Raw genomic sequence first — 60,948 nt, forward strand, 5'->3', positions numbered from 1 at the left:
TGTTTGTTACAAGAAGAAACATAGGTACAGAGTTTACATTTGTTGTATTGCTTACACAGGCCCTGGATTAATATAAAAACAAGCAAGAATTAAGCTCTTGCTTCTCAACCTCCACCAACGAACAATTTTCATGTTGATCAAGCTAGCTTCATTTAAATGAACCTTGACAAGAATTATCTTTAGATATTATTAACAGCTTTGGAACTACAAACGGAGTCAGGCTAGTATTTCCTTTTACCTGTTGCAGTTATTGCAATGTGGCTCGCTGTACATAGGCATACAATTCACACAAACTTAACCAATTTGACATTTGCATGGTGTTATAAAGAGCACAATTAATGCAAGCAGCCTACCCTTGAGAACCAACAGCCATCACCAGAATTATCCACAGATAAGTGTAAAAGCAGCCACTAATCATGGACAAAGATGGACAAGATCATTTGAAGTCAATTTTAAATGTATATATGTTTTGCTGTGAATTAACAAAAGTCTTTATATCCAGGCACTCTTAGTTTCATAGTTTCTAGGGTCGGAAGGGACCTGAGCAGATCATCTAGTCTGATCCCCTGCCATGGCAGGAAAGAGTACTGGGGTCAAACGACCCCAGGAAGATGTTCATCTAACCTCCTCTTAAAAACCCCCAAGGTAGGAGCCTGCACCACTTCTCTTGGAAGCTGGTTCCAGACTCTACCCGCCCTGACTGTGAAGTAGTGCCTCCTGATATCTAACCTAAACCTACCCTCTGCCAGCTTGTGACCGTTATTCCTGGTCACTCCTGGCGGTGCTCGGGGGAACAGGGACTTCCCCGGTGCCTGCTGATCCCCCCTGACTAGTTTATAACAGGCCACAAGATCCCCCCTCAGCCTTCTCTTTTGGAGGCTGAACAGGTTCAGGTCCCGTAGCCTGTCCTCATAGGGCCTGCCCTGTTGTCCCCTGATCATACGAGTGGCCCTCCTCTGGACCCTCTCCATGCTGTCGACATCCCTATTGAAGTGTGGCACCCAGAACTGGACGCAATACTCCAGCTGCGGCCTGACTAGTGCCGCATAGAGGGGGAGGATCACCTCTTTGGACCTGCTCGAGATGCATCTGTGGATGCATGCCAAGGTGTGGTTGGCCTTCCTGACTGCATCCCCACACTGCCGGCCCATGTTCATCTTGGAGTCAGTGTGACCCCAAGATCCTTTTCCGCCTCCATGCTGACAAGAGGGGAGTTCCCTAACCTGTAGGTATGGTGCCGGTTGTTCCTCCTCAGGTGCATCACCTTGCACTTGTCTGTGTTGAATCCCATCCTGTTCTTATCCGCCCACCCTTGTAACCTGTCTAGGTCTGATTGTATCCTGTTGCTTCCTTCCAGTGTGCCCACGTCCCCCCACATCTTAGTGTCATCAGCAAATTTGAACAGGGTGCTTTTTACCCCCTCGTCCAAATCGCTGATGAAGATGTTGAACAGTGCGGGCCCGAGGACCGAGCCCTGCGGAACCCCACTGCCCACGTCCTTCCAGGTTGAGAAGGACCCATCCACTACCACCCTCTGGGTGCGGCCCTCCAGCCAGTTGGCGACCCATTTGACTGTGTGGGTGTCTACACCACAGCCCCCCAGTTTCTTAATGAGAACGGGGTGAGAGACAGTGTCAAAAGCCTTCCGGAAGTCCAGGAAGACTATGTCCACTGCTACCCCTGCATCTAATGATCTGGTGATCTGATCGTAAAAGGCCACCAGGTTGGTCTGACAGGACCTGCCACTGATGAACCCATGTTGGTTGCCCCTAAGCATGCAGTCCCCTGCTGGCCCCTCCTGGATGTGTGCCAGCATAATTTTCTCAAACAGCTTGCCTAGGATCGAGGTAAGACTAACCGGCCTATAGTCTCCCGGGTCCTCCTTCCTGCCTTTTTTGAAGATGGGAACCACGTTGGCCCTCTTCCAGTCCTCCGGTACCTCACCAGAGCACCACGAGTGCTCGTAAAGCCGTGCCAGGGGACTTGCAATGACCTCGGCCAGTTCCTTTAGAACTCTAGGGTGGAGATCGTCCGGACCGACTGACTTGAATACGTCCAACCCCTCCAGAAGCTCCCTAACTAAATCCTCGCTAACCCGTGGCCCAGGTGTGCCTCCCCCAGGGCCCGAGGGGGGCCCAGCAGGGAGGTGGCTGTTCTGGTCCCTACTTAGGAAGACGGAGGCAAAGAAATCGTTGAACATGTTAGCTTTGCCGTCTGGTGTGACGACCAAGTTTCCCATCGTGTCCTGCAAGGGCCCCACATTAGCCAGGACCTTCTTTTTACCTGCTATGTATTTAAAAAGGGACTTCTTATTGTCCTTAATCTGGGAAGCTAGTCCCAGTTCCATCTCTGCCTTCGCCTTCCTAACTACCCCCCTACATCCCCGAGCAACTACAGAATAGTCTTCCCTGGTGATGACCCCTTCTTTCCATTGGGTGTAAGCCTCCTTTTTAGCAAGGAGACATTCCCGGATGCTTTTGGTGAGCCATGGAGGCTTGTGTGCTCTTCTGTTCCCTTTGGTCCTCGTTGGGATTACCTTCCTTTGGGCTTGGAGGATCATCTCCTTAAGGAGCGACCACTCTCCTTGGACACCTGGCTCCCCTCCCCTCCAGGACCTCAGCGCTTCTCCAACTATCCTCCTTAGCTCGTTGAAGTTTGCCCTCCTAAAGTCTAGGGCTGCTGCCTTACTGCATGCCTTTGCCACCTTCCACTGGATGGTGAATTCCAGCGGGCGATGATCGCTGTCGCCCAGGTGGTCGAGCACCCACAGCCCCCTCACCAGGTCATCACCCGTGGCCAGCACTAGGTCCAACAAGGCGTCTCCCCTGGTGGGGCTGTGCACCTCCTGGGTTAGATGGAGGTCCTGCACTCTGTCTAAGAACCTACGTGAGTGGTCAGACCTGGCTGACTGTTCTTCCCAGCAGATGTCTGGGAAGTTCAGGTCCCCCATGACTACCACATCCTTAGCCTTCACTACCTCTGTGAGCTGACCCAAGAATTCCTGGTCAAGCTCTTCTCCCTGGTTGGGAGGTCTGTAGTAGACTCCCACTGTTAAGTCTCTTTCCCCTTGACTGCCTTGTACTCTAACCCAAAGCACTTCAGAGTGCCCCTCCCCATACTCCTTGCTAATTAACGAGGATGTGCATTCCTCCTTAATATAGAGTGCCACGCCCCCACCTCTCTTTCCTATCCTGTCCCTCCTGTACAGCCTATAGCCCTTGACATTCACCGCCCAATCATGCATTGAGTCCCACCACGTTTCCGTAATCCCCACTATGTCCGGGCAGGTGTCAGCCAGCAGGAGGGTGAGTTCCTCCTGCTTGTTACCCATACTACAAGCGTTTGTGTAGAGGCATTTGCGGCCTCCTGTGGATGTGTGCACTGACCCCCTAGTCCCAGCATTACCCTGGACCCTATCTCTTACCTGTTTATTCGCTTCGTTCGTTGGGCTGGGCTGTAGTTGTGGGTGCTGTTTGGTCTGGCAGTCTGATGTTTCTTCCGCCCTCATCTTCCCCTTCTCCCGATGAGCCTAGTTTAACGCCCGCCGGAGGAGGTCCACCAACCTAGAAGAGAACACACGCTTACCTTTAGGGGAAAGGTGGAGCCCATCCCATCCCAGCATGTCTCTCGTCGTGATGTGCCGGTCATGGCTGAGGAAACCAAAGCCCTCCTCGAAGCACCATTCCTGTAGCCGCCAGTTGGTCTCCGCGATGCATGTTTCATGCCGTCTGCCTCGTCCACTCACTGGCAGGAGAACTCTGGCAATCATACCTCTGCTAATACAGGTCATGAACCAGTCATGCCACTGACCGGCTTTTTTTTTTTTTTGTAGGGTAATAGCTGACCTTTTTCATAGGCAAAAAAACCCCTGTGTCAAGAGTCTTTCCAGAATCCAATCTATTACTGACACACACCTCTCTCCAAAATCTACATATCATGTATGGATGTGAACATGTCCCTGGTGTAGTAGCCTGTCAAAGTCCTCATAATAGAAAGTAGATCTGTATTTGTTTAAAATCCAATATCAGATGTTCTCAAAGAAATGTTTATATGGAGCCCCTAATCTCACATGCATATTGAACTCTGTTAACTATGAGCGAGTCCATTAAAGCAGTTGAAAGACTGAGTATGTAGTTGCTCTTTAAGGTTAGAATAAGGGTTTATAAAGTTAGATTTTTTTTTTACTGCAACATCACATGCCTGCGGTAAAAGTTACAAAATAAGGACCTGCTCAGGATAGAGAGCCTTTCATGTTTAGGTTTCAAGTGATATTATCCCATGGTTAAAACCTTCAGAAGGAGAGAAAAGGCAGATTTTTTTTTCACAGAAAAGCAAGGAGATAGAGTTAATTAACTCTAAGAGCCCTTGGGTTCAGTAATTCAAGTTTTGTTCCATGGAGAACAGCAGGAAGCTGTGAAGTGAGATACAGAAAAATGACCCAAATAATAATTTTTGCCTTTTAAAAGAAAACTACAAACTCCACCTCCCTCAAAATGTTCAGAGAGCAACTATGGCCACTTAGATGGAGACTACTGCAGAGACTGAGGGGGTTTGTACACAACACAGGGGTTTAATTCTCCCTAAATTGAAGCCATTGGCAATGCACAGGGGGTGCATGTGCATACCCCAAGATTGGCAGTGTACCCTCTAAAAGAAGCACTGCTGACACTGCCAGTGGCACCTGCAGGCAGTCACTGCTCACTATACCCCCGCCTTGCTGCTGACACTGCCTGTGGCGTTTGCAGGCGGTCGCTGATTGCCAATGGCTGCTGCTGCCAGTTTGGTTGGCACTTGCCACCCCCCACCCCTCCCAACACTGCCAGGGCTGTCTGTGGGAGTTCCCTGCCTACCACCACCACAACCCTGCTGCTGCCACCACCTGTGGACAATTGCTATGCTCCGCTAGCCTCCGGGGGCAAGCATCATTCATGACTGAAGCAGTGTTTTTTAAAAAACACCTTTTCAGTTTAGGGCAAAGTAAACCCCAGTGTCATGTACGCCCATGTCAGAGCCTGATCCTTACCTGCCACCCCAATGGCAGGGAGGGAAAGAGTGAGCTGCTGGTAGGCAGAGTGGTCCTTGAACTGTGGGGAGGGTTGGTGCTTCCCTCTGCAGCAGAGGTCCCCTGCCAGGTGACACCCAGCTTGGGCAGTCCCAGGGGGACACTGCAGCCACGGAAGGAAGCACCAGGCCTCCCACGCAGCTCAGGCAGGCAGGCTCTGGGGCGGAAAAAAAAAAGATCTGGCTTGCCACTTTTTTTTTTCCCCCCCTTCTGTGGAGCTTGTCTATCTGGGCTGCTGCCGGGCTGCCTGCACGGGGCTGCCTACATAGCCTCTGAGCTGCACAGGGCCCGGTGCTTCCCTCCACGGCTGTAGGGCTCAGAAACGAAAAGTCCTTAGAGGTTTTTTTTTTTTACTTTGCAGTGCCCCAAAGACATTTGCTGTGTCCCAAAGTCATTTAAGGTGCATAATGCTGCTGCATGTGCTACAGTGGCTGGAATTAATGTGCAATACACCACCGAATATGGATACAGCAGTGTCATTAAAGCGGTGCAAAAGGCATTTAAACCACTTTAAACCTGCTTTATAGTGTCATCTACAAATGCCCTGAGTCAGTAGTTTGTGTTACTAACCCCTGATGACCAATATTTTTCCTGCTCCGATACTCTGGCAATACTGCGTTTCCCACAGTTATTTGCATAAATCAAAAACCTATTTTTTGATTCTTCCCTTGGAAATAAAATAAAATGGTTGTATATAAATCTTTCCAGGTCAAGGCATCTTATGTTAGCAAACGGGTTGTGCAAGATATGGTTTTATACATATTTTAGGACACCCAACACATCCACTTCCCAACAGCAAATTAGTTGGTGTTTTCTGAGTAACAAGATGCAAGTTTTGGAAAACCACCACCAGATGGTGCGATCACACCAGTGCAATGGGTCACATTTGCTTGCTCAAGTGTGCAGCCCCTGGGAGAGACAAGCACCTGCCAGAACATGAGCATTTGGTACACTGAGAAGAAACAGTTCATTTTCAAATAAGTTACTGGACAGGTAGGACAGAGAAGCTACTGGTTAACATCTTGTTCAATCTGAATGGTGTGAAGTTTACAAAGTACAAAATACAACATTTTTGAAATACAGACTTGCCCACTATGCATGTTCAGTACCTAGGATGTCAAGTACAGAATGCTTTCAACAGTGAATTATTGATCAGTTATTTAATATTTCAGGCTTGGCCTGTTTTATGAATGCATTAATCTTTATAATAACTTTATACCTGACAAGGAAGAATATGGTGTTGGAGGTCTGTTAAGTCTTGAAACAGAGTTATAAGCAAAGACTTCATTTAAAACACTTCTCAAACTAAATCACAATTTACTAAATGTAATTGAGCATAAGGAAACACACTGCTCTGAAAAGAAAATGTGAAGTGGATATAATCCAAATATCTACCAATACTTTTTTTTTTTTAAAGAAACATCATTCACAACACTTATGTGGTCCAGAAGACAGAATAAACTTTAGGATGCTGTAAAAAAAGGAAGAGTCGATTCTTTTCCTTAGAACATTAAACAGTTCCATATTTTGTGTCAGAGATATAAGTAGAGCAACTAAGATCTATTTCAGGGTTGGTGAACAGTTTGAAATGTTCTGATAATTATTGAATTGTTATGGACTAGGTGTTCTTAAAACTATTACAGTGCAATAAAGCAAACTTTAAATGTTTTCAATACAATACAATTAGTGCACTCACTCTTGGTATTTAGAGATTATTCAAAATTAATTTCTGCTTAATAATTTACATTAGTAGGCTTCCAGGTAGGAATTTGTACCTTTTGACAACAAATGTTCTTTAATGAAAACAAGAACAGCTATTACTCTATTGCCTTAAAGATCCATTCTCACACCCTGGCTCCCATGGTAAATAGAATCATAGAAGCAGGGCCGGAAGGGGCCTTGTAGATCTTCAAGTCCGACCCCCTGTCAGGGCAGGAGAAAAACTGGGCTCAGATGACTCCCGCCAGGTAGGCATGAAGCCTTTTCTTAAAGACCCCCAGGGTAGAAGCCAGCACCACTTCCCTAGGAATTTGGTTCCAGATCCTAGCCGCCCTAACCGTGAAGTAGTTCTTACGGATGTCTAATCTAAACCTACTCTCCAACAACTTGTGGCCATTATTCCTCATTATGCCAGGGGGCGCTAGGGGAAACAAGGTGTCTCCCAAACCCTTCTGGTTCCCCCTAGTGAGTTTATAGACAGTCACCAGGTCCCCCCTCAGCCTTCTCTTGTGAAGGCTGAACAGGTTCAGGTCCCATAGCCTCTCCTCGTAGGGTCTGCCCTGTAGTCCCCGGATCATGCAGGGGCCCTCCTCTGGACCCTCTCAATGTTGTCCACATCCCTCCTGAAGTGGGGCGCACAGAACTGGACACAGTACTCCAGCTGTGGCCTGACCAGTGTCGCACAGAGGGGGAGGATCACCTCCTTGGATCTGCTTGAGATGTGCCTGTGGATGCATGACAAAGTTAGCCCTGCCAATTGTGACCTCGCATTGTCAGCTCATGTTCATCTTGGAGTTAATGATGACTCCAAGATCTCTTTCTGCCTCCGTGCTCTCAAGAAGGGAGTTTCCCATTCTATAAGTGTGCTGCTGGTTACTACTGCCCAAGTGCAGCACCCTGCACTTGTCAGTATTGAAACGCATCCTGTTTTTGTTAGCCCACCCCTGTAACCTACCCAGGTCTTGCTGCAGTCTTTCCCTCCCTACTAGCGTGCTCACCTCACCCCAAAATTTGGTATCATCAGCAAATTTAAACAGGTTGCTTTTCACCCTGTCATCCAAATCACTGATAAAAAAAATTGAACAGCACGGGCCCAAGGACCGAGCCCTGGGGGACTCCACTGCCCACCTCTCCCCAAGTCGAATATGACCCATCCACCACCACCCTCTCAGTGGGACCCTTCAGCCAATCTGCAATCCATCTGACTGTGTAGGCATCAATGCCATAGTCACCTAGTTTTTTAATGAGGATGGGGTGGGAGATGGTGTCAAAGGCCTTGCTGAAGTCCAGAAAGACTACATCCACAGTAACACCTGCATCCAAGGCTTTTGTGACCTGATCATAAAAGGCAATCAGGTTGGTCTGACATGACCTGCCCCTAACGAAACCATGCTGGTTGCCCTTGAGCATCATCTCTGAAGCTGGCCCATCGCAGATGTGCTCCATGATGATCTTCTCAAAGAGTTTCCCTAGGATTGAGGTAAGACTGACGGGTCTATAGTTGCCCAGGTCCTCCCTTTTTTTTAAAGATGGTGGGGACCATGTTGGCTATCTTCCAGTCATCTGGCACCTGTCCCGAGCACCACGAGCACTCATGAAGTCATGCCAAGGGTCCTGCAGTAACTCCTGCTAGCTCCCTCAACACCCTGGGGTGGAGAGCATCTGGACCCGCTGATATGAACACATCCAGCCCCTCCAGAAGCTCTCTGACCCGGTCCTCCCCAACCTGAGGTCTGGAGGCATTCCCCTCAAGTCCATCTTGCATCACAGCGGGGAAGTCCTGGTCCCTGCCCAAGAAAACGGAGGTGAAGAATTGGTTAAAGAGGTCTGCTTTCTCCTCTGGCGCAACCACCGCATTGCCCAGTGTATCTTGCAGGGGCCCCACATTTCCCGGTGCTTTCTTCATCCTCCCTATATATTTGAAAAAGAACTTTTTATTATCTTTGATTTTGGACACTAGACTTAGCTCTATGTCCGCCTTAGCTTTCCTGACAGCCCCCCTACAGGCCCGTGCAGAGGAGGTATACTCCTCTTTGGTGATAGCACCCACCTTTCACTGGGTGTACGCCACCTTTTTGGCAATCGGGCATTCCCGTACACCCTTGGTGAGCCAGGGGGGCTTACGGGCACTCTTGCCCCCCTTGCTTCTCGTTGGGATGGACTCCCCTTGGGCCCTGAGTATCGTCTCCGTAAGGAATGACCACTCATCTTGGGCACTGAGCTCCCCTGCTCTCAAGAACCCCAGCGCCTCTCCCACTAATCTCCTCAACTCATTGAAGTTGGCCCTCTTAAAGTCTAGGGCTACCGCCTTGCTGCAGGCCCCTGACACCCTGCGCTGGATGGTGAATTCCAGCAAGCGATGACCGCTATCACCCAGGTGGTCAAGGACCTGGCGGCCCCTTACCAGGTTGCCACCTGTGGCCAGGACCAGGTGCATCTCCTATTCCTTGCTCCTATTCCTTCCTCCCACCCCTGCTGAATTTATAGGCAGCCACAAGATCACCTGTCAGCCTTCTCTTCAAGAGGCTGAAGAGATCCAGGGCCCTCAATCTCTCCTCGTAGGGCTTTGCCTGCAGGCCCCTAACTATATGTGTGGCCTTCCTCTGCACCTTCTCGAGGTTGTCCACATCCCTCTTGAAGTGCGGTGCCCAGAACTGGACATAGTACTCCAACTGTGGCCTGACCAATGCCGCATAGAGGGGAAGTATCTCCTCCCTGGACCTGTTTGTCATGCACCTGCTAATGCATGATAAAGTATGGTTAGCTTTACTGATCATTTCATCGCATTGATGACTTATGTTTATCTTGGTGTCAACAATGACTCAGAGACCTCTTTCCACCACTGTGCTGCTGAGATGCTCTTCCCCCAGCCTCTAGGTGTAGTGGTGATTCCTTCTCCCTAGGTGCAGCACTTTCCACTTATCCTTGTTGAACTGCACCCTATTCTGTTCTGCCCACTTTTCCTTCCTGTCCAGATCTGCTTGGATTCATTCCCTACCCTGTAGTGTGTTAACCTTTGCCTTTCTATCATCGCATACCTTTTTTCATGAAGGTTTAATTTTCAGCTAGTGTAGGCTATTGGCCTGTCTATTCTGTAAGTCTGGTGTGACAGCACAGCTCCCACTGTGTTATGGGAGGTGTCAGTCTAGAGAATGAAAGGATGTGTGAAGTGAGGGGGTTACAGGACCACATCATGGCACAGGGCCCTTTTGGTTTTCTGAAAGGCCTCCAAGCATGACTCATCCCATTTCACTGGGCCGTTACCTTTTCCTTTCAAAATGCCTGTCAAAAGGTGCTCTTACCTCTGCAAAATGAGGAATGAAGTGTCGATAATAACTAGCTAGTCCTAGGAAGGCCCTCATTTGTTTTCTGGTTTGGGGTGGTAGGTAATCTTTTATGACCTCTATCTTGTCAGCTAGAGGGCTGTTACAACCTTGTCCCACTGAGAACCGCAAGTACTTGGTTTGGGCTTTCCCTAATACAGGCAGTCCTCCACTTACAATGTTTCAAGTTACAACATTTTGCACTTGCAACATTTATAAATTAACACCCTGTTTCAACTTTACAATACCAGTTACAGTTTACAATGCTTGATCCGATGCAATGCTGTGCTAGCGAACAAGTTTTCTGCATTGTGCATCTCCCGGGAGAACATCTGTCTGAACTTTCTTGGACACTTTCTTTAAGAAATCAGACAAGGCTCCAGAAAAACCTGCAGCCAAGACTCCTGGGAAGACTCTAGCCAAGATCCCTTCAGAAAGTCCAAACAAGAAGTCCAGCAAACTCACCTCAAAGAAATCCTTCCAAATCAATGATTGCTATTTACAATATAAATATATTAAATGTAGCTATATTACTCATCTATAATTGATCAAGTACAAAATTCTGAGATATTTTTGGTGAAAATAGGGTATTGGGCCTTGGTTCAGGAACCAATCCCCCATTTATAACATTTTTCTTATGAGAAAATTGGTTCCAAGTTGCAATGTTTTGACTCAAGATTTGGTTTTCAGGAACCAATTGTGTCGTAAGTCTGAGGGCTGCCTGTAAACATTTCCCTGGGTTAACTGTCAAACCGGTTAGCTGCAGTTCTCAGAGGACCACACAGAGAGCTTTTAGATGCTGATCCCACTCATTTGTATAAATAATAATTTCATCCAGGTAGGCCACAGCATACCATCGACCTTGGGGCTAGGATCCAATCAATGAGTTTCTGAAATGTTGCCACAGCACCACGTAAGCCAAACGGCATGAACTTAAACTCATATAGGCCCCATGAAGTGCTGATAATATCTTCTTTTCTGACTGGCACCTGCCAATAGCTCTTGGTTAAGTCCAGGGTGGATATAAATTTAGCCTATCCAACCCTCTGTAGTAGCTCACTAATTTGTGGCATCAGAAAAGCATCAAACGGGGAGATGGCATTTAATTTTCAGAAGCCCACACACAGGTGTAGCAACCCATCCTGCTTGGGTACGGCTACTAGGGGGCTCCACCAGGGACTCCCAAGATTCTGTGAACACTCCCTGGGCCAGCATTGTATGTAGTCATGTCCAAATCAGGTAGTAACGATGATAGGGGATCCTCCTCCATTTCTCCCTCACTATTTTTTACTTCGCAGTAATGATGCTGTGACTTATACCTTTGGCACAGCCACAGTTGTCAATGAACACATCTTGGAAATCTTTCACCAGTTGCCCCAATTGTTCTTTTTCTCCCTCCATCAACTGAGTCCCTAAGAGGACCTCTTCAGTGCCCTCACATTCTTCCCCCGTCTTATTTAGCCCACAGTTTTAACTCCTCTTCCTCCAGTGCACGAGTCAACAATAAGCCCCTGATTCCTGCCGTAGCTTTATCAAATTGATATGATAAGTTTGCTTTTCCTTTTTGTGCCCCGAGCAGAGCACTTCATAATCAACTGGCCCAACTCTAATTACCTAGTGGGCCTTGCCAGAAGGTCAGGAATTTGCTTGTAGCACTGGGTAGAAGCACTAATACTTTCTGCCCCACTCACAACTCCCACACCTGCACCCCTTTGTTGTAAGGAGACTTTTGTTTCTCTTGGGCCTGTCAGAGATGGTTTCTAGCCACTTCAGCTATCTGTAGCCTGTTTCTTAGTTCACACACTTAATCTGGAAGCTGAGGCCGTGTAGGCTCATCTCTTTCTGATACTTCTCATACCATGTCTAATAAACTTCAGGGGTGGTGTCAATATACTAGTTCAAGTGGGGCAAATTCTAGAGAGGACTGAGAAGCTTCCCTCATGGCAAATGACAGCAGGGGTAGAAGAAGGTCCCACTTATGGGTTTCCTCTTGGGCATACCAGAGTAACATGTTTTTAAGAGTGCTGTTGAACTGTTCTACTAGCCCACTCGTTTGGGGGTAGTACATGGTTGTGCGCAGGTTCTGGATTTTAAGCACCCTGCAAAGACTATGCATGACGTGAGACACAAAGCTCAATTCCTAGTCAGCAATTATCTCTTTAGGGATATCAACTCTCAATACTCACTTAAGGAGTTCTTCTGCAATGCAATGCCCCGTAACAGTGTGTAATGGGATAGCGTGGAGGAACTGTGTGGCATAGTCTATTAGGACCAGTATGAGTTGATGGCCCTCCAAACTTTTAGGTAGCTGTCCGACTACACCAAATGCAATCCGCAAAAAGGAATCCAACACCACCAGCATAGATTGTAGCAGGGCTCATGGGGGTTTCCCCGAGACTGACCCAACAGAAGTTCTCTACCTTCTCATATAAATGGGGCCACAGACACCACCAGGCCACCCTGACGTCTGTTTTCACTCACCCCAAGTGTCCCCCTGAACAGGTTCTTATGCACAAATTTCAGTAGGGGAGCTCAGTAGGGATGGGGAAATCAAGAGCTACGGTATCTCTTGTCCTTTGTGCTTGGCTGTCTTAATCCTATAAAAGCAGGACCTTTCTAAGTTTGTACTGGGGCAGTGTCATACACTGTTTGGGAAAGATTACCTGTTCATCTTGCTTGGCCTGCTCTGTCTGGATAATGGCTTGGAATGTTGGTCATGCTTTCACTTGCCTTAAGCTCGCTGTGGGAATACCCATTCCTCTAGCTACTCTCAGAGCAGATTGGATAACATGGCAGGAGTATGCACATTGTAAAGAAGGTGTGTTCTTTTACTTGATTAGATAACCTCAAAAGTTAAGATACCAGTAAAGGCAAGATAGCAGAGGTTTAACTCAAGTTAGAAGCTTAGCATTGAAATTGAGCTGCTTCAATAGTTTTTGAATGCAACTACTACTAAACCAAGGTAAAACTCAGGTGAATTGCTATTTAAAAATATGGATTAACCAGCCAGAATTAGGAACACTCTCCCTGTCTCCTCATCCACTCTTGTCTAGACATATCCTAAGGGAACAAAAATCCTATGTTAATTCAATAGCTCCTTGTTCTTGCTACATGTCTAGGGTACTTAACTTTGCAACCATAAGCAGCCTTCTTCAGCCACTGGGCTGTACCATGCTCTGCCTGCCCCCCACCCCAGGGTCACCCCAGCTCCTGGGTTGCACTGTATTGTGGTGCAGGAAGCTGGTGTCAGCTGCTCCCAGGGCCACTCCAGCATGGGCTGAGTTGAGTGTGGACAAGTGGAGCCCCAGGTGGCATGGGGCACAGCACTCACTCTAACCCCAGCTGCAGCAGCCCCAGGAGCAGCCAACACCAGCTGCCTGCACCAGAGCACGGCACAGCCCAGGAGCAGAGTTGAGTGGGGACAGGCGGAGAATGGTGCAGCCCAGTTGCTGTAGGCAACTGGTATCAGCTGCTCCTTGGGCTACTGCAGGCAGGGCTGGGGTGAGTGCTGCTCTGTTCCCTCTGCTTTGTGCAGCCCTGGGAGTGGCACTCCTTCCCTAGTCCCAGCCTCACTCCCTCATCACCATGGGAACCTATCCCTATTTGTTACAATGTAAAGTAGGTTCGCTTTGTACGCTGTTCTCTAGGAACACATCTACAGCATAAAAAAATATATATATCAAGGAAAACCTGTATTCTCTTATCTTTGAATCAGATAATGTGGCCTTAATAAAGGATTCTTCCAGAAATCTTAAATTTCTCATAACTCTAAGAATAGCCAACATAAATCTATTTGTATTCTGTTTAACCTCCCCTGCTCGAGTTCTTTGCATATATCAACAGTTTTATAAGCTTACACTGCAAAAAATCCAACATTATCAACAAAATTGTATAGAAATTTTACAACCAATAGTAAAGAGAAACAAAGATACAACTAAATTGGATGTATAAGAAAAGGTTGTGTTGCTTTGTAAACACACTATTGTCCAACGTCCACCAGAATGGATTACTAAAGTGACTGGGATAAAGGGAGTTTGAAGTTCCTAGAGTGTTACGGTAACTTGTTTTAGGCCCAGTGAAAATATTCCTACATATTTCATATCACCAAGATTTGCCAAGGTTATTGGATTAAATTTTAAACAAAACCAACATTTTCATATACATTCTCTCCTTAGTACATAAGCCATCATAAAAACAAACAAACAACCCCCCCCCCCCAAAAAACAAACCAAACTGATCAAACAGCAAGAGATTGATACAAAACTGGATTTGGTAAACCCTCCTTATGTTACACTGATTTATTTAATAGGATTCCTAATAACCAGAGATAATCATATTGTTTTTACTTCCTTGCTATTTATAAAACAGTTTAGGCTAAAGAAGCAGTTTGCTTGGTTGATAAAAGGTCCTAAAACATGTAATTATCTCCTAGCCAATGCATATCTAGAGTATCCAGCTCCCATTCATCAAGTTACTATGCTATATTCAGATTTGTCTTGTGCTGTTTAATTAACCACTTTTAGAACAATGAGTAATTTGAAATGGTCACGTCTACTGTTAAATTTTATAGTTATGTCAAATTATTACTACAATGAGTGTAAGTTGAAAAAAAATTAAATTCCTTTATTCCTCTTGCTTCCATGAATAACTAAATTACTGTAATGCACTCTGCCAGAGGCTACATTTGAAGACTATTGGGCTAGGGACAGCAGTTACACAAACTGCTGTAAGTGATTGGAAACTGGTTAAAATCTGTAACAGAATACAAGTTCAGTGCACATAAACCACTTTCAAAATGGCCAATCCCGGTTTAAGATAAACCTGGATGGACTTAATGGATTTAGGCAAAACCAGTCCATGGAACTTCTGTCCCAGATCCCCTTGTGATTCAAGTTAATTCACAGTCCCCCAGCATCCCAGGATTCTTTGCAGCATTGGGCTGTGCTGTCTACTCCAGCAAAGCAGGGCTGGTCCCACCCCCAGCTATCACAGAACTGAAGCAGTAAAGCCTCTACTTCCTACCTGTGCATGTCAGCCCTGTAGGATGTGGGGAATGGGGAAAGAGATTCCAAGGCCCCACTAGTCCAAGTATACATGCGAGGTGGGGGGGAAGCTTATTACCCCCCCTCCACACATGGAAGGTTTTTACCCCCCTCCACATACCCATGAGCAGAGCTGAGATTGTCTCAGCCCAGCTCCCTCCCCAGCCCCAGCCTGTAGGAGGCGTGTGTGGGTGGGGATATACTCCCCCAGCCAGGGTATGTGTGGCACAGGGGAGAAAGCCCCTCCTGAGTGGCTTTTCACACCCCTGCAGCCCAGCAAGCCAGGCTGAGATCCCCTCAGTCCCACCCCCTTACTAGCTGCCCACTCACTGGTCTGTTGGGGGGGGGTACAAAAAGCCCCCCAGCAGGGGCTTCCTCTCTCTCCCCCCACCCCACTCAGATCCTAGTTGGGAAGGGCTGCTGCTTGGCGGGGGGGGGGAGTACATCCTTTCACACACCTCTCAGTCAGGCCTGGCCTGCTGCTGTGCTAGGCTCAGCAGCCTTAGGCAGTGTCACCATTATGGGTAATGTGTATAAGTGCCCCCAGGCTCCTGGCCTAAGTCACTATGGGCTACTACCTTGTACCCAGTTATGCCAAACAGGAGGTGCCTTGTTATTTGGGATTGTACTGGCCTGGCTTGGTGGCCTCCTTGCTCAAGCATCAAAGTATGTCAAGCAACCCATCCACAGGCAGTCTCCCTCAGCTCGCCTGCCACTCTTGATCTTTAGTAAAAGAGAGGTTCCTAGTATGGTACAGACAGCCCATAAGCATGCTTCTGTTGCTGGTGCTTTTGGAGCTCCTTCTCTACACCATGTCCTGAGGCCTGATGGTTGTTGATGTTCTGACTGTATCCACCTAGAGGCAAGATTTCCCTGGCCACCTTAGATTAGTGGGGTGTCAGACCTAGCAGCAACTCTGAAATTTTGGTAACTGCTTTTGAGAGTGTGTCTAAATACAGTTAGCTTTGCCTAGGCATTATACAGGCTTTTATAAAATTAACACAGTCCATCAGTAATCCACAGGAGTTCTCAAATTCATGGAGCTCTAGTTTAATTCCTAGGCTCATGTGAATATATAAATAAAAAATAAATAAAAGTACACAATTCATCAATCTTCTTAAACAAATCAAATTCAGTGTCAATTCATTGTGAATGCCCATCCAGCACCATTCCCCAATCAACTCTGGGATGTTCAGCCTTCCTGGCTTCAATTAATTTTCCCACTTGTGTCCAGTATTTGGGGCCCTGCTCTTCCCTGGATCAGGTACTCCCTATCCATATGGCCATGTGCTATGTATTTCAAATGAACCCTGATGGGCCTGTCCAGAAATAAACAACTTAAGAAAGGGCCTGCAACCTTGCAGTGCCCTGGTGTGGAGCTTGAACTGGTGCTGCTCTCATGTGCTTTCAATTTTGGCATCAGGGTGTTGGGGTCCAAGGAGAGTCCTTTTCTGTGTAGCCCTGGATCACTTGGTGGCTGGAGATCTCTCTGGGTCTCCAGACTGAGGAACTGGCACAGCTTCTTCCTGCTATCCTAGTTGAAGCATGTGATGCAGGTGTGCTCCTCTGCTTGCCCTCACTGGTTGGCTCCACCTGCCTTTTTCTAACTGGTGATGGGCGCGGACCTGTGACTCACTTTCTATGCACTTGTGACAGGGGGCAAGCTTGGGGCCAGATCTCATGCTGGCCTGCCCACCTGTCTCTCTGGGGCAATCCACCCAGTCTCTCCTGCCACGACTTTGCTGTCCTCAAACTGGTCGTAAATGCAGGAGACTGCCCATTATTGCCCTGATGCTAGGGGGCGCTAGCTGCAGCTCTGACCTCTCCTACACCACAGCGCATGCCTCGCAGATGGCATCCATGTGATGTTCTTAACCCACAACATGACTGGTGCTCCAGGATCTTACAGGCATTCTCCCCCTCCTTCCCCACCCCCAGAGCAGCAGGTCATTGTGCTCAACTACAGGTCCTACCTCAGAGACACACTCAGCCTCCCAGCAGTGGAGGATTTACCAAGGTCAGCACTCGTTCCTCATGCTCTGGCTGAGCCCTCTACATGGCCTCTAGCCCAACTACGCCCTCAGGCATCTATGCCCATGCTTTGGCCTCTTCCCCATACACGGGGTTCTTACCACACTATCTCTAGGCCCTCTGCACCTTGCACTGCCCTGGGGTCTTCTTGTCTTCATGATCAACTTACTCATGGGGCTGGCCCTTGCGTTGCCCTTCAGGTTTACTCCTTGTTCAGCCCGACTCAATGCACCCCTGGGACTGCCCTTCAGACCTACTCCTTATTCAGCCCTACTCAGCCCCCGTCATGCACAGCCCTTCAGGCCTACTCCTGTTCAGCTCTACTCTGTGTGGGGTTGCGCTACTACTCTCCCCACACTACCCACTCTGGGGTTTCCAGGATCTCACATCCCTGCTGGGCTCAGGTGGCACTCTGCTTGCTGTGCCTGGCCCCACTACTCCCACTCCCTGGGGTCTTACACCCCCTTCATGGGCTCAGGTGGCTGCAGCCATGCCTGGCCCCACTACTGCCTCCAAAGCCCACCCAAAGAAGGGGACTGGGTTTAAGGCACCCCTCCTCACCTTTCACCAGGGAGGTAACTGGCCTGGCATTTCCTGGGAGCTCCCATACCACTAGGAGCCCCACCAGGCCACCCTTCCTCAGCAAGGTGCAGTTTTAGGTCATGCTCAGGACCAAGAGTCTCTAGCTCCTACCTGCTAGATGCTCCATGCAGCTTAACTAGACAATGTTTCTGCCTGGCTGCCAACAGCAAACTGCTGTGTTTATATAGGCAGCCAGTGTTCTAAAATGGTTGCCACAGTCAAACACCTGCTGGCTGCCTGATTCAGCCCTTAAAGCGGCAGGCACTGCAAGTGCACTGCCACAGAACTCCCAAAGCCTCAATAAGCAGGTGCTTATAAATTGTGGCAATGGTGCCACTCGTTGCTCTGTCTCCACTGACTACACACCTGCAGGTTAGTACTGGCCATTTCCCACCCTTGCAGGGCATTCTATTATGTCACTCTGGGATCCTGCTATGCTTCTCAGGGCCCTCCCGTGGTAGAGCCAGCATGTGCAACATTTGACTCTGTGACATGCCTGTTTTGGCCACCCAAACACTGAACATCAGCTCAGTTTGTTACTGGTTCAATCTACGCAGCTCAGAAAAGCTGTTGAAGATTGAATCAATTCTGCCTTGGGCTTTTTGAACCTCTGTACTTAGCCCTGGTGAAAAACAACATAGTCCGCTTTCTTAATGGCCATATGGTGCTCATTATTTAAGTACTCCAGCAAAAACTGCTTTGGCATTTGTCACAGGGCACGGCCTAGGGGTGCCGTGAACTCCCCTAGCGCCCCCTACCATGTCAAATTGGTGTCAATGCACCCTCACCATCTCACCCGCCATGTCTTTGATGTTATTAGTGTTTAAGGGAGGCTGCCTTTTTGTCTTCTTTGACACGGTGCCCTGATGTATCCCAGTCTGTGCCCTGTCTTAGGAAACTCAGTGCACTAAAGCCTTAGGGCTACGCGTGGCTACAACCACCCCTGTACTACGCCCCAAGCCTCGCAGATGTACCAGACATTGTCTGGTCAATTCTCCCCTCGGCACCCTCGTAAGCGTCCTCACTGGGGCCCATGACCGTGCCCATGTCCACACTGGCCTCTCACATTTGGGGCTCAGGTGGCCGTAGCCGTGCCTGGCCCTGAATCCCCTCCTTGAGTCTTAAAGTGAGTATCCTCTGGGGCTTCTTGCCTGTACCCACTCTGGGGCTTTCCTCCAACTGCGCCTGCTTTGGGGCCTTTCACAATTGAGGTTCAGGTGGCCGTAGCCATGCCTAGCCTCCAAATCCCCTCCTCGGGTCTAAGAAGTTCCTGTGGGGCTCAGGCAGTCTCAGCCTTACCTGGCCCCCAATCCTCTGCGCTCCTTCTCAGGGCTGGGGTCAGTGCCCCTTGAATGTTCTGCCCTCTCTGGCACCAGGGTCCCCACACTACCGTGGAGCCCCTATGAGGCCTCCTCCAACCCCTAATAGCCTCACCCAGTCCTCCGGTCTTACAAAACTACAAACAGAAAACTCAAGCCCCTGGGCAACAATGTAAACTCCAAGCCATCTGGCTAACCATCATTCAAATCCCTACCAGGGATCCACCTGGTATCCTCAAACAGAAGCTGCTCAGGCCATCAAGCTTCTCTATTCCACTTACTCCCACAGAGTTCCATCTTCCTTGGTTGCTAGCAGAGAACTGCTTCCCTGCCCTCAGCCTGGATTACATTTATATAGGTCAGGCCCTGTCCCCTTCTGGTCAGCTGACCAACTGCAGTTGCCCTGGCAACCAGCACCTGTACCTCTTTATAGGAGCAGAGCACTGAAGAGGCCTGCGACACACCTGCCCCCTTAAGTTCAAGACTCACTAGGAGCAGGGTACTGAAGTGCCCTGCAACAGCATTCAAATCACTTCCTGATGCAATTTAAGGTGTCAAAAGCTTTGCATTGTTAGTGTCACAGGGCAGGGACCCAGGAGCGGCCGTGATCTCTCCTGGCGCCCCCTACCGTGCCAAGTGGGTGTCCATGCACCCTCGTTATCTTGCCCGCCACGACTTTGATAGTGAAAGTATTGTAAGGGAGGCTGCCTTTTACCCCCTTGAGCACGGTATCCCTTGGTGTACTCCTGCCGTGGCCCCGGGCCCACTCCCTGTCCCCCCCCCACATTACCTGCAGGGAGGGGGGGAGGCCATCTGTGCTCGCCTTGTCCTCTCTTGTGTCCCCACCATCATGGCGGCAGGCTGTCTTCCGTCAGAACACTTCCTTGCACTCTGATTGGCTGTTTGTCAACCAGTCAGAATGCAAATGAAGCATTATGGACAGACAGACAGACAGGAAGATTTAGGCTTTTATAATAGAATTTTGGTTGTGTTTCAGGTAAGCTGGGTTCTTGGCTTCAACAAGTGGTAGCATCTCTTCCAAGTGTGCCTCTTTGAAGAATAAAGGTTGACATTATTTATTTATCCTATCTATTGCTTATTCCAAAAAACATTTTAGAACACTATTAGTACACATGAAAAATGCCATAATATTTTTTTTTTGATGTCTGTAAAAAAAAAAATCTGACAGAAAAAAAGTGTTAAATCTGCTAGGAGTTTTCATACTCTCTGTAAAAAGTTATGGGTCTATCATTTTAATTTTTATTTAATTGGGTGTTCTTTGAGAATAACTTTAATTCCAAATCTGCTTGGTATTAGACAGAGTCTGCCACAGTGTGACTACTTGTCAGACTGTAAAACTAGCGTGAATCAGCCTTGTAAAAATTCAAAGATTGAAAGTTAGCTAATTTATCAGGTATTTATTTGTTCTTGTCTAGACATCTACACCTCAAGACCAAGCAAATGCCCAAATTGCTCCCACTATGCCAAGATCCACATGTGGAATCTCATCCCTTTCACATAGGTAGGGATTGGAGTGCCAGTGCAGCACAGCCCACATCCTCCTCCTTTCAAGTCCTACAGAAGGCTTCCTGAGGTCCAGTATAAATGCAGGAGGGAAATGGGTATTCTGGGCAGTTCCATCCAAGAGTGGAGAGGTACAAAAAGATTACTTTCTTTTCTGGTCTGATAGAAGTACAAAAAATAATTAATCCAACCCTTGAACATCTTTATTCTGAGGATTGCCACAGAAACCCAGGGACCCTCCCGAGGAAGAGTGAGCATAGTTGGTGCAGAGGCTCAGATTTTCCATGTAACACTGACCTCCTGTTTATCACACAGGATTAGTGAAGTTTGGGGAAAGCTTTCCTAGGGTGATGGTGCAGAGTCAGGAATTCTCCTTAATAGGACATTGTTGAGAAATTAATTTCCTTTGGGTTTTAATTACTGTAAGGGTATATTCTGTTGTACTCGAGTTCTCCAACACAGCATTTAATTGCAACATGGTTGAGACCTTAAATTACAGGACTTTCTATTGGTATAATATTCTTGTGAGGTTTTGGAACCTTACACACCAAATTTCTCCCAGCTGTGTTTCTTGTTCGTATGTTTGCTTTGAGACTTTTTATGGGCCATCTATGGCTTTTAGAAGAACAATTGGTTTTTTAGGAGAGAAGACAAATTCAGTTATCTGATACCTTCCTAGATAAGGAATAGGCAGACAAGGTTTTCTTGGGGTAAATCTGATCATTTTTATTAGACCAACTCAAAAAGTTGGAAAAATTCTTCTTTACAAGCTTTCCGGTATAAATATCCTTTGTCAGGCTGAGGAAGCTTCCTTGCTTAAGGCAGGGGCCTCAACCCAATGAACGGTATTTATACCAGAAAGCTTGCAAAGAAGAATTTTTCTAACTATTTGAGTTGGTCTAATAAGAGATATCAGATTTACCCAAAAAACCTTGTCTGCCTACGTCCTTAGACCAACATGGCTACAACCTACGTACCCTAGATAAGGAATAGCGTTTCATGAAAGAGCAAAGGTAACCTACCAATTGTAGGATTTGGGCTGCACGAGGACCAGTGAGTGTGAATGCAGTTTTCTAATTTTCTGGTTGGCAGATTTTATTGGTTCATGTTGTGTCCTTGACTTTAGAGTGACTGAAGCTTGTACTAGCAGTCGCAGAATTTCAAATACTCAAGCCTGCGTGTAACGTATGTGGTTTGAACACTCAAACAGATTAGAATTTTGTGCTGTTGAAAGAAGGTACTTTTGTTTTCTGCTTTTTTTCTTTTGTGTGTGTGTGTATGTAACAATATGGGCAACTAATGCTCAGAAGCTTACTGGGGGTTTCATTTGCATTTGGAAATTTTCATAAGGGAAGATGCAACAGGATCCTGTTACTATATTCTGTGAACTTTGACCATAGCTTAGCACTTGCTAGGAAATGTAGTCCCTTGAACATCTTTGTTATATGCTACATAGGAACACAAGAATTGCCATACTGGATCAGACCAAAGATCCATTTAGCCTAGTATCCTGTCCCTGATGGTGCAAATAGTGGCTGCTTTAGAGCAGTGGTCAGCAAGACAATCCATTGGGGTGTGTGAAGAAAATATTAGAACTTGTATTTTTATTTTTTTTATCTAAAAAAATAAGAAAGAAATTAAGCTTTACTAATATTTAATATACAGATTGACACTGGTGCCCTCACTCAGTCCGTATATCGGATGGTCACGTGTAACGTGTCACGTGCGGTACGTGAGGTAGCCTGAGGGAAGAAGCGCTCGTTCGCTTTCAGCATATTGCAACATATTGCAGTTTACGTGTGCCCAGCTAAGTGGACTCTCACAAAATGGACAAGTGGCTTAAAAAGATTCCTGCAAAGAAACCGTGGATTGAAGTTAATACTAATAATGCGAGCACAAGTGAACAGCAAGAAAATGGCAGAGCTGACACTTCTCCTACTCCTAGTTCGAGCTCTTTGTCAGCCACATTACAAGGTAAAACCTAAATAATATTTTTTTAGTGAGAGCAAAAAGGTTTTTTGTACCATTAATAAATAAAATAAAAAAATAAAAAATATTATTTCATCTTTATCTCATCCTTTTTTAATTTCTATTTTTGTCTGTTTTATAATGTACATAATATATTAGTACAGTAGTACATGTATATAATTTATAAATAAATAAATATACATATATTGTGGGTGTGTGCTCAAAAATTTTTTACTGATAGGGGTGTGCGATCAAACAAGTTTGGAGACCACTGCTTTAGAGGGGAGTATAAGGAACAGTACGGAGTGATCAATTCCTTGTTTTACCCATCTAGTCACCATGAGTATGTTACATTCCACTCCGCTGTGCTGAGTAGCCCGTGGCAGACCTATCCTCCATATATTTGTCTAATCCCTTGTTGACCCTAGTTACACTTTTGTCCTCCACAACATTGTGTGGCAGTGAGTTTCATTGGGTAGCTCCAGACTATTTTTATTCATTCTGCTTATTGCTATTGGACATTATTTCTGTAATGCTGAACATTGCATTAATGGGATAATATTGCATTACCTTATTTGTCGCCACAGTTATGACACATATGAAATGTAGCTTCATTTGATTTGGTACAAAACAATAAGCGCTTATCCTTTAGTATTGCCCAGCCTACATAAAGAATCATGAGTCAGGCTCAAAAAATCATGGGTTTAAAATCATAACATTTTAAAAAATATTAAGTTTAGGTTTAAAATCCTTTAGGACTCGTACTTTCAATCTATTCTCTCTAATGTTGGGGGTGGATTTTTTTTTAAATTAAATGAAGCTTGAAATTCTCACATTTTGACATGATTCTAAGAGACAAGGATTTAGAAAGATGAAAGAGACAGTGAAAACTAGCAGCACTGGAAAACTAGGGGACACTGGGAAATCTACTAAAGATGAGAAAAGATGGACTGTGTTGCTGTGTATCAGATACAGCCACTGCATCTCATAAAAAATCACAGAGCATCTCTTACAAAAATTATGGCTCCTTTTTATGGCATCTAGCAAAGGGACAAAAATGTACACTAAACCTCCAGCAATACTATTGTATGTGTTATGTAAGGCCATTCATCACTGCCCAAAGATGCCAATAATCATTTCCATTTGGCTTGTCAGTCTTAGGCATGCTCCCCCTAGAGGTGGTACATTCATCCACCCTGACAATCTTCAAAATGTGTCTTGATGCCCTCCTAGCTGGTGTCATCTGATCCCAGCAGTTTTTCTTGCCCAAGTGCAGGGGGGCTGGACCAGATAATCTTGTAAGGTCTCTTCCAGCTCCTAACATCTATGAAACTATGATAAAATAGTCAAATACTGCCTGTACTTAGTTCATGCATACAAAGCCTTGCCTTCAGCCAGAGGTTTCCCAATTTTTGTTATTGTGTACCCCCTTCCACATTTACCAGTTGCCTGTGTTCCTGTACCAGTACATATTATATTTTAACCCCTTAAATGCCAATTATTATAATGACAATTAAATCTGCCATTACACAATTTCTCCCCCATACACCCCACAGAGTAACCCTAGGGGTATGAATACCAGTTTGGGAACCCTTGCCTTAAGCAAAGAGATATATGGTGATAAAACCTGGAAAAAATGTAATTTTGGTGAGCATTTAATGAACCAGTCATTCGGTGTTCCTTTTATGTCTGACTGAAAAGTTATTTTAAAGCCAAGGATATATTTTAGGGGTAAAATATCATCATCCTAGTAATCGTTGTCTCTTCTCACCATGCACATTTGTTATATATGTCATATCTATCTAGAGATAGATATAGATTGTATCTCTCTCTCTCTCTCTAGTGCATTACACAGTTTGTGCTATATATTATATATAATAATATATAGCACAATCTCTATATATGTACTATAAACTATATATATATATGCAGACAAGGTTCTTTGGGTGAATCTGATATCTTTTATTAGATTAATTTAAATAGTTGGAAATTTTTTTAGCACACTTTTGAGTTTAAAAACCCTTTGCAAGGGTGAGAAAGCATCTGCAGTTGGTGTGTGCACTGTTCCTGAATGGAAGGAATAGTAAAGAAGCCAGAGTCTGGTCTGCAGGTCAGAGATCCACTCAGTGAAGATGTAAATTGAGGAGTCAATGCGTGAGACACAGGCTGGGCAGGGAGAGAGAAGGGGGATGAATGTAGCAGTTGAATAGTGGCGAGGTACACATATACACTAACAAAAGCGTGTACACACACACACACACTTTGTTTAGTTTATAGGTACAAGTCTATCCTGTCTTCTCATCACACCAGCCTGGAAAACGGAACTGGGATGGCACCAGAACGCCTCTAACTTTAAACCTGGATGAAGGAGTCTTAAAATGAGAGACTTTTCCCCTTCATGGGAATTGTTCTCAGCTCCTCCCCACACAGCTGAAGTGTGAACATAGCTGAAGCGTTCCTTTTGAAAGGGCTCTGAACGGCTTGTGTGTCCACAACCTGAGATCCGACAAGGAGCCCAGAGAAGAAAGCAGGCCGGTCAGCTAGCGGAGATGAGGAATGGGGTGGAGTATCACTATCCGTGTGTGGAGGTGATGAAGGACAGAGGCTTGTGTGGGTAGATTTGAGGGGGACAGAGGTGTGTGTGTGTAGTGACGGGAACAGAGTGAGTGTGTGTGGAGTTGAGGGGGATGGAGGCATGTGTGTGCAGTTATTGCGGGGGGCAGACACGCGTGTGGCGTTGAGGGGACAGAACGCGACCGCGTACGGACGCGCGGGGGGGGGGTGGGGGGTGTCTCCCCTCCCCCTCAGGCCTTGGCTCGGGCGGGGCGGGACCGGGACTCCGGGGCCGTATGAGCCGCAGCTCCGCCTCCTCCCGCCCCGCCCTGTTCCCGCCGCCGGCTGGCCATGGCGGGCCCCGCTGCTCGCCTGTTGCGGCTGGGGCTGCGGCTGCCTCTGGCGTCGGCCTGGGTTCGCGGCCCGCCCCGCATGCTGCTGCTGCTGCCGGCCGGCTCCCCGCGCGCGGCCTCCGCCGCGGCCTCGGCGGAGCGTGGTGGCCCGGCGGGGGTTGAGCCGCCCCCCGGCGCGCGCCGCCACCTGCGCCTGCAGGAGCTGCTGGTGCTGGCGCGGCCCGAGCGCGGGCGGCTCGCAGGTACCGCGGGGCGGGTGGAGCGGGGCGCGCCCGGAGGGGCACGAGGGTGGCAGAGCCCTCGCCCGCTCCCCAGGCTTTGGCTGGAGGGATGAAGGCTGCCCAGCCAGGCCTCTGTTGCCGGCCTTGGCTGGTTGCCCTCCCCCTGCTTTTTCTGCTGCATCTGTCAGGGGCGTTTTAAGCTCCCCCTCGGAGGCTTCGACTGGGGGTGCCGCTGCTCCTGGTGGGCCCAAAGTGGGGTTCCTGGATAGAGGGTCTTGCCCTGCTGCTGTGGGTCAGGCCCATTGCTGCCTGTGAGGTCGGGAAGGCACTTGAGGCTGTGGTCTGAGGGGATGCCTAGATGATACACAGCTGTAATTGCAGCCCCTCGGAGCTGCCTTGAGTTAGCTGGAGCGTGGCGATTACTGCGCTCCCATGTCTTCTGTATCCGCAACCCAGCTGGGAGAAGCGGTGGTGGAGGCCCTTAACCGAAGCTTGTTTCAGCTTGAGTTAAAGCATCTCCACTGCTGTTTTTTTGCCACAGGGGTGCTGACGCACAAGATGCTGCCTGGGCGCTTTAATTAGAGAGGCTGTCAGGGCACAGACAGAAGTGACAATTTTTGCTGGATCTGGCAGCAGAAATCAGTCTGTACCTGTGACCCAATGCATGCACCCAGCTATAGACTGCTTCAGAAATTTCCAAGTGAAAATTTGTTGCAGGAGGGTTCAGAAGAAGGCGTTTCAAAAGATAATTTCTGTAACTTGTGTCTGCACTACCTGAGTTGCTCTAATTAAAGCACCCCCCCCCCACACACGCACTCATGGAGCATGTTGTTGCCCTGGGAGTTTTGCCTTTGTTAGTGGGGCCCCATGCCCTCTGCCTGGGATCTCCTGAGTCAGGGGTCAGCATCGTTTCTGGGCAGGGTGCCAAAAACACCCACAACCTTGATTTGTAAGATATTGGCATGCCAGCGGTGGATGGCAGAGGAGCTGCAAAGGGCTCGACCCTTGTTGTGGCAGTGCAGCCTTGGCCCCATCCCTGCCGTCCACCCTGAGGCACGTGTGCCAAGCAAAATGCCTTTATGCACCACATTCTGGCACCTGTGCCAGGGGTTACCTACCCCTGAGTGTATATTGACAAACAACCTTTCTCAGAAGCAGGATGTTGGCTGCTGTGGTTTCCCTGCTTTACCTGTAGCAGGTGATGGTGTTCAGTCTGTGTTGTGTCAGGGTTGACAGCTGACTTATGTAGAGTTTAGATGATGGTTTGGATAGGGATGGTCCTGCCTCAGGCAGGGGGCTGGACTAGATCAGCGTTTCTTAACCCATGGATCAGAAGAATATATGAAAGGGTTGCAAACAAATTTAAAAAATGGATTTTCCTTTAAAGGAGAAAAACGTAGGAAACCATGGGCAGAGCTCCAGCCTGCAGGGCGCTGCTTGGGGCCCACCATACCCCATACATATCTCCCCCAGTGTGTGGGGCAGGGGGGCTGGGGCCTGGGGATGGGGGGCAGTGGGTCAGGAGTGAGGGGTACCAGTAGGGCCAGGGGGCTGTTTTCTACTTAAATTATTTACTAGGTCGGGATTGGCTGTCGATGTTTACAAATGGGTCCTGGTACAAAAAAGGTTGACAACCCCTGGATTAGATGCCCTCTGAAGGCCCGGCCAGCCTGACTTTTTTATGATTTTATTATTTTCTGTCATTTCGGTGACTTCCAGCCACAGCTCACAGCACCCTGAGGTCTTTGGGTGCCCTGAAGTCCTTTTCAGGGGTGCTGCAGGATGCCCTGAGGTCCTTTTGAGTGTGCTGTGGGGTGCTACAAAATGTTAATGCTGGTAGCAAATGTAGCTCATGAGATTAAACCCAGAGATTTCAAAGAGGGAATCTGTCGTGTTAAATCTGTTCTGCCATTCTGTGGGCTTCCTGAGTTCTTTGCATTAGAAGAATTGATCTATTACTACCTTTCTGTAGCCAAAAAATAAGTGAAAACAGTTTTCTAGGGGCATCCTGATTTTATCAAGGTGTGCCTTAAGTCTGAACAATGTTGAGAACCACTGCTCTGAGGTGCAGCCCTGCCCTGCCTTCTGCCTGACCTCACAAAGAAAGCAGGGCAGGGTGACCTCTTTGGCCACATCCAGAAAACTATGGACATGCAGTATGTGGCACCGCATACCCATCTGTGGTGCCACACACTGCATATCCAGTCACTCCCTGCACTGCTACCTTGCTGAGTAGGGATTTTTTTTTTTTTTTTACCCCGGGGCAGCAGCACACACCACCCATAACCAGAGCCTGGCTGGCCATAGCCACATTCCAGCTATCAGCCAGGCTCTCAACTGCAGGAATGCTGCAGCTGCAGCACTCCCAGGACTCCAGGTGAGGCTGCTGGGACCAGCACAGTTGCTGGCCTCAGCCTCCCCTACCCCACGCAGAGTAACCTGCCATGCACCAGAGCACCTGTGGCTCAGGAATTCTCGGGGACAAGTAGCAACATCACCAGCTGTTGGAGAACTGAGCTGTAGACAACATGAAGTACAAGAAAGACGGCTGCTTGTCCCCAAGGAAAGAAATGCCCATGTTTGTCCAGATGCAGCCTTTGAGAGCAACTCCAGTGTTTGAGCCTCTCCAGTAATGGGGATGTTAGAAATAGAAAGTGTCCTAGTTAGCATCACATCCTTCTAGGAAGTGTTGGAGTAGAGTCAGATTTTAGATACTTTGTGCAGAAAAGCCCCCCAGCCACTTTGCTTTGAGGATCTCTAATGTGTGTGGCATGGGACCATCTCTTTGCAGCTCTTTACAGGCTTTACTGTGCCTTATTTTGGCTAAAGATTAATGAGGTACAAACATTATATCATTTGTTGTGACTCTAACAATAACCACAGTGTGGCTCATTACTAATTTTTTTTTAACGATGGTTTTGCAAGGCCCTATCCTACAGTTGCTGCATCAGTATAGGCAGGTAGATCTAGCTCTAGGACAGCAGATGAGTGGACATAACCCTTGTAGTGCTGTTGTGAGGTGGGCATTATTATTGCCCTTTTGTTGTGGGGAAACTGAGATGCAGCGTCTAACTGACCTGCTTCAGTTAACACAGAAAGTTTGTGACAGGTCTTAGTTTGTCTGGTCTGCATTGTATTCACAGGACCATTCCTCCCCCACCTATACAGTACCTATGCTGCTTCTGTGTTAAATGATGAAGTGTAAAGAGTACAAATGAGTGTGAGTAATTCTTAGAGAATCAATTATGTCAGTCTCTATTCTAGTATTACTGAGCATTTTTTTTGAAGGTGGAAAATATAATGTGTTACTGTTCCAAAACGCCTTCAAGTTTTGCTAATAGAATCTGTAATATTGTGCATCTGACTATGTGCAGCATGGTCTGCCTGTTGCAGATTCTGGAACGAGGCTCTATAGAGTGGAAGTCCAGAGTTGTTGGAGTCCAACATACTGCATAAGGAGCAGTTGGACTTGTGAAATCTTTCTGTTTATAAAAGCAACTTCACCCTTCCTTTCAAAATGTAGTGTAGCACTGAAAATGTCTTGAAGGTCTTAAAAGCAAAAGCTCTTAACATTAGTTTTTCTTTTAAATGTCTGGACAGCACACTGCAAGGATTGTTTAACATTTTTACTGCTGTTTTTAGAGGTTCTTATTTGAGAAGCTCACTATTCTACAAATTTCAGTCATGATACACAGTACCAGATTATAATCAAGCCAATACACAGAGTTATGTATATTTTTTCTTATATATACGATAACTTTAGTGTGCCAGTGCTTGCATCTAGACCAGTGATTCCCAAGGGTGTGCTGCAAATATGTTATATGGAATATGTTAAGAGTTTAACAACATATATACACACGCATGCATGCACATGCATTTTCAGGTGTAAGTGAAATGTGCAGCTAAGTTTAATCCAGAAAAAGGTATCAAAAGTTTGAGAGACTTTTTTGAGATGCCCAAGTGATTCAAGTTAAGAGTAAAAACTAATATTGAACTCCTATAATGATATTAGATCACAGGAAAACTTAAAGATGCATACAACTAAAAAAACTGCTTTTTAACATTGTGCTGCTTAGAGGGACTAGCAGGAAATGTCTTTATTTGAAATGTAGGTATTATTTCTAGATCAGTGGTTCTCAATATTTTTAGGCTCAAGACACCTCTGACGTTTTGGAAATTAGAGGCATCCCATTTATTTCTTACAGGGCGTACCTTTTTGCACCCTGCAGCACCCTTCAGAAGATCTTGCAAGGTGGGCAGGGCACCCCAGAGAGCATGGTGGTAGATTGTGCACAGTGGTTGATGCTGGCAGCAGCTGCTTGGTGGGACAGATTGGTGAGCTAGGGGGTGGGTCATTAGACCCCTGAAGGAGGTAGAAGGGGGTGACGGTGGCTGCTGATGCATGGGCTGGTGCCAGGTAAAGGCAGTAGGGGCAGAACTCTGCTATGCCCAACTGTCTGCTGCCTGGATCCTCCTTGCCCTTGGTCTGTACCTGAGGGGGTAAGTGTGGCCTCTGCCACTGTGGGTGCTTTTCTGGGAACCTGAATGCTGTTGACAAGAGCTGCTGTTCCTTGTGGGCCCTCCCACCAGCTCTGGGAGCATGGAAGGAGCCAGGATGGCCCCATCCATCTGCCTCTCTGCATTGAGTCCATGGGGATGGGGAGAGGGCTCTGCTCTTTAGCCTGGCTCTTTCTCCTGCTCCTCCTGTGCTCCCAGAGCTGGTCGAAAGGGCCATGCGGAGTAATGCCTTGACCCTGGGGAGGCCCAGGGTGCCCGGGGTGTGGAGGAGTTGGCACTTACCTCCTGTCACAGGGGCCAGGTGCCACAGTACCTTTTAGAGGATCTCTTAGCACCCTGGCTGAGAAGCACTGTTCTAGAGTTGATTGACATATTTTAAGCTTTGGCCTGAAGCAGACATTTGTAGCTAAAGTAAAAATGTCTGAGGAAAAAGCTAATGGTGAAGGTGCCTGTAATCATTAATTACAGACAAAATAGAAATTACAGCTGTAGAGCCTTGAAAGAGGCAAACCTGAATATTTTTTGTTTTGCTGTTCTTTTTATCCACAGTTTACCCTGCATTTCTTTTTAAAAACAACATGGGTTTACAGCTCTATGGTTTGACCAACTGACCTTTAAAGATCTGAGAATACTTCTCATTTGAACAGATAAGCCGTTTTTTTTGTAGAAAGACAAAATGTCTTCTGTTTGCTGATAGCTCTAGTGTCTGAGACACACCTTGGATGTAAAATATTGGTTAATCCTTCCTTCAGAGCATTCACAGCTAATGCAAATGATAAACAGACACTTAATGTTTGAGTTATGAAACATCCATCAACAGTTTTGTTTTAGTGCAGGCAGACTTTTTACGGTCCTTTTCATGTCAGAGGTAGGTGTGTGTGCATGCATTATTTTTGCTGAGAGATCAGCTGTGCCAGGATGCATCTCCCTGGCTCCCTTCCCCCATGCTTCTGGTGCCTGATCCTGCAGGACAGTGGTCTGGAGTGCCTGGTCTCAACCCGGTGTGTGCGTCTCCAAGAGCAGACAAGGAACCCCATGGGGTTCCCCTGCTTTGCAGTGTGAAATGCATGCCCCAGAATCCCCTGCAGTGGATTTTCCAGGGTGTGTGTCTACAAGGATGGAGAAGGGAAGCCCCTGTGAGTACCTTGTTCCACAGCTGAAATGCTGCGGGGGGTTCTAGGGCAGGTGTTCCATGTTGCAGAGCAAGGGAACTGCATGGGGTTCCCTGCTCCATGGTTGCAGATGTATGTCCTGGGGTAAAGAGGGGTTGAGATTGGGGTGAAAGCAGATGCCTGTGGCATGTCTGGGTTCCCCATCCCACCAGATTACTGGGGACAGGCATTCAGATGCTTTTAGCAATGTCTTGGGACAAACTGTTACTGCCCTTTGTGGCAACAGACTTTGGGTGGTGTGCTGGGGCACCTGTGAGGGAAGTCTGAAGGGTAACTGTTCTGTCCTGCCACAGATGAGGAGAGGGTAGGCTGCCTGAATCTGTAAATGTCTCTTCAAAGTGAGGAGGAAGATAGTTTTTTGGGAATTATGTATTTCTCGATGATTTCTTGATACTGGGCAGTGCTGTCCCCATTTCACTAAGGATGTATCCCAGAAGATAAACATAGCAAAGATCTCTTGGGGTTTGGAACTTAATTGATGTTACACGTAATTCTAGGTCATTAACTTTTGTGTGTAACTGCTGCTTCTCTTTTTCTTTCTTCCTCCTGGCATTTTTTCTTGGTGATTTTGTCCAGTTACTCTCTAATATCATTCCTGAATTGGATACAACATTAGATGCATCTTGTGCTCGTTCTCTATTTCTTTCTTCAGTGCTTATTGGCTCAAAGAGGAAGAAAAGTCCTCAGTTAGGCTCTTTTGCAGAGCACTTTAATAAACTTATTTTTGTAAATGTTTGGACTCCATAATAACTTTCTTATTGGTGAGAGCTGCCATAACTTCTGCTTCCTGGTTTATAACGTGATCTTAGGATGTGGATAGAGGTAACATTTGAAGCAGGTCAAAGTGGAATGGAGTTTGAAACATTTCCAGAATATAGCATTTCAGATATGGACAGAAGTACCACCTCTGGGCATTTCAAAATGAGCAAGCAGCAGCATGTGGTAGTGTTGCTCCACAGCCAGAAGAAGACCAGAAGGAGTATGCATCCTAACCAGCCCAGTCTTCAGAGGTTCTCAAGGCCTACTGAGGGTGGAGGAAAGTGCTTGGCTGTTTGCCCAAGGATCTTGCAACTGATGCTTCTTGAGTTTCACTTCAAGCCCAGGGAGTGCAGAATGGAGCCTTACTGCCTCCTTGTCCTGCAGCCCTGGAAACTCTCTTATACTTTTCAGTTGTGACAAATAGATTTTCATTCTTCTGAAGACCTGCATTGTATTCTGTTAGGTTATTGCTTTATAATTTTGTATAGGGAACTGTATATCCTATTAAAGCAAATTTTAAAGAATTCTTAAAAAGTTTTGGAATGACATATTGCAAGTGTATCCATCTTTACTTGAGCTGCTGCTGCCCCATGCTCTGGGTTGGATCCAGTGTGCAAGGAGCTCCATGGTCCAGATCCAGCACACAGTAACTTTGGCACTTCTCCAGTAGGTTAGTTACAGCAAACTCTTTTTTTGGTCTTGAAATCATTAAACTTATAAAATTTTTGAGCAGCAGTTTCAGGTTGGTTCTTTACAATCCATTAATTAAGCTATTGTGGTCCTGGAGTAGTGCCTTGTCATCTTAACCACCACTGTAGCTGAAAGTGGTTGACTCTACAGAACTTGGATTCCTCCAGGGAGAGGTTCTTTTTACACCTACAGATTTGAATAGGTTAGGGAGTTTGATATAGACAATGTGCTTTATGTTCAAGCCTATACTTGTTCAAATTAGTACTATGGCTTCATTTTAAGTGTGTAATGGTTAAAATACAAAAAGTTAAAGCAGTGCTTCCTGCTGTAAATCTGAAGTTACCTTATTCTAGTTCCAAAGTTAGCATCTGGAAACTTGCTTCTTACATAGCTGCTGGAGGTTTATCTAAGCCTTTATTTAAGGGAGTGGAAAATGAATTGTGCTTCTGACTTGTATGGTTTGTTTTAAGTGTATGAAGTGTTCATTCTATCTGTATTTTATCCTGTCGTTGTAAAAGATGGTGATTTAACTATTTTCACTTTCTGCCTCTTCTGCCCCAGTGGAAAGCTGTTGCCCAATCTGAACTACTAAATGTTCCCACTTCCTGAGATAATTTTCAGTGGTTCTTCTTTCAGATGTCATTTGTTCTGGCTGCTTTCTATGAGGTATTTTAACTTTAACAATACATGAAAACTTTCAGTTTTTTGCTAGCAGTTGTTTAAAAAAACTCATGCTAGTCTTTGAGGACAGGATTTAGCAGATGTACAAATGTACCACATCAGCTTTGAAGGTATAGCTTCTGAAAACTCCCGTTGTGCTCTGCATTGGTGATTGACTCAATGGTCAGTTTTCCAGGACTGTAGAATCTTTTCAGCAAAGAAATGTTTTTGTTGAAGATGTAGTTTTTCAGCAAGCTTTGAATAACTTCTTCACTGCTTGTGCTGGACAGTCGCAAATTAAGTCCTGGCATTTTATGTGACCATACTTCCTGCCAAACAGTTTCCAAGTTAAACTTTCATTTCGTATTGTCGTGACTCCAAAGAACTCTGTCTAGGCATACTTTATAGATTCTTCTTCCTGTGGCTCCAGTGCCAACTTTATTGGTCATGTCTTGCTGTTCAAGTTCCTCTGTTTTCTGCTGTGACTGGAATAACTTCCCAGTCCCCTTTCCCATTTCTCCCCACACCCTGCCAGTTCAGCTCCTGACCCCTCATTTAGTCTTTCCTTAAATCCTTATATTAAATGCTTTCTCTGTTCAGTGTATGCCTTAGAAAAAGACAAAGTATATTTCTCTTCTGTTTAGTACGTTATGTTGCACCTGTCACCATGCCACCAGAGTGTCTTCAAGGTTAAGAATAAAAAGGGATTAGTGTTTGCATTGGGTTTCTTCTGTCTTCCATTTGGAGGGACAGGTTGTGAAATTATATTTACTTGTAACTAACTGTTTGCATGTAATATTGAACGTGCTATGTGTCCCTGAGTAGGGGAAGTTGTTGGGGGAGTGAATAGCAAGTCTAAGACCACCCACTGAGAGGACCTCTGTCTGATACTTGTATTTTTTCTGAGGTAGAGCTATTAAACATCATCAGGATCCAGGAAAATAATGCATCTCCCAAGATATCTTCAGCCTCAATCCATTAGGGAAGTGACAAGGACTTGAGGTGGTACTGTCTGGGGAGCCAGGTCAGGAAGCCAAACCCAAGAATAATTGAGATTGAAGCCTCCTTTGGAAAAAAATGCAATATGTTAAACTAACCAGTCTTTCAAGAACATGAGAGCCTGGTGTTGACAGAAAGATTAGAAGCACCCAACTGCAAAGTGTCTTTACAAGTTGTGGATGTAAATCTTCAACCGGTACAGCTAATTCCATAAGAGTCCAGCAGCTTGTCTTCATCAAGTTTCTCTGACATTGGGGCAGCTTAATGGTTTGGAGCAGCTTAATGGCTAGTGACTGTTAATGGAAAGTGTGTCCTCTGTTTATTGCTTGGATTTGAGCTCATGAAATGTCACTGCTTTGCTTAGCAGATGCATGTCAATATTGCATAGGAAAAGAGAAGCAATAGAACTCTTGTACTAGACAGGTCTGGTGGCAGAGTACTGTAAATATCCACTAGACTCAGTTTCTCTTGATCCCTTCTACTTCTAAGGCTAGGGATGGAAATGATGCATAAACCGATATAAGTGGTAGGAAACCAGTTCAAATCTGTAACACAACAGAAATTCAGTGGACATAAACTGCTTTCAAAATGACAAAAATCATTTAAGATAAACCTGGATGAATGTAATATCAGAATGAACTGATTTAGGTTAAATCTGTTTATTGAAATTCTGTCCCAGATCCTGTCCAGATTAATTAACTTGTAGTCCCCCAGCATCCCAGGATGCTTTGCCCCTCCCCGCAAACCTTGCCTTGCAGTATGGGCGGGCTAGCCTTGGCCCAAGCTTTAGCCAAGTAGGGAGGTATGCTCTTGTGCACCTCAGCTTCTGGCCTGGGTCACTATGGTCATGTGGCTGCATTTCTGGAATCAAAAGTGAATGTATGATAACTTGCTTATTGGTTCAATCTATGCAGCTTAGGCTAACCTGCAAAGATTGAATTGATTCAGCTTCTGGCTTTTCATCTGTACTTGGATGAAGAGACCAGATAAGTTTCTGTTGCTGATTGTACTGAATGCTGTGGAGAGATCCAAGTGCATGCCTGGGAACAGTACTCTTCATCTCTGTAGAAACAAGGCCCAACCCCATCAGTTTCACTAATACTGTCTGTTCTAAATTCTGCTCTCGAACTTGACTGGGTAGGATCTAAACTACCAGCTTTGGGCTGGTGTGGTCAAAGATTATTCTTTTGCTAGCTTCTTGGTACAGTTGGATATAACAGGAGATGCAATACTGAATGGCAGTTGGCAAAAGATGAAACTAAGTCAAACCTCACGTTTAAAGTATAAATGCAGGTAAGACAAACTATTTTGCAAGACCCGAGACCCTTGAGACTGGGAATTTGTTTTTCACTTTGTACATTTTAAAAAAGTTTCTGTGCTTAAAGGAAACCCATTGTGATTTAGGAGCACAAATGCACTTCTGTCCAAAGCAGCATTCTCATTACTGGCAAAAGTTTATATTGCTCTTGGGATCTGTTGGAGTTCTTCAGCCATAGTTGTAATAGGATGTTATCCTAATGCAAGTATGTATGGATTCCCTATTAGACACTGAGTAAACTTGTGTCCATCTACTACAAATGATTCGTTTTCAGTTTGATCCCTGTAGGCATTTTCTGACGTGTGATTCTATAAGATCATTGAATCTATGCCCTGGAAGGGTGCATTTCCCTGTTAACACTGAAGTGAATTTTCTCTGTCGAGCTATCTAACGCAAACACCCTGGAGCTTGTATGTTGAGTTTTTTTTCTGGTGGCAGGGCCTCTAACCTCTAGAATACCTTCATATCTGGCTGCTGAACCTGCCCTACCCCTCCCTTTTTTTTTAACTAATTATCACTGTACCACCTCTTGTTGGGAGTGTTGAATTTTGTTTCTTGGATAAGCCAACAGTTTGCAACACGCTTGTTGTCCTAGATGCCAACAGTACCCCTCAGAAATCAAGGGTGACCCTTACTGCTGAAAACGTGATATATGCTGGGTCTGTGCTGTTTGGTGATGAAACTGTTACTGCAGTAAAGTTGGCAAGATAAACTATGAAATCTTTTTGTATTTTGGCTGTGCTTAAAACGGGGATAATTCTGTGCACCTGGAGACAGGAAAGGATGATAAGTAATAATGTAGATTACTTGGCTTTTAGTCTGTAAGGCAATATTGTTTACAATTTTAAACTTTTAAATGCATTGTACTAGCACGTTGTATCTAGTATTTCAGTAAATGGAGTATCAGTAGTTCACTATTTCCGGAGTGTTTAGTTTTAGTTTAATTAGGCAGAAGAAATTCAGGTGAAATTTGCTGTAATTGTGAATGAAGAACAACTGGTTGAAACTGAATCCAAGCAAGACAGGCTATGCTGTGAGACAGAGGAAGGTGCTTTGAGGAGTTTGCAGCTGTGGTGTGTTCTTCTGTGAATATGTGCACAATTTTGTTATTCAGTTGACAGTTAAGGAGTGCTGGATTCTTTATTACCACTAAGTTCTTGTGTGGCAGCATCTGCAAGAAATACTTTTTACCATCCTTATTTGGCTAGGACTGCTGTTCTTAACTTTTTTATCATGCAGCCCACCTCCACCCCAGTTCACCGTAAAGCCTCACTGCCTACCTTCCACCCCATATTCCCTTTTGTCTTCCAGCTAGCTTACTCCCAACCCCACAGCTGTCTCTGTCACGCTCTTGTTGTCAGATATGTCTCTCTCTGCAGCCTCTAAGCTTCCTCTGCATTTGTCATTTTACAGTTAACTTTCACAGCAACACTTTTTTTTTTTAACAGAAGTTAAAAAAACCCACAAGACCATTGATAGCCCCTTGGCTGCTGATGGGTTAGATCAATGGCAGCCAACCTCTTTGGCAATCATGCCACAAGGTAAGTCCAAATTATGAGACAGTGGTGGCTGATTTAAAGTTGCAGTGTGTCTTGGTGCCACAAAATCCCATTGTCACTAAGACGTATCAACACTGAATTTGGCAGAACCCACACCCATGGCTCTCGCAGGGCCAAACTACTGAGTCAGTACTTATCCCTGTCTCCTCCCTGAGTGCCACTCCAATCCCTGTCATCTAAATTCATCTGTGCCTGGGGTCATGTGCCTGTACACTAACTACCTGTGCCACAGGTTGGATGATGGTGATGAAGGCTAACTAAAGCAAATCTGTTATTCATAGTTCTGAAAAACAGGTATTAATTAAGTTGGTATGCTCTAAGTCTAAAGTTGGCGTCAATAAAGAACTCATTCAAAACTTTCCTAGGATGAAGCGAGCCAAAAGTACTGAAGATATGCTTTAGCTTTGCTGTGATGAACAGGGCAAACATTTCAAGCTGCATAAAGAGGCTCCTTGCATATTTTGTTCTGCTTCACTAGCAAGGAGAGGCAACTTTCAAATGGAGGGAAAAGTTTGAATGATAGGAACTGTCAGAAGTGCAGGAGGAAGAAGGCAGTATGTTGTCTGCCATGTTAAATAAGATAGGCTACAGGTTGGCTGCATATGCTGTTCATAGTCTTATCAGTAGTCTGCTCATTGAGAATGTGCTTTCAGGATATATACCTTTTTAGTCGGTACACTGGTTTGTGGATTCTCTTTGACTGAAGATTATATGTGGAAAGAGATCTGTGCTCCCCAAAAATTAATCCCATGTGTCTCAGTAAAAAAAGACTGGCTTTCTCCCCACTGTTTGTTTTTTTTTGTTTTTTTTTTAAAGGATCTGCTGATGAGAAGGTTTTTTTGTATGGGACTCTTCCCATCTACATCTTAAGCATTTTGTAGCTTAGTGCATTTGGTGAGCTGTGTCAAACTGGCTTTCAATATCCTGTTCAAAGAGTACCAGTAATTTAGTCCTAGAGACCATAGTACTTAATAGGTTGTTGGAAGATTAAAAACAATACTCATCCATTCTATTCTGGTAATGGTTGAACAAACTCTGAATGTAAGGGGGCTTGTGTGTTTTGTTTCAGCTGGTGTTGGCTTTCTGACAGTGTCCAGTGTCATCACCATGTCAGCTCCTTTCTTCCTGGGGAAAGTGATAGATGCCATTTATACAAATCCCAGTGAAGACTTCACCAGCAGCCTGACCAGCCTCTGTGCTTTGCTGAGTGGGCTCTTTTTGTGTGGTGCTGCTGCAAATGCCATTCGTGTGTACCTCATGCAAACTGCAGGTAAAAGAAACCCAGTGAAGTCAAAGGGGGTCCTTGCCATAGAAACAGGGTACTGTTTAAAGGTCTGAAAGAAATCCCTGGAACCAGTTGTGAATCTCTCTGAAAATTGCTATTTTGTTTCATCACATCAAAGATAAACGAGCAATACAAAGGTGCCTAATATAAGAGGAATTAAATCTTGACACAGACTGATTAAAGCTCACTGGCCACGTCCAGATGAGTGTGACAGTGTGGTATACTGCACATTCCATTATCCACCTTACACGGGAGCGGTGTAGAGAGGTGGGGGTTTTTTTGACCCCTTGATATTCTGGGGTCAAAAAAACCCATGGGGGGGGAAAGGGGAAAGCGGAGTGGCATATACAGTGGCAGTGTGTGCCACCCAAAGCTGGAGCCTGGCTGGCTGGAGCCACACACCGCTGCTGGCCAGACTCCACATGGCAGGATCGCTGCTGCAGCCCCGGGAGGACCCCAGGTAAGGTTACTGGGGCCAGCACAGTGCTGGCCTCAGCCTCCCCTACCCCATGTGGAATAACTTGCCATGCACTGGATACATCCACTTTGTTTAGATTCTAGGATTTTGTAACACTTCAGTATGATTTAAATGGAAGAATTCTATTCCAGTCTTTCATAAAGTCAGTAAGGGGAGAGGGGGTGTTTCTACATGTGAAGTTTTGGAACGTTAATCTTTTCTGGATAACCATTCTTTTTTCTTGTAGGACAAAGAATTGTGAAACAATTGAGACAAGATCTCTTTTCCTCTATTCTGAAGCAAGAAGTTGCTTTTTTTGATAAGACCAGCACAGGAGAACTGATAAATCGCCTATCTTCAGACACAGCGCTGTTGGGCCGTTCTGTGACTGAAAACCTTTCTGATGGGCTCAGAGCAGGAGCTCAGGCTTCAGTAGGGGTTGGCATGATGGTATGTTTGTCTTTTTCCTTTCCTTCACTGCTCATGATGGGTTGAAGGCTTCATAAGTTGGTATTAGTAGTTTATATGTGTAAAGGTTTTCAAAATCCACTCAAGTTGCTGTGGTTTTTCAGAGAGAGCTTTGTTCTTCTGTGCTCTTTCTAAAATTTATAACTTTTATGTGCTACTTTCTAACAAGTGACTTGCCTGTAGCCAGCTTGCTACTATGCCATAGGTATTACTTTAATGAGGCACTGCTCCAAAGATGCCATATTGGGCAACATTAAATTGCATGTTACTGATAAGAATTTTACATTTAATGACTGAGGCAATAGCTAGGATAAAGAGTTCAGTTAAGGGTCTTGGTGTTCTGTACATTCTACATCAGTAAATGTCTAGCGGATGGTTTAATTTTTATTGCATAAGAGACTTCCCCCCACAATGGTTTGCGTGGCCAAAACATTCTTACAGTCTTATCTCAGAATAGGTAATTTGGTGGCAGTTTTTATAACTGCCATTGGGTTGCTTGTTGCTGTCATTCTAAGAAAGACTGACAAGAAAAAAGGTTTCATGATCACCAAAAAAAAAAAAAAAAAGAAAAGAAGAAATTCAGTCTGGTAACGTTACCAGAAGCTGGCAAGAATTTCCACTATAAAAATTTTAAGTGTTATTCAAGTCTTTATCACTGACAAAATTATAAGACTTACATATTTCAGCCCTTTGTTTAAGGCCAAATATTACAGGCCTTATCCAACCTAGATTAATTTAAAAGTAATGTTAAGTTGATTTCATTGAGGGGTTCTGCTTAAGTTGCTGCCGTGATAGGGCTCTATTACGGTAACAAAATGGACATCTATTACTGACAGTGGGTTGTCCAAGCCCATGGAGCCAAGCAGTGTCAGAGCCAGAAATAGAATCCATACAGTTTGATTCCTGATTCTTTGTACTGCCCAAATGCTGTAGAAGAATGGGTGGTTAGCCTAGAAAACAGGAAATGACAAAATAAGTTACAACTACACTAAAAAAGCAGTGTGGCTTTCTTCAGGTTTGAGTGTATGCACTTCTGTATTTCAGCAATGTGCCTTTTTTGTATGCCAAAATATTAACTCTTGAATCCTTAACTTCTAGGTTTTTGTCTCTCCCAAACTTGCCATGTTTGTTCTGAGTATTGTGCCCCCTCTGGTTATCCTAGGTATGGCTTATTCAAAATATCTACGAAAGGTTACTAGAATGACCCAGGATTCCCTTGCAGAAGCAACACAGGTAATCTTGCTAAGACTTAGTAGAATGCTTTGGATAATATAAAGTGAAATACCCTAAGAAGGTATTATAGAATTGCTGAGGTATGAGGTCCATTTCTTTACCTGAAGCTATAAACCTGTTTTGCTTTCAACTATTTAGGTGTGAGGAAGTAATTTTTTTGGAGTGGTTAATAACATTTTCCCACAGGTCTCACTGCTAGCGTTCTTTTGTTTAAAAAAGAAAAAAATTGGAAGCAAAATGATACTGGCTTTATGGAAATCTGTGCTGATAAAATCTGAGACGGGGCTGTCCAACTTTTAAACCCTTGTGGGCCGCATGCCATACAGGCCACACCAGGTGAGCCACAGACCACTGGGTCACACAGATGCTCCCAACACACAGTGTTGCTCCTCACGGATATGACCTCTGGCCCCCCAGCCCGTACAGGTGTGGCCTGTACTTGCATTCATGTTCCCATGCTGCACCACACTGCCCTGTGTGCCTGGGATGAGGGCAGGAAGCAGCACCTGGAGGAGGGAGGGGAAATCCAGACACTGTGGCTGCTGTTGCAGCTGGAATGATGTGGGGAGCAGCAATTGGGGGAGAACCCTGGTGCTTCAACTTAAACCCTCATGGGCCTCATGCAGTCTGTGGGCTGCCAGTTGGACAGCCCTGGCTTAAGGGAATAATGTTCTTTCTTAGTGTAAGGGATACAGTTTCAGCCTATGAAGGCCTGAATGATGTGAGACCTAATTATGAGTAGGTACGTCTGCAACTGTACGATGAAGGAGATTTGAGACAACAGAAAGCACTTTTAGAGGCTGAGCCAACAAAACAATTCTCCAGGAAGGTTTTTTTCATGTGATAGCTGATGATTTACCCTGATTCTTAATCCGTCTGAGCCTGGGTCTATTAACCTTTGGGCTATGCTGCAAAATTTGTTTTGTTTTGTTTTGTTTTTCCCTCTCCTTCATCTGTGGAGGAGTCAAAAAGAGAATTGGGGGTGGTTATTTTTAAGGGGCGTTTGTGAAAGACCTGAGGCACAATTGCCTTCTAGTAATTTCTTAGTAATTTTATTCTAGAATAAACTTTTTTTTTTCTTTTTTTTTTACTATGAAAGAGAGAGAAATGCTGAGAACAAGGCCTTGCTAAAATATTCATGGGTTTCAGCTATGTTAATCCTGGGATGGTCAGTTTGCCCAAACACACTATGCAGAAGAAAGATTAGCCACATGCTGTTTATCTTGCCTGTCCTTTGTCCAAGGGAAGTCTATCTGCTTGAAAGCAGGTTGAAGACTTCCCAGCTGTTCTGTACAAAGTCTGAAATACACACCAGGGTTGAAGAGGAAAACAAACTATGGTGGTCTTGGGGAGGGGGAGAGGGTGGGGCTCCAAGCCTGATCTTGGTTCATGTGCTAGGGTGTTGTTGTGGCATACTCTCACTGTAGTGTAAGTCAATGAGCAAGCTAACTGAGTCTGGGTTTTTTGAAGGTTTAACTTTATTCATTTGGGAGTTTTTGCATGTTAAACTGAAATGAAGACTATACTATTGGGCTAAATTTTATCCCCAATTCAGCTTCATTCAGGTAAATAGAATTACATAAACAAATGCAGTCTTTTCTGCATGGTGTGGTATACAATAGGGTATTTATCATTCCAAGTCACTTATTATGAACAGCTATGAATAATCCTCTTTAATGCTCCTCTCTTTCTTGTATCCATTGTCCTTTCCAAATTTAAGATTTTTTTTTTTTAAGGCCCATTGCTTTCTGCAAATTAGCTGGTATAATCCTATTCTGTTTCTCTCCACACTAGTATTAAAGCTAAACTAGTTTTGACTTACTTTTTAAAACCATCTTAGTATAAAATGTGCTTCTGGTATCATGGAATTCAAGAGTGGGGCATGGCAAGCTTTTCATTGACATTCAGAGTACCATATTTACAGATAGAAAAGCTTTTGTATTGCTTTTACTTTCAGACCTTTTGAAATGTGAACCTATCCATGAGTGTGGGTCCAGTTTTGTGTTTTTTCTTTTTCGTAGTTAGCTGAAGATCGCATTGGAAACATAAGAACAGTTCGAGCATTTGGGCAAGAGATGAATGAAATGAAGAAATATGCAAACAAAGTTGGCTACGTGCTGCAGCTAGCCAAAAAAGAGGCACTAGCTTCTGCATGTTTCTTTGGAGCTGTAAGTATATTAAGGTGGTGAAGCATCCAGGGTATATTAGGTCTGGGGAACTTAATACTCAAGGACTCTTATAGCTCTGATATGGTGCATATAAATCAATGTTGTATAAAATGAATTTCCATAATGGTGCTGGAGAAAGGAATTCTTTGTTGTTTTTCCTCCTTCGGGCTATTTGTTGAAGCAGTGAGTCCGATAAAATTCTAGTGCTCGCAACTTGATGAGGCTTAATTCATACTCTCGTTTTATACCTTTCTGTATTAAAGATCAGTGTAATGAGAGATTTTACCCAGGTTAAGCCGGGTATTCCTTTTAAGGTTCTGCTAAGCCCACGGCAATTTAAAAAATGTGACTTGTTTCTATAGATGACAGAAATGTCCAAGTAATGCCCTGAATTGGATCATGTAGTGATCTGTACTGGCCCCATGTGAGCTCTTCAGCTAGCAGTACTCATTGTACCTCCCAGCAAAATTTTATAGGTAGGGGCCTACCTAAATTGCAGCAGCGGTGTGCTGCACAGGAATTCATTTAATTTTGCTCTTTTTGCTGTGCATCCTCCACCTCCCCAAGGACCCTTTAATCTCTGAATCGAATTGGAACCCTCTGAATCGATTTGTAGAGATTCGGCCATACAGACAGCTTTAAATGTTTTTTTTTTCTACATACCTCTAGGTAGCAGGGGCTCATGATTTGCTGCACTGCTGGGGCAGATGCAGCATCCCATAGAAGCATGGGGGTGGGGCTGCCCAGTGCACTTGGCAGCAGACCCAGAAGTGGACCAGAAGCACTTCCAGTCCACTTCCTTGTTCACTGGGGAGCATGCTACTGGGCCCCCGTGCACCCCCCCCCACTTTCCGGCCCCCGGCTTGGCAACTGGTGCCTCCTGGGACTGGGGTGGGCACCCAGGGTCCCCCTGCAGCTGAGCACCAAACCGGGGGGGGCATGGGGGCCCAGCGCACTCCACAGTAGACCCAGAAGTGGACCAGAAGTATTTCCAGTCCACTTCTGGGTTAACTGCTGAGCATGCTGGAGAGCTTCCTGCGCTGCTGTGGGACACTGCATCTGCCCCAGCTCTGCAGCGATCACAAGCCACACTGCTACCTCAAGGTATGTAGAAAAAACTTTTAAAGCTGTGCCTGTGTCCGAATTGCTTATTTGCTGATCAGCATCGAACCGTCAGATGATGGGTAATCCGAATCAACGGATTGAATCACTGTCCCTGATTTGGGCTGAATCCAAATCGAATAGGGCCCATCTCTCACAGACTTAGAAAAAAACATAGTTTTAAATATGCTGCAGTTTTTGCCTCCTAGCTGATCAGCAGCCAGTGGTGGTGTTGCAAGGGCTCCTTGACCAATCAGTGGGGGAGGGGGTATGCAACTAAAAGAGAGACTTAAAGGAGCCATTGCACGGTGCACTTCTGCCACAATTTAGGTAGGTCCCTAGTTATAGCGGCTTGGGTTCATTCGGACTGTTTCTGGGCAAAATGGACCCCCTAATGTAGCAGCAGAAGCTGTGGTAACCAGGTCTATAATGTATAATAGCATCTGGCTGCAGATCTATGTGTCTTTATATAAAATACATTTTTACTAGAGGGGAAGGAACTGTGGTTATCCCTTCCCTCTTAATTGAAGGTTGGGCACTCTGTCTTCTGAAGTCTATCACAGCTGCTTATGGTTTAGAGAAGGAAGGATCAATTGAGGGTACTGCAGAGTATTTCTTTGCATTCTGGAGAGAGCTTTAACTGATCTTAAATACTTGAGCTCTGAGGCCCTGCCAGACAAAGCTTTCAAATGTAGGCAGGATGTTGGGATGAGAAACCCAGAAAGTTTAAGTAAACTAAAGTTTTAAGATTTCACTTGGATCTACTTACCAAGGTGATGTTTTTGTTTTAAAATGAAATACCAAAATTTTCAGAAGGTGAAATTTTAGATGTTTATGAAAAAAATCCAATTTGAATTCAGACTTCTCTCTTGTTCTTCAGACTGGGCTTTCTGGGAACTTGTTTGTCCTCTCTGTTCTGTACAAAGGAGGATTACTCATGAGCAGTGCCCAAGTGACAGTTGGTGAACTCTCTTCCTTCCTGATGTATGCCTTCTGGGTTGGAGTAAGCATTAGAGGTATGGAATATGAAACATATGATTTCAAATTATACGCTAAAGTTATGTTTCAGAGTACAGCAAAAGGTACCAGTCTCTTGTATTAAAAAAATAAAATAAAATGAAAACCCAAACCTCTTAATTTTTGGCTTTCCTTAAGAGTCTTAGAATCATAAAAAAACTAGGGTTGGAAGGGACCACAGGAGATCAACTAATCCAACCCCCTGCTCAAAGCAGGACCATCCCCAACTAGATCATCCCAGCCAGGGCTTTGTTGAGCCAGGTCTTAAAAACCTCCAAGCATGGAGATTTCACCACCTCTAAGGTAACTTGTTTCAGTGTTTCACCACCCTCCTAGTGAGAGTTTTTCTGATATCCAACCTAAAACTCCCTGGTTGCAACTTGAGACCATTGCTCCTTGTTCTGTTATCTGTCACCACTGAGCACAGTTTAGCTCTAATCTGTGTCCTGATGGGATGGAATGATCTTTGGGAAGATTTGTAAATATATTTTTGGAAAGGTCAGTTAGAATTAAAGACTTTCGATTTTCATAGCATTACCAAATGGTTTAAAGCTCTTCCCCTGCTCCAATTGCAGAGGTTAAATCTTCAAAGTACATTCAGATATGATCTGACTTTGCATTGGGAATTATTTAGGTTTTATCTGAAATAAAATGTGTCTCTGTTTAGGATAATTATTTTTAGGAAGGAAGGCACGTAGAAGTTTTGCTGTAATTCCCACACTCATTTGCATAAAGTTAGAACAGTTCTTTAAGAGACCGTGTCATAGAAGCAGCAAAAGCTGTCTTTCCTTCCTTGTTGTATTCCTTTCCTTCATCAGTAAAGATTAGAATTTGTAAGCTACTGACCCAGAGACTAACTGCTTCTCTTGGGGAATGTTCATCAGTATTGTACCACCTAAAAAATGAAGATAAGATATAGCTTGGGAACTATTTTGAATTCTATTAAGAATGAATGGTGCTCCTGTTATACTGTTTACTGTATTTCAGATAGAAGGTAGAGTAGACTTGCATTTTATAAACTAGCCAAAGTAGGGTTTTTTTGTTTGTTTGTTTTGTTTTTTAAATATATAATAAAACAAGCTTTTGTGGGCTGCAGCTGACTGTGTGCAGAGCCGGTGTTCACGGAAGGCAGTAAAGAACAGAGATAGAATACACTTCTATTTCTTCACCTAAATGCTTGCAATAAGCATGTTTCTTTCTCATATTGACAAGAATTTTCCTGTTGCTACAAAACCCAAACTGTTTTCTGGCTGTTCCCTAACTACTGCCAATATTTTCAATTTTCCCATTGAGGAGTTCTGTATTTATCAATGTGCAAATGTACAATACTTTGAAAATGTAAGGGTAGTATACTGTAGAATACATAGAACCCAGCGTAAAAATAGGACCGTTCTATATTGAACTCATTTTTGTACTTGGCTAAAGTAGCTTTTGCATTTACTTGTTGGTTCTGGAGAATTTCTAGTTCATTTCAGTGTCACCTCAGGATGCAATAGAAATGAAAGAGCCTTCCTATAGAATTTGTGTTAAAGTTTCATATGCTTTATGGGAAGTTCTTTGTAAGGAATGAATTGTCACTATTGCAATCCTTACAGTGAAATCTGCAGAAATATCCTGCAACTCTCATCCTTTTTCACTGTAACAGTTGCACACACATGTATCTTCCACTGAAATTGGAAAAGATTTCTTTAAAGTTGTAAGCTCACTTTTGTAAGTATTAAGATTTCTAATATTTCATGTCTAAGTTGCATAGTTTTATTTTACAAATTGCTATGAACACAACTGATTAATTTCTTCTCGTGTTTTCCACATACTTTAGTGATGTATGGTTATTGTGTGTGTTTTGTGTTTTCTTTAGGTATGAGCTCTTTCTTTTCTGAGCTAACAAAAGGATTAGGTGCTGGAGGACGCCTTTGGGAACTTCTTGAAAGGAAGCCAGAACTTCCATTTAATGGTGGGTTTTATTTTATTTCTACGTTAATATTTTTAGATTAATTACTAAGCTTGTGACAAAGTTTATATAATGAAAGCTAACATCAACTTTTAATATTCTCAATGGAACTAGGTACAGTAAAAACTGTTTCAATATCTTATGAAAACATTCAAAGGAAATTTACAAGCATAGAGTTTGATTTCAAAATTTTTCTTTTTATTTGTTCAAGACGTGCTTCTGAATGTGGTACTTGGCTGCCCTCTGATTCTTTGTTCATAGAACTTTGAGTTTTGCAGTACTATAGTGACAGCCATCCTTTGCATCAGCTTTACAAGCATAAGGATGAGAAGAAGAAAGAAGGGGCTTTCCTCATCATTGCACTTTTTAGTTTTAGTTTTGTAAAAGACAACTAACATGTCTGTCTGTACATGCTAAATACCTAATGGACTGGAAGGGTGTAAGAAGAAGTCTCCAGGAACAATATTTTTTTAATTAGGGAAATATGTTTTATTGCAGACTGATACTTATATTGATCAAGTTTGGAATAGTTCCATGATACCTATTCCATATATGTTGTTATAAGCACTGTATATCAGTCTAAAAGCTAGTCATTTTTTGGGGGAAGTGTATCTGTAGATATAGATAAGCAAACAGGGATTCCTGTTTTTCGTCTGTAGAGTTTGGAAGTTAAGAAAAATCAGATACAGTTAGGTAATATCACATTTGTGACACCTTATGACTAAAATATTTCATTGTAATAAAAATCTACTGCCAGCAATGAATCTGAAATGGATCACTTGGAGATATTTTGTTCCAGCAACTAATGTTAATTTGGAATCTGGCAGTTGAGCTTTTTGAAGATTTTTGTTGTTGTTGTTTTTTGCATTCATCATATATTTAATTCCAGTTACCTCTAAATTACTTCAGTGAGCTTAGCCATAAAAAACAGTCATGGTGGAAATTTTGTTTCTGTACTACTTCAAGTAGACTTCACTGATCAAAAGTTGTATATCAGTTTTGTCATGCTACGGTTACACAGGACAAACTTTTTAAAGCAGTATTTTTATCTTGGAGTTCAGGCAAAGTGTAAACCCTCTAGTTTTTTGCCCAAACAGTTATGTTGCCTAGAAATTCTTATTTGAAATTGGTGGACCAGGATAAGAATGGAGGGGGTAAATATGGCATCAAAACTAACAGAAATACTTTGAAATAATTGTCTGTAGGGAATGTATGAAAGTTTTTGTGGGGGTTTCACTTTGTTTGTAGATTTTATTTCTGTCTCAGTGGCTTCGTTTGGTTTTTTGTACCCATGGCTAGAAGACTAAGCGTTTTTCTTGCTTCTGACACTAATTGACCACATGGCCTTCATCCACTCTTTCTTCATCAGTTCTGAAATCTGTAGAATGGAAATAATTTTCAGGGTATTAGTGCAGTGTCACCAAAAATGGATTGCTATATTGTTGTTGAACAATCAATTACATACTTTTTACTAGTGATAAGTACTTTCAATTATAATGGGGCAGGTTAAAAAATAGATTGAAAAATGTTTGTCACAGAGGTAACCAACAGTTGGCTACTGTTGTGACCTCCAGCAGTCAGCCTTTGGGGAGTTACAAAGCAGATGTAACTTTTCAGGCAGAGTTCTAGTTTGTGTACTGATAGAATGCCTTTATGTTTTCATAGAATCATAGAAAACTGGGGTTTGAAGGGACCTCAAGAGGTCACCTAGGTCAACCCCCCTGCTTAAAGCAGGACCATCCCCAACTAGATCATTCCAGCCAAGGCTTTGTTTATCTGGGTCTTAAAAACCTCCAAGGATGGAGATTCCACAGCCTCCTTGGGTAACTTATTCCAGTGCTTTTTTACCGTCCTAGTGAGAGAATTCTTCCTAATATCTAACCTAAACTTCCCTTGCTGCAATCTGAGACCATTGCTCCTTGTTCTGTCATCTGCCACCACTTCCATCTTCTTTTGAACCTCCCTCCAGGTACTCTGCTATCAGACTCCCTCAGTCTTCTCTTCTCCAAATTAAAGTCCAGTTCCCTCAGCCTGTCCTCATAAGTTTTTTGTTTTTTTTTTGTTTTGTTTTTTTTTTAAATATCTTTCAATACAAAACAACTTTAGAGGAGAACACAGGTCTTCCTCCAACATTTCAGAGGTTATTTTAGAACAATAATAAAGCCAACAAAAATATTTCCCTTTTCACAAGTTCTCATGAAATGTCTACTTGCTGTATTACTTGATTCTCACTTTTACTCGTCCCAGTTTTCTTTTCTTTTCTTGATACCATATAGATATCAAGATCCAGTCACAGTATTCTTCTACAGATCTAGAACCCAAAAGGGAAATGAAGTTGCATACAAAATTCCATTTGATATATTTTTGCAGTAATACTTGGGAGGAAAGACTTTTTGCATCAGACTTCATGTACTAGCTGAAACAATAGTGCAATTTTTTGTGATGGGCATTAGAATATTCTACTTAATATCTGGAATAATGGGAAAGTGTATGAAGATAGTGCAGAGTAAATATGTTTTTTTCAGCATGCACATAATATTTCTATGCTAGGTTAAGATTTTAAATCAGTACCTCAACGGCTTTACATTTTAAGCAGTTTTGTATCCATACTCTTCCACTGTTGACATAGTAATAGCAGTTTACTACACTAGAAGTAAATAAAGATAAGAGCCTAAGAAAAGGGGAGGAATTTGAGGAGAATCAAAAATGGAATTTTTCAGACATTAAATTTGTTGAACTTCCTGGAGATGAATGCTAATTGTTATACTTGTCTGCTGCCTAGTCTCCTTTGAATACACTAAATACCATAACTGTACTAAGTTTATTCTATGCATCTGTTACATGTATGAAATGTATAATTATATTAAGGTACTTTCAGTGCACTTATGGACAGTTCCTTCAACATTGTTGCTCAAATAACTTGTGGATCACTAATACATATCTTTTTATTTAAAAAATAAGGCCTAATCTATGGATTTAGAGTTTTCATATGACCTATTGGGACCTGAAAAATTGTCTTCCTTGAGCCATACGTATTACAACTTTGTCTAATGTTAATTTTCTTTTAATTCTTGTTCTTCAAATGTAATGCTGTGCTTCAAAAGACAGTAACTTTTTCCAGTAAAAACCTGAGTTTTAAGTTTGCAAAATAAGTTTTTGCCAAAGAATGATGCTTGATTGTCTTATTTTATAAATCAAAAGTCTCACACTCACTTAGCCCCCCAGGTTTAATCAGAACTGAATTGGGGCTCCCTCCAAGCAGGATCTGAACTCTTGTCTGGAGCAAGCAACAATGATGGCATTGACCTCCATGGGTGCATGAACCACTGTTGAGATAAGGAGCCGCAGGGGTTAAGGCTTTTGCTATTCACTTCAGTGCCAGGTTCCTAGCCCCTCCAGGAGCCTCTCAGGCTGGATCTGGCCTACAGACTACATTTGACACCTCTGTTAGAACTTACTTTTTTTTTTCACTTTATAAATCTGGGAATGGCCATTAGAAACCTGATTTCAAAAAAGTGTCAAAACAGTTGAGTTCAAGTGACTGCTTTAGCTCAGAAGCAAAGCTTAGAACAGACTGTGCTGCTTTTGACCAAAGAGTGGAGAGTGTCACAGAAAAGGGCTGAGGCACATTGAAAGGGCAGTGAATGAGGGGTATACACCATTTACCTTGCTGTATCTAGTACATGGACTTGAGTCTCTAGGTCTGTCACTTGGATTTTCCTGTTGCACTGTCTTACAAAATGACTTGCCTTGTAGTAGTGGGTTGCACTTTGTTGTAACAATTAAAAATGTATCTAGTTCAGGGAAAGCAGCATCTCCCTCAGTAGTCACTAGGCATGTCTACACCTGTGCCACACTGCAGTTGTTACTACTGCGCGGTCGTTTAGCACTTGCTTAAGTACCTGATGTTATTATGCAGTCCTGACAGCACTTGGGTCGTTTCTGACACTACTGCACAGTAGTATACGCATCATGGTTCATGCCTGCTAAAACTACGTCTCTGTAGCAATGATCTACTGTGACCTAGGTCATTGCTGTGGCAACATACCATCTCATGTAGACGCACCCAGTATCACTAGGTTCTAAACTCTCCCTATTGCTGCGATACCTACTGAATCACTTACGTATAAGCTGGTTTGAGGCTGCATTCAAGAAGACTTGTTGTTAGATGATGATGATGATAATATTTAGATACATCCTGACCTATGATAAAAGGTTAAAAAATGATATGGAAGTAGTAGCAAAACATTGTGTAAAACTCTATGCTTTAGCCTGCAGCCACATCCCTGCGAGATGAGATTGGCATGAAGTGATATAGTTGGAATATTTTATGCTGAGAGCCTTAGGTCACATATTAAATATGGTGCAGAACCATTATAATTTTGCAAAATAGATGCTGCACTTGGGATTGCTGCAAACTTAATATTTTGTTCCTTAATTTGACATTGCCTGTTATTATACAGGCATCTAAGCCGTCAGTTTGTATTTTTGCTGTCACTAAGATTTTTTTCTCTGTATTGTCATTCTTTGTTTATTGACCAGCTGGTGTTGTGTTGGATGAAGACCATTTCAGAGGGGCTTTGGAATTCAGAAAGATCCATTTTGCTTATCCGGCACGTCCAGAAGTGTCAGTTTTTCAAGACTTCAGTCTTTCCATTCCAGCTGGCTCTGTCATGGCAGTGGTTGGCCCAAGTGGCTCAGGCAAATCAACTATTGTATCACTTTTGCTGAGGCTGTATGATCCCATCTCGGGTATGTTTGTATTTTAATGTTGCTGTCACTAGGAGTTATTATTCTGCACTTAATGCGTGCTTTGGGAATAACAAGTGGTTTAATGCAAGAATTTTAAGTTAAGGTCCTACCTGAATGTTAAACATATGCAGTGTTTCTATTTTTTTGGAGGAGAGTGCCTGGTGAATGATGTCTGTTTTAGTAGCACATCTACCAAGTTATGACTCCTCCTATGTAAAAAATCACTTTGATTTGGAGCTGCTGAAGTGTGTTTATTTAAAAAACTAAGCTCTGTAGGAACTTGTGAGGAGGGCAACCAGTTCAGAGAGGGGAAGGAATGATCCTTGCACTTTAAATAAAAAAAAATGCCTATGTTTATGAAGTAACTTTGTTCCTCCTCCACCCACTCAAGAAACTAGTATTGGCCATGGTATTATCCTGCATCATCCCTTGTGCTCTGGGTAACAGAGGGATAGATAGTGTAAATGGCTATAATGCAAGAGGGAGGCTCCATGCACATTTTGCTCTTCATGCTGTACAGATGAAGATAGTCTTGCTTCAGGTGTTTAAACAGGTGTTGTAAAGCTTGTAAATAAGGAATGAATAGATGAACATCCTATAAAGAATACCACCTTGGTGCTATGTCTAGAGATGGACAGCATAGCTCTTATGTGCCCCCTTCAAAACTTAGATCTATGTTCCTCGCCTATTCTTTTTGCCTTTGTGTAAACAACCTTAAATGATGCTCAACTTAGTGTTTTTCTTTAATTTCAGGTGCCATCACTGTTGATGGCTTTGATATCCGTCAACTAAACCCACTGTGGTTCAGAACTAAAATTGGAACAGTGAGTCAGGTAAGGAAAGAAGGAAACGTTTGTATGAATGAATAATCAACTATCACTGCCTACTTTTACAATATAGTCTCTCCCCACTCAAGCCTTAATTATTTGCTATTATGTTGTGTTCAAAACTAGTCCCAAGGGGGGGGTGTCCCCTATAAATGTATGTTGCATAAGCAAGTAGTTTTTGAAAGAGTGTCTGTTGGTGAAACTCCCGTTGTGTGTGTGTCCTATAAATGTATGTTGCATAAGCAAGTAGTTTTTGAAAGAGTGTCTGTTGGTGAAACTCCCGTTGTGCAGTGTACTGATTGGAAGGTACGCGATAAGAATTCAGAACACAAACAGCTTTGATTTGTTTTCCATGTAAATCTTAGTCATTCATAATGGAAAAAAGGATTTCAAAGATGAACCATTCAGACATGAACAAAGGAGACATTCAGCTGCTCCTTTAAAGATGAGTCACCCAAACAATTTGGTAGTTGTACATTATTTTTACAGAGTCTTCATAATTGGTACAGTAGAATCTGGTTCATTCATATCTATGTGGTTTGCACTCTACTTAGTTCACAGCAGGTTGTTGAATTAAGAATGTGTTGCTCTCCTGTTTGCTGTAGCTTTTACTTGTATATAAAGTCAACTGAATGCTTAACTTCATAAATGGGATTTTTTTTTGCTTGAGAGTTATTAAGAAAATGCATGTACTGTAGGTAATACCACATTAGCTATGCTTTTGAATTTATCAGGAACCAATTCTGTTCTCCTGTTCTATTGCTGAAAATATTGCCTATGGTGCAGAGAATCCTTCTGCTGTAACTGCTGAAGAAATCCAGAGGGTTGCTGAAGTAGCTAATGCTGCTAATTTTATCAGAGACTTTCCAAAAGGATATGACACTGTAGTTGGAGAAAAAGGTGTTTTACTTTCAGGTATAACTTTGCTATATATTTTTTTTAAAAAAGACTTGGTAGAACAAAATGTGACTGTTATTGGTCAGCTTTTGTCTGAGTACTAGTTGCCCCTGACACTCGATTATTTTTTTTCTACCCTGTGTATCCCTGCCATAACTTCTATGATTCACATAGCTTAGTTCCTATCGGTCTAGACCAGGGGTATCAAACGTGCAGCCCATGGAATTGTATCAGCATGCAGATCTCTGGACTGGCTCCATTCACTGCATATGGCATGTGGGCCAGATCTGGCACCGTGTGTACTACAAGTAGCCTAGGGGGCTGCCATGGAATATGCGCTCCATGTAGTGCCCCGCTGGGCTGGCCTGTGTACTGGCTCCAGCATGGCCCAATCCGGACTGGCTCTGGGGTTTGCTGTGCATGTGGCATATGGGGCTGGCACAAGGTGTGCTTTGTCCATGTTATATGGGCTGGACCCAGTGTTGCACGGGGTCTAGTGAGTGGGCTGCATGTGATGCCCAGGACTAATCCCTTGTGCTGCCTGCAGTGCTGTAGGCAGCACATGCCCCATGCTGCCCTGCACACCCATGTTGTATGTGACGTGCGGGCTGGACCTGGCACTGTGGGCACTTCGCAGGTGGCTAGTCCCAGACTGGCCCATGGGGCCATATGTTTGTCATGCCTAGTGTAGACCTTTTAATTTCAATCAAAATTTCTTGTTTTACATTTCATTTGAATAAAACCTCTTTTCTTAGGAGGACAGAAACAACGAATTGCAATTGCTCGAGCTTTGCTCAAGGTAAGCCAAAGCCCAAGGAGCTCTAATTTGTTTTAATTTGCTTTTAAAAACATGGTGCTGCAGCACAATCATGTGTACAAATGTCCTTTAGTGTCTGTGTCCTTGACTCTTCTCATGCATCTCTCTCCCATTTCAAGCCAGGTTCTTGGCTGTGAATATTGTAGTTTTCTGGGCACTTTAGTTTAAAAAAATAAAATAATAATAATAATTCTGTAAAGTTTGCTCTGTGGCTGGGGTGGTAGTGAGGAGTCCCTCTTTCTGGTCAGAAATAGAAAGATGTACCTTCCCTTGAGGAGAAGAAGGTTAGGTAAATTTGACTATCTTCAGAAAGCAGCCTTTCTTCAATAAACCTGTGAATGCTGTTGATTTGGTTGTTCTTCAGAGGAAGAGAACTTTCATTCTAATGGCTATATCTTATTTAGTCTTGGATATATAATCAACACTTGCCACTGCACCAATCCCATAGTGCTTTCTAATTGCATTTCAGTCTCTCATCTAATTAGGGCTGGGTTTGTTTACATTGTTTTTGGAGATGTTCCCAAATTTGATGCAACTCAACATGCTTCTAATAAACCAAGGTGTTGGCCTTGGTTGTGGAGGGAGAGTCTGTGGTAGGGAAAGGGAAGGGTGAAGAAGAAGGTATGGTGTTGTCTTAATTACTGATTTTAAAAAAATATCCTGCTAATTCCGACTATTTGGCCTAGTTCTTAGGAATACATTATGTGAACATTCCACAGAATATTACATCTTTTATATATTTTCCAATTTTGTAATCTTATCTTGAAAGGAGATGGGTAGGTACAGCATGCATTCTAGTCCCCTAGGAAGCTGCTGTTTCCACAGTGCAAGGTAAATGTTGTGTTTGTATGTGCCAGGAGGGAGTGTGGCTGTACAGGAAGTATAGGTGATTCAGCAGGAAATCCTACATAATTAATTATAAGGCAAAATTGACAATCCAGCACACTTTGAAATCTTCAAGGTGAAGACATTGAAAAGACAAATTTATTTTGTCTAACTTTTTTATCGTGGTGATTTCTTGCATCTTATCTGTACTGGTAGAAGGTAGAATTCAAAAGACATGAATCATTTTGTGTTGGTTCTTTTTGAAGTGCAGACCTATTTTGGGGTTAGTTCAGACTACATTCAAGCAAGTTTATTTGCTTCATCATGGAAATTGAAGTTTTAGTCAGCTTAAGTTTAGTTGCATATACTGAATTCATATCTCTTGTATAATGCTGTAATTGAACCAATTTTATTTTGTTCTTCAGAATCCCAAAATCCTACTGCTAGATGAAGCAACAAGGTAAGGAAGAAAATAATCATAGAATCTTAGAAATTAAGGGCTGGAAGAGACCTTGAAAGATCATCGAGTCCAATCCCCCTGCTCTGGGAGGATAATGAAGCTTAGCAGTGTCTTATACTTGGAGCAGGCAACTAGGTATTAGGGTGATCTGATTCCACTTCTCCTACAGATTCTGCATGACCTTTGGTCATTTTTTTCTCCACTAAACACGATATACTTTCCAATCCTTAAGCAGTTGGAGAGCCTCTATAAGCCACTTTGTTAAAGGACAGTCAGTACCTTAATACAAAGTTTTCAGGGGGTTCCATTTCTTACCATGGTTAGTGATTGTTCAGTATTGCATAATGTGTGAGTTGTATAGCAGTAGTGGGAACTTTTACAGAAAGTAGCCTAGTACAGACCAGGTTGTGATGGTTTTAGAGGTGAATGACACTTTTTTCCCCTTCTTATTTTTCTGTGAATTAGTGCTTTGGATGCTGAAAATGAGTATCAAGTGCAGGAAGCTCTAGATCGGCTAATGGAAGGGAGAACAGTCCTAATTATTGCCCATCGTCTGTCCACCATTCAGAATGCTGATTCTGTTGCAGTTCTTGACCAGGGAAGAATTATTGAATGTGGAAAACGCGAGGAACTTCTTGCAAATCCAGATGGACTTTTCAGGAAACTAATGAAGAAACAAGCTTTCCTTCAGAACAGTGAAACCTTTTCATTAAATTTAAAATCTCAAAAGAAGAATGCTTTAACAGAATATCTATGAAGTTAATTATAAGAGGTGGAATCTACAAAGAATATAACTTATGTTTCAAGATATATGAAGTAAGTGCTGCGTTTTATTCAAAGGGTAAAATTATCCTTTAGAAACTTAAATGTGTTCTTTTCATTCAGAGGTTTTAAATAATTGTATCTTTTTAAATGTCCACAACACTGAGATTTGTTTTCAATATATAGACTTTTCTGCTTTAGAATATTTGAACTTGTACAGTATGGGATCTTTAGCTGTTTTAATGCACTTATATAGCAACGGACTGTTCTCAAGCAAGTTCAAGATTTAGTGAATGCAAAACTACACATTCTGGTAACTTCACCACCATCTTCTCTTACTTTTTGTACTGATCACTACTTTGGTTTTTGGTGTTTTGAAGCTAAAGAATGCGAGACATCTAGTGGTATCGAAAATGTACTATTCACATCTCCTTTTTTTGTAATGCTGCTTCCTTTCTTCCACTTCCGCCCCAGCTTTTCTTCCAAAATGGAACTGGAAATTGAGTTATGATCAGTCAGCAACAACATAATTATTTATAGACAAAAATTACTTGAAGCTTGGTACAAAGTACTAGTTCTTAAAACACATGATTTTTACAGTTAAGACAAAGGAAGCTTAATCAATGTGAAAAGTATTTTTAGCAGATACAGTTCAGAAAAATCCTACCTTCTGTGTTTTGGAAGTCCTCAGGACATCTTTGTGTAATGAAACTGAATCGGAATAAAGATTGCTGCATTTTTTTTTGTCACTTTACAAGGTACACTAAAGAAGCAAGCAAAAATTTCTTCTTACAGGTTGTTTTTTTTCTTAAAAATTTAGGTCTTGTTGAGTCATGAAAACCTGTGAGGGCAACCAGGGGATTAGTGAAGTTTTATGATCTAATTGTGAGGATTAGTGAAGTGAAATTTGGGATCAGTTCCCCAAACCTGAAAGCCAAGCAACTATGATAAGAAGGATTTGTAGTCACCATTTAACATTTTCTTAACTCCCATGAGCCAAACCCTTAGGCAAAAAGATACCTATTTAGTAGTAGTAGTTTAGTTAATAGGTTTTGCTAAAACAGTACAATAAAATAAACAATAAAATTGTTACATAATATAATTATAGCATTTATATAGTTTATAATTTATAATATTTGCTAATAGTATACATTAAGATTATCCATTCTACCAGTTCATACAAAATTTAAAACCAAACATAGTGGATGATGATGATGATAATAAATCGAAGTAAAAAAGGGGAAGTCTCTCTGATTTTTGGCCCTTGTTTATGCAAGTAATGCAAATATACTTGGAGAGTACAGAAGAGGCTCCAATTTGTTAGAGAAGCCCACTTTTTTTATTTGGTGGTCCAGTATTTAAAATGTTCCACCAATAGAAAAATCCATTTTCTTTTTACTTATCAAAAAAACCCAAACAAACAAGACCATAAATAGTGGTTTAAGTCATCTATTTAATTTTCCTAGAGGGGCACATTGTGCCCAAATATGGCGACTGACACCACTTGCCCATGACAAGTGCAGATCTGAATGAATCAGACTAGTAATGGCTTCTCACTGTTTATAATTTTGTACTGTAGATGGGTAGGTTTCTAGGGCATAGCTTTTATCAATCTCAAGAAAGGGAAGTTTGAGAGAGTTTTACTGCATCCATATCTGTCTGTCCGCTGGCATCTTTACTACTTACATTGTCTTGTTTTAAATAGTGATTCTCAGTACATTTCCTGGGATGTTTGTCTGGAGGAGAATATAGATGTTATTATTTAACCAAAGAACGAACCAAACAAAGGTGTATATAGAAAAGTAGAGGGTTCTGAAATGCACTTTGGGTATCTGGTAGGTATAAAAGATCTAATTTTCATCTAATAGTTTAGAATTCTTAATTGAACTAAGATGCTCACATGAACTAGTGTTCTCCCCCTTTCCATCCCTCCCAGCACCCTTGTAGAATTCGGTAGGGATAAAAGCTGTCTTAAAGTAGTTAGAGATCTAACTCTGTCGCCTTCAAGTAAGATATGAGGACACAAATGTTAGAGCACTATAGTAAAGCTGGAAAGATGAGGCTTGATGTTCTTTCTTTCTACATTTTAAAAAAGAAAGAGGGAAAAAACCCTTTTCAAATATAAACTATCTGTGCTTTGTGTAGGGGATGAAAATTCACAAGGTCAAATAAGAATGTATATATTTCGCAGGTCACCTGAGATCTGTCTGTTCTGGGAAACATACCTACTGCTAAAACCCACTGTCAGCAAATGGTAGATTTTCATAATTGTCTCAGGCAGAAATATTAAATATTGATGCTTGAATGGGGTACAGCATTTTTGTGCAAGTGTGCATTCCAGGAACATCTTTGGATGTGGACATGAGGCATACAGCAGACGAATTTTGTTGTCAATGGATGTTCAACATCCTTGAATTTCAGAGAGAAAGTACTGAAAGCCTTAAGTGGCTTATTTTCTAATTTAATAATTAAGCCATTTTATGAAACTTAAAAGGAATACTAAAAATATTTCTAGATGTTAATTAATATCTATTAATCTAGGCCAGGGGTTTTCAACCTTTTTTTGGTCGGTGAACCCCGGCAGCCAGTTACGGGCTGTGGGGTGGGGTTCTGTCCAGCCACCCATGCAGTGGCAAAACCAAAAGTGCCGGTGGTACACAGTGGCAAAACCGGAAGCACCGGCAGCACGGAAACAAAAGTGGCCCCACCCCCTGCTTCTCCAGGTCACTGCTGCGTACCCCCTGGGGCCTTCCCAAGTACCCCCAGGTTGACAACCCCTGATCTAGGCTTTAGATTTTCTCCTTTCCATTCTTAATTGTAAACAATTGTGCCAAAAGACAATACCAAATCTACAAGACTCAAGTACTGCTAAGGGACATTTTTAACCAGTACTACCTACTAATTATTTTCTCTACATACCCCTTTCTCAGTGATGGGCTAGACCTGGAAAACCATTACTCCATATGGGTAATTATTCATCAGGGGCTTGTCCAGCACTTCACCTATATTCATAGCTTAAGCAGTCAGGTACAAGTACAGTAGCAATGTGAGTTTATAGCGGACCCTTATTCAGGATAGAACCGAGGGGAAACATTCACGGGGGCAAACCAGAAATGTGATGGACAAGGGAATTTTTCAGAAATATCTAACTGATCTGTTAGTAAGACTCAGAGGCATTTGAATTCTTATGTCCTTCAGGCACCCTTGGAAAAATGTACTCAGTTGGAAATGAAAGGTCTATCACAGCAGTTATGCTCCACTGCAGGGAGCTGTGCTGGACACTGTGGATAGCTGCATAACCTACAGACCTTACAACTTATGTAGGTACTGCTGTATTTGGGTGTGCCTTACTGCATACATCCAAAATAGGGATCTGTTCTGTACAGATGCACCCTTTACTGCAGTTACACAGTTCTAGCTCTGAGGCTGGTAGGAAGACTTTGGTTCTACTAAGGAAACCATTAAATATACAGTATGTCTTTAAAAACACTTGAAGTATTGCTCTCTCTGGTTCAAAAGGGAATCTTTTGAATGGTTACCTATATAAAGACCGATTCTAGTAAACTGTTAATGTATGTCTCTGCCAAACTTGATAGTGTAAGAGTGAAGTTGTAGCCATGGTGGTCCAGGAATTATGCAAAGAGAAAAAATGTCTTAGGATGCTGTCTTTTTATTGGACAGAGTTGGCCCAACAAAAGACCTCACCCCAAGACATCCTTGCCACTGACAATCTTGATAGACTTGTTTTACCAAGGACCATTTGGTTTCATGCAGCCTTCGAGTCCATTGTAGTGTGATGAAGGAAAAGAAACCAAGCAAAAACCAATGTAATGGGGGTACAGAACAGTGAATTGCAACTCCCACTGTTAAAATAAACTTGTGTGTTTATATTAACTGATTGTATTTTTTTTCAGCATTGCTCTCTCGCTTGTATTTTTAGTAACTTTTTTATTATGGATTAAAATTTTATAAATAAAACATTTATTGTACCTGTCATCTCATGTTGGAGCTGTCTTATTTTCACAATATGATGGGAATTTTTAGAGGTCTGTCTTTAAAAAAAAAAATGTGTTCCCTATTCTGCATCTTTGGAATTAATGACCCTGGTGCTTATGTCATATTCTTCTTCAGCACCTGAAACTCAACGTGTACTGATCACTGTATATAGAAAAAAAGGTGTAACTTGTAAATAGTTCTCTTCAGATCTTTTTTCAAGTGTAAGCACCTTTTTAAGCTTGGGATTCTTTTAACATGAGCCTCTCTTTTGCTGTCTTCTGATATCTCTTTAAGGTACCATAGCAAGAACAGGCTCTTCTAGAAACAGGAAAGAAAGGATTGTATCATGTGGTCCCAAAGCTCACCTGTACTACAGCAGACTTATTCCAAAGGCAAAACTTGTTCAGAAATAGTCTCATAGATGCAAGGGATACAATTAATCTCTAATAAGGATAATTTAAACAGGATCCATGTTAGAAACTCAGGATGTGAAAATGAAATTTGGTTCAGCTCTCCCCTTTTGCCTAATACCATTTTAAGAAGGGATTTCTGTTAACCCT

The 60,948-nt window shown here is 43.4% G+C and overlaps 1 protein-coding gene across 3 annotated transcripts; it reads left to right on the forward strand.

The window, feature by feature from the left end:
* The first annotated feature begins 25,015 nt into the window (after positions 1-25,015).
* ABCB10 (ATP binding cassette subfamily B member 10) lies at positions 25,016-60,386 on the forward strand. 3 transcript variants are annotated; one of them, XM_090043889.1, is made up of 13 exons: positions 25,016-25,158; positions 38,442-38,642; positions 39,362-39,564; positions 40,681-40,815; positions 42,837-42,983; positions 44,965-45,100; positions 46,960-47,055; positions 51,595-51,804; positions 52,558-52,637; positions 53,366-53,546; positions 54,284-54,327; positions 55,596-55,630; positions 56,096-60,386. In XM_090043889.1, exons 2-13 carry the CDS (start codon positions 38,480-38,482, stop codon positions 56,385-56,387), a joined length of 1,722 nt encoding a protein of 573 aa, XP_089900015.1. In that variant the 5' UTR covers positions 25,016-25,158; positions 38,442-38,479; the 3' UTR covers positions 56,388-60,386. The 3 variants fall into 3 exon arrangements, with proteins under 3 accessions (XP_089900015.1, XP_089899999.1, XP_089900007.1); XM_090043873.1 differs by lacking the exon at positions 25,016-25,158 and adding an exon at positions 25,461-25,718; XM_090043881.1 differs by lacking the exons at positions 25,016-25,158; positions 38,442-38,642 and adding an exon at positions 25,461-25,718.
* Positions 60,387-60,948: the final 562 nt, after the last annotated feature.

This window comes from Crocodylus siamensis, chromosome 1 (genome assembly GCF_052110815.1).
Source record: "Crocodylus siamensis isolate JL-2025a chromosome 1, ASM5211081v1, whole genome shotgun sequence".
NCBI lineage: Eukaryota > Metazoa > Chordata > Crocodylia > Crocodylidae > Crocodylus > Crocodylus siamensis.

What these genes read in the sequence shown, in the direction of transcription:
- ABCB10 (XM_090043873.1), top strand. Translation starts at nt 25,475, where the DNA reads ATGGCGGGCCCCGCTGCTCGCCTGTTGCGGCTGGGGCTGCGGCTGCCT. An exon ending in AAATTGGAACAGTGAGTCAG is followed by an intron (nt 52,638 to 53,365) that starts GTAAGGAAAGAA and finishes TGAATTTATCAG; the next exon opens with GAACCAATTCTGTTCTCCTG. An exon ending in AAAAGGTGTTTTACTTTCAG is followed by an intron (nt 53,547 to 54,283) that starts GTATAACTTTGC and finishes CTCTTTTCTTAG; the next exon opens with GAGGACAGAAACAACGAATT.